The 60948-nt window shown below is 42.6% G+C and overlaps 3 protein-coding genes across 3 annotated transcripts in view; all 3 read right to left on the minus strand.

The window, feature by feature from the left end:
* Nucleotides 1-1070, minus strand: part of drd5a (dopamine receptor D5a) — a 5481-nt gene extending 4411 nt beyond the window's left edge. Inside the window, exon 1 of the mRNA XM_078541937.1 lies at nucleotides 1-1070. This exon is cut by the window's left edge and continues 4411 nt beyond it. Within this exon, the coding sequence (XP_078398063.1) occupies nucleotides 1-330 (330 nt within the window). The 5' untranslated portion in view covers nucleotides 331-1070.
* A 13801-nt stretch (nucleotides 1071-14871) lies between these two features.
* On the minus strand, nucleotides 14872-36947 carry otop1 (otopetrin 1). Its single transcript, XM_078543352.1, has 6 exons — nucleotides 36587-36947; nucleotides 35786-35922; nucleotides 35634-35692; nucleotides 26517-26647; nucleotides 20654-21618; nucleotides 14872-15649 (listed from the first exon to the last, which is right to left on the minus strand). Exons 1-6 carry the CDS (start codon nucleotides 36945-36947, stop codon nucleotides 15479-15481), a joined length of 1824 nt encoding a protein of 607 aa, XP_078399478.1. The 3' UTR covers nucleotides 14872-15478.
* Nucleotides 36948-41203: 4256 nt separating this feature from the next.
* Nucleotides 41204-49436, minus strand: tmem128 (transmembrane protein 128). The gene is made up of 5 exons (XM_078541951.1): nucleotides 49302-49436; nucleotides 47873-48017; nucleotides 46637-46798; nucleotides 44012-44121; nucleotides 41204-42536 (listed from the first exon to the last, which is right to left on the minus strand). The coding sequence occupies exons 1-4, from the start codon at nucleotides 49399-49401 to the stop codon at nucleotides 44022-44024; spliced, it is 507 nt and encodes a 168-aa protein (XP_078398077.1). The 5' UTR covers nucleotides 49402-49436; the 3' UTR covers nucleotides 41204-42536; nucleotides 44012-44021.
* Between the last annotated feature and the right edge of the window lie 11512 nt (nucleotides 49437-60948).

The raw sequence follows: 60948 nt of genomic DNA on the forward strand, positions 1-60948 counted from the left end.
CAGGATGGACGCCGTCGAGCACATGATGTCGAAAGCCACCCAGACTTTGCAGAAGGGCCCGAAGGGCCAGTAGGCGGCCACCTCTGCCACCGCCTTCCAGGGCATCACCAGGGTGGCCAGCAGGAGATCAGAGAGTGCCAGGGAGACGATGAAAATGTTGGTGACCTTACTCCGGAGGTGGCGAAACTTGAAGACCGCTGCACACACCAGGGCATTCCCCAGCAAGGTGAAGAGGATTAACAAGGAGAGTAAAGAGCCAGTGAAGGCGCGAAGCACCAGCTCCTTCTTGCCACTTGCTGCATCCTCCAAGAGGGTCCCGTTCGGCATCATTCCTCCCAGGCAGAGCGCTGATCTCCCCGGCTGTTAGATCCGAGTGTCCATGCCTGACTCACTGCCCGAGCACAGTCCAGAGGGCATCCTGGCAGGGGAAGCTGTCTAAAAGCTGGGAGCGTGCCCGCCTGCTGCCCACACCCTGACTCTCTGCTCCCGCTGGCACCTCACCGAGCGAGCCATCAGGCTGGACGCCACTCCTGCTTTCCCTCGCCCTGGAAAGTGCCCCACGTGAACTCCGCGATTGCAGCCTGTTTCCACACTGGAGGAAGGGGGCCTGCCAGGAAAGCCAAGAGAACCATGCCGTGCCCACAGCGGCTGGTTTCAGTGCAGGCTGCCCGCTGAGAGGGTACCGGGGTGCAAACACCGAGCTGCTCCTGCCTGAGGGCGCAACTCGCCGGCAGGAGCTGTGACATCCTCGGAGAGGCGAATACAACCGAATAAATCACTCATTTTCCTATATCTCCCAGTCGATGCTGCCTTTGATCCCTGTAGGTGGGGAAAGGTGGGGGGGGTGGGGGGTGTAGGGAAAACCCCGCCGTTGTAAGTTGATCACAGCGTCTCTGTCGATTTATTTACCAACAAAAACTCGAGTACTCGCAGAGTTCAATCCACTTCGGCGCCAGAGAGGGAGGAACAAACATCATCGCTGTTTAACTCATTCTTTCAATGAAAGCTACATTTCCCTCCGCCCTCGGTTAACTGAGGAAGTGCCAATGCATCTTCTTTTTCTGCCAGAAAGAAACAAGTTCGCATGTCAGACCTTAGACCCTCTGTGTGTGTGTGTGTGTGCGTCCGAACCTTTAGCAATGGTTTCAGGCGGCACCCACACGGGGCAGGGTCAGAGCACACATCAGAGGGTGCAGTCAAATCTGGGAGGGGGAAAGGAATCCACATCCAGTGGCCGTGACAGCCCTGGTCGAGGCCGCATGGAGCACAGGATCCTGTCATCCACTCCGGTTCTCTGCCATCCACTCCGGTTCTCTGCAGCGCTCTTCACTGATCCACTACAAGGGCTCTCTGGGCTGGTATGCACATAGTGAAGTGTGGACTCCACACTCCTCAATGCTGGTGTGTGTGTGTGTGTTTACAGTGCCGTCTATAGCACCCCCACTTCCATTCATATATGTTTTGGGGTTGATAAGGGGGAGAGGTGGGGGAGCAATTGCAATGGAAATTTGAGTGTGTACCGCATCAGATCGGGCTGACTACTGCAAAGCTGGGAGAATCGTCCTGTTTTGGCTGCTGTCCTCGGGGGTGTAGAGTTTTGTGCAGAATTTAATGAGAGCTGGAGCGCTCGAGAAAAGAAAGGGTCGCCCCGCTCTTAAATGGCCCCATAGGGTCTCGGGCACTGCACGCTGCATTTCCAGAAATACGAGTGAACGGCGTAAGGTCGCCCTTGGAGTTAGGGTTTTGGTTTCCTGCAGCCTTGCAAAGCCAATGGCCAGCTGGGTCGGCGTGCCGGTGGATGTACAGTAGCACACACTCCCATCGTACCCCCAATACAGAGAGGACGGCCTGCGGCACTTTTGTTCCTCCTCACGTTTACCTCCTGCTTGTGTACCCCCATCACAAGCACTTAACTGTTGGTGACTGATGCGCCAAATCTCTGCTAGGGACGTCTACACTTCCTCGAGACCCATCCTTTGTTCAAGTACTTATCCCACTAGGATTCGGATGGGCTGCGGTTGTTTCCTTCGGGGTTGAATTGAGACGTATAAAATTATGAAGGGCGTAGGCAGAGTGGATAGGAAGGACCTGTTCCTCAGCAGCAGAGAGACCTCTAACCAGAGAGCATGGATTCACAGTCATTGGCAGGAGGGTTGGAGGGGAGAATTTGTTCCACCCAGAGTGTAATGGTTTTCTGGAACTCACTGCCTGGGAGCTGGGTAGAGGCAGACAACCTTGTATGAAAAAAAATACTTGGATAGGTATTTGAAGTACAGTGACCTACAAGACTATGGACCAAGAGATGAAAAGTGGGGCTAGGCCAAACATTAGCCAGCATAAACGAGATTGGTTGAATGGCCTCCTGTGCAATGAATGTTCCATGTTTCTACCATGCCCTTTTGCCTTGCACCATTCATTATCTAATCTCTCCTGCCTTTCACCAGCTCACAGACCTTGTCCTTTGTCCTTTCTGCCCTTCTCCCTTTGCCCTGCCATGTACTTGCTTAAAACCTGTTACATCTCTAACTTTTTCCAATTGTGGCGAATGGGCATCGACCTGAAATGTTCACTTTGTTGCTCTCACTCCACAGATGCTGCTGGGCCCACTGAGTATTTCTACCATTTTCTCTTTTTATTCCACTCTTTAGCAGGTTTCAATGGCACACAATGAACTTGATTTATTGTCACTTGTAACTTGTCAGCATTTGATCTGAATGGTGACGAATAGGGAATGAAAATGGGAGTTTACTCTGGAAGGGGCTGGTTGGATCAGATGCCCAGCTTTGGGTTCAGAATAATGCCAACAGTGTGGGTTCGACTGCCATTCTTGCTGAGGTAGACTTGGGACCTGCCTCCTCGCTCTGCCCTGAGTGTGGAAGGCAATGGCAAACCACCACTGACAAAAAACTGCCGAGAAACCAGCTCAGAATGATGCATCAGCAGACAGGGAACCAAGGACCTGCCTATGGGCAGAGCACACATGACATTTCACTCTGGCTGTTTGTTTCCAATGAGAATCCGTAAAAACCACTGACATTGAGTAAGATGCTTTATGTAGTGGTTTCTCCTGCCAGTCTGTGGGGATTTAGGCATTCCCATTTTAGAAACCTAAAGAAATGAATACTTACGCATATGACAACTAAGCAGCCAAATGCATAGAAATTTGTATACAAATACATTTTAAAAATGGAGAGACCACAATGTTATGTGGAATATCTGAAATGCTTTTTGTTTACGCTGTGTCGGTCATCGCTGTTCATCACATTCCTTCATGAACTGTGGAACTCACAACACAATCAGTGACATTTGGTCATTTCCAAAAGTACAGATGGGGGTTGTTTTAAAATGATCAGATTTAGCTTTTATGTGGAAAATAATCAGTATCCTACACATATTACACAGGATTACATAGCACTTACAGCACTGAAACAGATCATTTGGCCCAACAGGTCCATGCAGTGTTTATGCTCCACATGAGATTCCTCCCACTCTTCTTCATCTATCCCGCTATTCCTTTATCCCTTGTGTGTTTAACCAGCTTCTCCCTAAAATGAATTTATGCTAATAATCTCAGCTATTCCTTGTGGCAGCAAGTTCCACACTCAAACCAATTCGCTGGGTAAAGAAGTCTCGCCTGAATTCCCTATTGGCTTTCTTGGTTGTAATGTTATGTTTATGGTTCCTCGTTCAGGTCTGCCAAGAAGTAGAAACATCGTCCCTATGTCTACCATAACAAGCCCTTTCGTAATCTTAAAGCTCTATGTCAGGTCACCCATCACTCTCTCTTTTCTAGAGAAAAGAGCCCCAACGTGATGTGCGCTGAAACTGAGAAATAAGGAAGTGATAGAGGTTTGTGGGACAAAGTAACCATGTCAGCTTCTAATGTAAAAGGATCTCTTAGCAAAAATATCTACTTTAGAAGTGATAGTGCATGGTAAGGTGGTTCTCAATGTGATGCTGTCTGGCACTGAGCTGGCCAGTGGAAGTTAAACAAATGCTTTAAGCATAACTTCCAAAATTCCCTAGCTCGCAGAAGAGTCCCTACGGATTGGAAGGTTGCACATATAATGTCACTATTTAAGAAGGGATGAACAGAAAAAACAGGGAACTAGTGGCCATTTAGCCTGACATCAATAGTAGGGAAGATGCTGAAATCCATTATTAGGGACGTGATAACAGGGCATTTAGAAAATCAGCATATTGATTGAGCAGAGTCTACATGGATTTATGAAAGAAAAGTAGTGTGTTGACAAATCTGTTAAAGTTTTTTGAGATTGTAACGAGCAAGGTGGATTAGGTGGAAACAGTGGATGTAGCATATCGGATTTTCAAAATGCATTTGATAAGGTACCACACAAAAGGTTATCAGGGCTCATGGGATTGGGGTAATATAGTAGCATGGATTAAGGATGGGTTACCAGTTGTAACTAGTGGGGTAACACAGGGATCAGTGCTTGAGCTCCAAATACTTACAATCCATATCAATGACTTAGATGGGGGTAGCATGTTTAATGTATCCAAGTTTGCTGATGAAACAAATTAGGTGAGAAAGTAAGTAAGCTGTGAGGAGGACATGAAGAACCTGCAGAAGGATATCAACAGGTTAAGTGAGTGGGCAATAACATGGTAGACAGAATATAATGTGGAGAAATGTGAAGTCATCTTCTGTGGTATGAACATTGACTGGGAAATGTTGGTATTCAGGGGGACCTCTAAGTTCTTGTAAATGAACCACAGAAAGTCAGCATGCAGGAACAGCAAGCAATTAGAAAAGCAAATGGTATCTTAGTCTTTATTACAAAGGCATTGGAGTGTAGGAGTAAAGAAGTCTTAGTGTAATTGTATAGAGCCTTGATGAGACCACAACTAGAGTACTGTGTATAGTTTTGGTCTCCTTACTGAAGGAAGCATATACTTGCCTAGCTTAGTCAGAGTGCAACAAAGATCCACCAAACTGATTCTCAGAATGAGGAGATTGTCCTTTGAGAAGGGATTGAGTAACTAAGTCTATATTCCCTTGAATTTAGAAGAACGAGGGTTGATTTTATTGAAGCATATAAAATTCTTAATGGGCTTGACAGGGTAGATGCTGGGAGGATGTTTCCCTGGCTTGGGAGTCTAGGACTAAGGAGTCAGGATCTCAGAATAAGGGGTCAGCCTTTTAGGGTTGAGATGAGCAGAAATTTCTTCCCTCAAAAGGTTATGAACCTTTGGAATTATATTTGATTAAATGGAATGGTATTGAGTTTCTTGAGAGTTATTGTGGCTGCACTGCCCAGGCAGGCAGGGAATATTCCATAACATTCTTACCTTGAGCCTTGTATATGGTGGAAAAGCATTGATGGGGTCAGCAAGTTAGCCACTCATCACAGAGTACCCAGCCTCTACCCTATTCTTGCAGCTACATTGGTGATATGGCCGATCTGGTTAAAATGTTAGTGAATGGTGACTCTCGGGAAATTGAAGATGGAATACTCAGCTTCTTCATTCTGTGAGGAGTTCTGAATGAAGTACTATAGAATGAGTTAAAAGACTTGTTGCTGGTCTGATGATGAAGGAAAGGTACATTGATAAAGCAATTGAAGATGATTGGGCTAAGAATGCTGTCTTCCATAGCTGCTGCAGTTTGTCCTAAGGCTGGAATGATTGCCATACAACAATCACAACTACGTATGGCGGATTTTCCCCTAGATTCTCATTGACCTCAATGTTACTGGGTCTCATTGGCTCCATACTCAGATACTGCATAAATGTCAAAAACAATTCCTCTTCCTTTCTCAGTGGCGTTCAGTTCTTGAAGCCACGCCTGGATCAAGGCTATGATGATATATGGAGGTAAGTGCTTCAGGTGGAGCCTGAACTGAGTATCAACAAACAGGTCATTAGTGATTTGATGCCATTATTGTGTTAATAGTTAGACGGATGCTGTTATGGCTACAATTGATCAGATTAAATTTGTGGATAGGATATACCTGGGTGTATGTGATATTGTTAGGCAGATACCAGCATCTGAGGTGCACCATTACAGCTTGGCAGGTGCAGCTGGTTTGCTCTGCAAATTTTCAGCAATACAGTCAGGATTTTGCCAGGGCCTATCGCCCTTGCTATGTCAAGTGCACGGAACAGTATATGGAAATATAGTTTTGGAAAATGTAATTTAGCCCATCCTGTTATCTTTGCAAACCATCTTGTTAATTTGATCCTATCATGGACTCTGAAAAGACAATTAACTCTCAGTCTGCACTATAAAATGTTTCTTTTTATCAGATTAAAAAATAATGTTCATCATGATGCTGGTGTCGAGCTGTCCGATGCAGTCCACCTCACGAGTGTGATCGAAATGGACGTTGAACATTTTTTTAGCAGCCGACTTGACAAAACTAAAGGGATCCGGCAGCAAACATTTATCCAACTACAACTCTGGCTTCTCTGGAAGCTGCCCTTCTCCCACTCTCTCACGGACTGACTGATAACAGCGTTGGAAGCGAGCGATCGCCACCTAGCGCACTGGGAGAACACTTCAATGCTTCTTTCAGCGATTACTGGGGCGCCCCCAGAAAAATGACAGCTTCGGTTAATAGGCTGAATGTCCATCTTTAAACAAGTATCAACGGAAATTCAAACTGTTTCGAGATCATTTGTTTTCGTTAAATCATTAGTACCTAATGCATATTCTTACATTTAGGTTCCGAAAGTAGTATTGCCATTTCGTTTTTCTGGATTCGGGTGGAAGAACTGCCTTCAGTGTTTTACCTCCACTCACCAATATTTTCTAAATGTCTTTGAAAAGGGTCGGCTGCAACGAAGCCAAGAGTAAAGATTTTTTTATATGTTGGTAAAGCAAACGCATTAAACGTGAATGCATTTACTTAGTAACTGGCAACTGTTATATCGTCTAATGAATTAGTGGGAAGATCGCAGAGTTAATATAGTTGAGATCTGTTGCAAAACCCGAAGTTGTTTTAGATTCAGACCGACCGACCCGGGGATACCGATATATACATTAAGGTGGCAGTTTAGGTTGAAAAGGCCATTTATAAAAGTAAATGGAATGGGTTTAATGTATAGGAGCATCGAACATTTAACCTACAAGTGATGTCGAATTTATAGTAAGATTTGATTAGGTCACCAGCGAAATGCTGCATCATTGGAAGAATAATAGACATGGAAACGGTACAGCAGGAACTGTACAGCATGAACTGACTGAAATGATAGCGGAGAGCAAGGGTTATAGTTATAAAGAAAAACCGATGCAGATAAGGTGAAGGAATAACTAACTAAGGATTTTCAGAATTCTGAAATTGTTTTGAGAGAGTCGTCCGATTGTTTCTGATGTGTAACAAAGGGGCACAAATTGAGGATTATCCTGTTCATGGGCTAAAGGATAATGGTTTCGGTGTCATAAAACTAAACTGACTGATAAGTGATTAAAGACCTTGGACAACATTCCCATCAGAAGCTGGCAACTGATGAAATAACCGATGATATGGATTAAACGTTTAGTGACAAATTGGGGGTTAGTTGGAGTGTTCAACTGAGTAAAACCATTACTAAAAAAAACCAACTGAATTATTCTTTCAAAAAAACTGCCATTCCACCTAGAATCCATGTCACTGCAATTAAGCGATGTTAGATGGGCCTGGCTATGGCCAATAGTTTCACTCAATTTCCCTTAATTTCTTTCACAAAGCTAACCTAGAGTAAAGCCACCACTAGATAAGTAGTGGTATAAGTAGCACAGCAGAGAATAGTTCCCTGAGCAAGCTGCAAGGTCATTTGGCAGAAAGCCTCATCACCAGACCTTTCAAACCAAGACGTACTTTGGCTGGTGGTGAGGGAAGCACTCTCTGTCAGATCCTCCATGGACACCCAGAGTCTCAGCACCATATGCTGCCCTTGAGGTGACTACAGTGGGGAAGACACCATTCCATACCTCATATTGAAATGTGCCTTTTGTTATGAGGGTTTTTTTTAAAGATACAATTTCTAATATTTCTTTTCTGGCTGGATTTAAAAAAAACACTGAAACCTTTTAAAAGGCAATGGAGACAGTCCAGAATAAATAGCTTGAATTCCACCAAGTGGGATGGAGAAAAAAGATATTCAACCCCCTGGGGTGCATGAAAGACCCCATCTCCTGTTGGCTTTCCACTGTCGGGAAACTTTGAAAACGTTTCTGAGATGAGACATCAAATGCAATTATCTGTTCTAAAACAATCACTGCAGCATACATGGACTAATAGAATTTCTCTGTAATATACAGCCAGCAGATACTTTAAGGGACTGTTACCAAGCAGGAAAGGAATTCAAGAGCTATACTAAATTAGGCTGCAAAAGCTGTTTTCTCTCTCTCTCTCCTCTCAGAGTTATTGTGCCCGGATTTGCAAAGTAACCATCCAGAGAAGAGGAATCTACTGCAAACCGAGGTCTTTGGGGAATAAAATGTGGAAATCTGCTCCTTACAGCTATACCCAGGAGGACAACTGAGCAAAACAGCTGCAACATAGAATCACCACATCGAGACCAGCCAAGGAACAACTAGCCATTTATGAATGGTGGTTTCAATTTACCTAGTTTTTTTTAAATTCAGGAAATAGTTTCAATAAACTTATCTTGTTCTTTATTTAACCTAAGAAAACCTGTCTGTCTAATTATTTAAAATCTGAAAGTGTAAATAGTGGGAGCCCTGCAGCATTGGCAAAGCACAACCTCTCTAAATTCACAAATTAACCTTGTTATGGTCAGGCCTAGAATAGGCGAGTCATTGCACCCCTCCTCATGTGGTCGTAAAACTTTGCAAAGCAGGTTTGGAAAGTGATGCAGTGGTTTTTGTTGAGGTTCACCCTGAACAGCTCTATAACGCAGGACTCGGTGCTCCACAGGCTGTTCCCAGGGACACACACCGAGATAAACATCAACTGCAGCTGGAGGACCTTCAACTCAGTAGAAGATGCTGTTTGTCTGCCCGGAACTTGTTGGTCTTCCAGTGCGAGTTCCAAAGAGTTGTCCACAACCGTGTGCTGCAGGCTGGCACATTCCAAGGCCCTACGTGTTGAGGCATGTACTAAAGCTTGGGGCAGCTGCTGCAAAGGCTCAATGAGGAAAGTCTAAGGCCCTCCTGCCATAGTACACCGAGGGATTAGAATCCATGTTAAACCCCTGGGGCTGTTATGCAGCAGAGAATGTTTGACACAAAATGTAAATGTACATTGTAAATATAACCTGTAATGACTGTAGTGAAGCACCTCATGTACTGTATTGAAAGAAACTCATCTTTATTGCTCTTTATGTAATCTCAAATGCACTTTTATGAATAATGTGAATGAAGTGTATTTTTTTTTTAATTATATAAAACTATGTTAGTAGCAGTATAACTAGCATAGCAGTATCCCTGAAGCAAATACTGCATTGTAGAGGCTGTAATGCCTTGAAAGTTCTGTCTTGTTTTTTTTCATTGCCTCTGCAACACCCTATAGTGCAGTTTTGGATTGGGGATATGAAGCTCCCATTGTCAAGTGGAAGGAGAAAAAAAGCTTTACCCTCGGAATGTAGATGTAAATTATTTTAAACCTGAGTACTTGAACACTTATCTACTACTCAACTATGCTTATTTAGCAATTCAAGCATTTTAATGCTATTTATGAGAGGTTATATGGCTATGGGGCTAGTTTGTTAAAAATAAATAGATTAAAATATTACGCTACCACTGAACATTTAATCTGAACTCTCCTCTCCTTCCACTCCACCCCATGGCCCCGTAAATACAGAGTTTGACATCATGGCACTCAGTGAAAATTTATAGTATTTAGTCTTGCCAAACTAATTACAGTAGTTTCACAGAGCCCTTGAGTAAATTCTATTAGATCTTTGGAGGGGAGAAGATTACGAACCAAACCCTTCTACAAAATTGAAATTAGTTGTGATGTACACAAAATGGGAAGACATTGCTTGAAAGAATGAAAGGATGAAAGGCCTGCTATTCATGTGCAACATGCTGGGATTCTACCTGGCAAACTCTTGCATCTGGTGCATGGGAAGTCAGTTGGTCATGTCACATTAGCAGTGAATGTTGGACAGCAAAGTATTTTTGTAGTAAATCACAGTTGAGTTGGCAATATTAGGTATTGGAATACTTTAAAATGGTATCCATGCTCAACAAAGAATGCTAATGCCATAATATTTTATTTTTGAAGTTTCTCCTGTCAATGATCATAAACAACAATTTGCAGACCAAAGTTATGTTTTCAGAAAATACTGCTCAGATTTAGCTTTATCCAGTTAGGCAGGTTTTTTATCTGCAAGGGAATCAAAGATTGGGGGTTGGGGGTGGAGGGCAGGGCAGGTAGGCAAGCAGAAAAGTAAAGGTTAGACCACAATTAGATCAGCCATGATCTTATTGAATGGAGGAGCAGGTTTGAGGGACCAAAAGGCCTACTCCTGCTCTTATGCTCTCACGACGGTCAAATTTCATAACTGCTTTGAATAAATATTTTCCTGTTTTGAAAGCAAAATATTGCAGATGCTGGAAATCTGAACTATATACAGATGATGCTGGAAAAACTCAGCAGGTCTGGCAACATCTGTGGAGAGAGACATAATACCAGGTGGGCAGCTTTTTCCCATTCATCTTGTTCAGTGGCCAATTGACCCAGTCAAAGCGTTGAACGTGCTGGAGGCAATCAATTTGACTGGAGTGATAAAAGAATGTACATGCAGCAGACTGCCACAATCAGGACAGCATTTGGCGAAACTATATCTGGTGTATTTGGACACAGGGTTTTTGTTTTATTTATCCACGAGATGTGGGCTTCACTGGTTGGGCCAGCATTTATTGCCCATCCCTAGTTGCCCTCGAGAAGGTGGTGGTGAGCTGCCTTCTTGAACCGCGGCAGTCCCTGTAGTGTAGATACACCCACAGTGCTGTCAAGAAGGGAGTTCCAGGATTTTGACCCAGCGACAGTGAAGGAACAACAATATATTTCCAAGTCAGGATGATGAGTGACTTGGAGCAGAACTTCCAGGTGGTGGTGTTCCCATCTATCTGCTGCCTTTGTCCTTCTGGATGGTAGTGGCCGTGGGTTTGGAATGTGCTGTCTCAGGAGCCTTGGTGAATCCCTGCAGTTCATTTGGCAATGGTACGCGCTGCTGCCACTGTGCGTCGGTGATAGAGGGAGTGAATGTGGATGTGGTGCCAATCAAGCGGGCTCCTTTGTCCTGGACAGTGTCAAGCTTCTTGAGTGTTGTGGGAGCTGTACTCATCCAGGCAAGTGGGGAGTATTCTATCACACTCCTGACTTGTGCCTTGTAGATGGTGGACAGGCTTTGGGGAGTCAGGAGGTGGGTTACTCATCCCACGATTCCTAACCTCTGACCTGCTCTTGTAGCCACAATATTATGTGGCTAATCCAGTTCAGTTTCTGGTCAATGGTAACCCCAAGGATGTTGATAATGGGGGATTCAGTGATGGTAATGCCATTGAACATCAAGGGGCGATGGTTGGATTCTCTCTTGTTGGAGATGATCATTGCCAGTGCCTTTCCGTCCATCATGAGGTCAGAAGTGGGGATGTTTGCTGATGATTGCACAATGCTCAACACTATTCGCGACTCCTCAGACACTGAAGCAGTCCATGTCCAAATGCAGCAAGACCTGGACAATATCCAGGCTTAGGCTGACAAGTAGCAAGTAACATTTGTGCCACACAAGCCTCAGGCAATGGCCAGCTCCAACAAGAGAGAATCCAATCATCGCCCCTTGATGTTCGATGGCATTACCATCACTGAAACCCCTCTATCAACATCCTGGGGGTTACCATTGACCAGAAACTGAACTGGACTAGCCATATAAATACTGTGGCTACAAGAGCAGGTCAGAGGCTAGGAATTGTGCAATGAGTAACTCACCTCCTGACTCCCCAAAGCCTGTCCACCACCTACAAGGCAGAAGTCAGGTGTGTGATGGAATACTCCCCACTTGCCTGGCTGAGTGCAGCTCCCACAACACTCAAGAAGCTCGACACCGTCCAGGACAAAGCAGCCCACTTGATTGGCACCAGATCCACAAATATTCACTCCCTCCCCCACCAATGCACAGTAGCAGCAGTGTGTACCATCTACAAGGTGCACTTCCAAAACCACGACCACTACTATCTATAAGGACAAGGGCAGCAGATAGATGGGAACACCACCACCTGGAAGTTCCCCACCAAGTCACTCACCATCCTGACTTGGAAATATATCGCTGTTCCTTCACTGTCGCTGGGTCAAAATCCTGGAACTCCCTTCCTAACAGCACTGTGGGTGTACCTACCTCACATGGACTGCAGCGGTTCAAGAAGGCAGCTTAGCACCACCTTCTCAAGGGCAATTAGGGATAGGCAATTAATCCTGGCTCTGCCAGTGAAGCCCGCATCCCGTGAATGAATTAAAAAAAAACACCCCCTAGCCAAACTGTTCCAGTCCAACACTTAGCCCAGAAGACTTTATGCAAGAGTGCAGATGGAGATTTACACTGTATCTAACCTGCGTTGTACCTGCACTGGGAATATTTGATGGGACAGTGTATGGTGAGTTTTATTCTGTATGTTATGCTCCTTGTAAACTATCTCATTAAATGCTCCCAGGGGATACAGCACAGTTTAGATACAGTGTAAGCCTCCTTCAAACATTCCCAGTGCAGGTGCAGCAGTTGTTAGATACAAGATAAAGTTCTCCCTGCACTGCCTTTAAACATTCCAAGGGCATGTACAGCAGAAAGATGGGAAAGAATCAGAATTAGTGGAATGCTCAGCTTTGGAAAGCTCGTGGAGCTGGAGCACAGTAGATGACAGGTTGAGATGGTGATTCCTGCACCAGCCAAAGGCAGCCCTGCTCAGGACACTGAGGGGGGAGGAGGAGAAGGTGGTGTGGGTCACTGTTTTCCTGACTTGTCAATGCTTCTGGTGCCACCTGGGGTTGGGTGGGTGTGGGTGAGTGATTAGAGACAATGAAAGACAAGTCCTCACACTCCCACACTGACTGAGTTTGAGTGGCACCAGTCTGCCTGACATCACGCTATGCTCCCCTGTGCCTTTTGCCACTCTGGGAGTGTGTATTTGCTCTGGGTCTGGGTTATCAAGGTGGGAGGGATTACACAGTCACCCAACCCCTAAACAGATTGGCCTGTGTGGCCTCACATACATCTGTCCCCCGACCCCGAGTACCCACCCTCCACACAACCATTTCACCTCTTTGTTCTTCCTTGCCACATCCATCCCAAGCAGTCAGCCAGATGTGCAGCAGTACACCTCACATCTCTCTGACTGATTCTGGAGGTGGTGTGGATTTCTGGCACCATGTCACTTGCAGAATGACCTCACTTTGCTTCTGGCCGTTACTGTGTCCGGGAAAATATGTCCCTATCATCTTTACACTGCAGGACACATGGCGGTTTGGAATCAGTTAAAGAGGCTGTCCATGGCATCAAGGAAAAATATCTAGAATGAGAGCAGAAATAAGGGAAAACTTGCAGTTATAAAGCATCTTTCATGGCCACTGGACACCCCAAAGTGCCCTGTGGCCGATGAAATTTTTTTTTGAAACGTAGTCACTATTGTAATGTAGGAACTATGGAAACTAATTTATGCACAGCAAGTTCCCACAAACAGCAAAGTGATCATGAACAGATAGTCTGCTTTTGTGATATTGATTGAGGGATAAATATTGGCCAGGACACTGGGGATAATTCTCCTGCTATGCTCCAAAATAATACCTTGGGATCGTTCATATCCACCTGAGAGAGCAGATGCGACTTCAGACTAATATCTCATTGGAATGATGGTACCTCTGACAGTGCAGCGCTCCCTCAGTAATTCAGTGGAGTGCCAACCTAGATTGGAGCAGGATTCAAACACAGAACCTTTGAACTCCAAAGCGAGAGTGCTATCAGCTAAGACATGGCTGGCTCGACAAATGCTGAAGGGTTTTTTTTAATCTACATGAGATTATTAAACCATTTATCACGTTCAAAATGGGATTTGCCCACAAAAGCACAGCTGCCAAACATACCTGAGCTGTAAATTTCCCCACAAGCTGCATATATATGAATGGAATAGCTTAGCCCATTTGGGGGTTGATCAGTTCTCAGACACATTGAATAACCTGTTAGACAGATTCCCACCCAATTAAAATGGCAGCAATTCATCCGTACGCATCAACAAGTCTGCAATGTGTATTCTCTGCGATATGCAGGATTAAGTGGCATTGACTAACTTTAGTGCTGTTTGTGCCTCCAGCATGGAGGGAGAAAAGACCATAGACATACAGTAAATGCTCCATTTTCATCGCAAACACTTTTTACTTGTCTTTAGCCACCCGGAACATTAGGCTTCACTTATAAACTACGCTCCATGCAAATTGCATTCAGTTAAAATTCAGTTTTTCCTGTGACTTGAAAAACATAAGCTAAAATTAAAGGTTGCAGTAAAGGTAGTAATATGGAGCAACAAGAACAGCAGTGTCGGTGGAAAGGCACTTTTACTGAGATTCATAAAGTTATAAAAACTTTCGAAACAAAAGCAACTATTAATATCTCCAACTCCCATCATGTCTTAATTTGAGACCATAATCGGTGTCGCTCTGCGTTGGGCCATTAATCTTTCTGGGAAAACCACGTTGTTGCTATCTTTATTGCAGGATGCATGGGTGGTATGGAATCAGCTGAAGCGGTTGTAATCGCTGAATATGACAGCATGAAAAATAACTAGAACTGCACATGGGCAAGGAATTTGCCCCTGCAGTTTCATTGTCAACAGACACAATACTTCATTTATTGAAAGCACATATATATATATATCTGTATATATATATATATATATATATATATATATAAAGTATTTTGTTACTAAGGGCAATGCTTTCCAAAGCTGTAAACATTAATAATAACTATGAAGCAATCTTTTAAGGGACCAATTGTTGGCAGTGGATGACACAGTATTAACCGATAGTTATCAACTTGTAAACATGCCAAGTGTGTCAGTTTTCATCCAATATGATATGGGGATTTCTATGAACTTCATAAAGACCTAGACATACAATACTAATGTGAACTGTAGTTAAAACTCAGTCACAAATCTAATTATACATATGAGAAGTTCTATTACCTGTACTGTGTGTTAGTGGCATTTAACTGAAACAAAGCATCATTGAATTACCACAGTATAGAGGGCTATACAAATTTTGCAAGCATGCATCATCTTATTTCTAATACAAAAAAGTGTCATAACAGTTGTGTTCAAATGCAATATAAAGTATTCATGTAATATTGAAAATCTGACATATATAACAGCAATTTAATATAGATTAATTCAAATACCAGTACATTCCTTTAAATATATGACAGTAGAAAGTTAAAATCCTTGACAGGTACAAGACAATCAAATCCATTAATGTGGTTTATCTCACAAATATGTGCATTTTATTAAAACTAGTTAAAACATTAACTAAGTTGCACAGAACACCTCAAAAAGTGATGCAGATGCATGCATGCGGTAGAAAATAGCAAAAGGCATTGCAAGGTTTACTATTAGAATCCATGTTTCAAAGCCATAAACATTTTCTTCCAAACCATTGTCAAACTGGGGCCAAGCTCCAAAAGCTGGAAGTATCCAAAACTTTAAAAAGGAAAGAAAGAATTTAGAGTCAGGTTGATTACTAAGCTTCATTAAAAGCTACAATTTATTAGCAAATAGAATCTTCAGAGTGATGGCAACAAGCAAAATGATTAACTTTGTTATTAGTACAAATCTTTTTTGCCTCCAATGGGCTTCATTTTGGCAGTACTGTATTTTACATCCATGCTATGCAGCTGAATTGCTGGTTACCATATATCAGCTTTATACCTGAGCATTTGACTCAAGTATAATTGATAATCTCCACTTAAAGAACTATTGGCCATAACATTAGCAAATATATGACTTATATTAATGACATACCTCAAAAATGCTGAAAAGAGAGACATGTTCCTGAAGCTTTTTGTCTTGCACTCATTGGGACAAATGCAAGAATGCCAAATTTCAAGTAATCATAACAATTTATACTACAGGAGAAAAGAGTGCTGATTGGTTGGGAAGTCAACTCTGAATGGCAGAGGTCTTGCAATAGAGAAAGTAACAAGGAGCTATAGGCTCCCAGGCTCCTGGGTAATTTTAAAACAGCACAATGCTTGAATGTACTTCAACAACAACAAGTTGTATTTATATAGCACCTTTAACATAATAAAACTTCCAAAGGCAGCTCACAGGGGATTTATAAAACAAAATATGTCACTGATCCACATAAGGAGATATTAGGGCAGATGGCCAAAAGAGGTAAGTTTTAAGGAGTGTCTTAAAGGTGGAAAGCAGGATAGAGAGGCAAAGAGGGTTAGGGAGTGAATGCTAGAGCTTCAGGCCCAGAGAGCTGAATACATAGCCACCAATGGTGAAACAACTAAAATCAGGATTGCTCAAGATACCAGGATTGAGAGACTGGAGGAGATTACAGAGATAGGGAGGGGCAAGGCCATGGACCAATTGGAAAACAAAAATCAGAATTTTAAAATCAAAGCTTTGCTTTTCTAGGAGCCAATGTAGATCAGTGAGCACAGGATGGTGATGAGTGAATGGGATTTGGTGCAAGTTATAACACAGACAGCAAAGTTTTAGATGAGCTCAAGTTTACAGAGGGTAGAATGTGAGAGGCTGGCCATGTGAGAGCAGTCAGGTCTAGAGGTAATGAAGGCATGAATGAATTTCATTAACAGACGAGCTGAGGCAGGGGTGGAGTTGGGCAATGTTACAGAGATGGAAATTGGCGGTCTTAGTTACGGCACCAAGGTTGTGAACAGCCTGGTTCAACCTTGGACAACTGCCAGAGAGAGGGATAGAGTCAGTGTCTGGGGAGTGGGATTTGTGGCAGGAACCAAAGACAATGGCTTCAGTTTTCCTAATATTTAATTGGAAGGAATTTTTGCTCATCCAGTACCAAATGTCAGACAAGCAGTCTAATAATTTAAGGACAATGGGGGGATCGAGAAACATGGTGGTGGGGCAGGGGTAGGTGTTGCCAGTGCACCTTGTGTTTTCGGATGATGTCACCAAGGGGAAGCATTTAGATGAAAAGATGGGTGGTAGCCAAGGATTGAACATTGTGGGACATGAGAGCTAATTGTACGGGAGTGGAAATAGAAGCCATTGCAGGTGATTTTCTGGTTATGATGAGGTAGGTAAGAATACAGTCCTACCCAGTGAGCTGACAGTGAAGAGGTGTTGGAGGAGCAATAAAACCAATTCTTTACCAATATAACTGAACAAACTGATTCATGCTTTTTTAAATTTATAAACATTATTGTTCAAGCTTAGTTCATATTTTTACTTGCCATTTGTCATGATTACTTTTGTAACTCAAATTGGTCTATTGATAAGGAACTAATAAATTACTCAAGATATTGTCAATAGTCGGTTGATGAATATAAAGTTTTTTAAACACACAAGATAGGAACAAATTTGAGAAAGAGACTTCAGGCCCTCACGTCACAAAGTCACCTGGGGGTCAGAGCCTGTTACTACATTGTTGGATAGGGGATGTTGACACAGTAATTTACAAGGCAAATATTGACACAGAAGCCTGATCAAAAACCATGGCAACAGGAAGTGTATGCCCTATATTTTTTATAATAATACATAAATGAGTCCAGCTTTACAATTACAGCTTCATGAATTTTTCAGCCCAGTTACTCTTTAAAATTCTGCCTTGTTTATGGCATATTTTAGGTGTTCATAATATTCAAAAGTTAAGAACATAAAAACTTAACAGCATAAGGAAATTCAGGGATAAAAAATGGCCATATAATCCATCAATGTTTATCCCTCTTGTCCTTTAGCTCTCCCATCATGGCATCTAGTTGTACTGTAACACCCCAATAGTTTGTCTCTATTCCTTTGCTAACTTGCTGGATTATTCAAAGTGTTTATTACACTGAGCAAAGTTACCTGGTAATTGTTTCAAATTTGTGTTCACAAATTTCTAATTACACCTTAACCCCATTTCTTGATTAACTTGCACATTGTCATTTGAATCTACCTTATCTGTGCCATTTAATATTTACATACTTCAGTAAGGCACCCCTCAAAGTCCTTTTCTCTCGGATACAAGTTTAAGCTTTCCTCATTCTTTCTTATAGCTCAATACCATTTGCACATGGGATCAGTTTTATTGATCTTCTCTATTTGTTCTAATATAAGGAAATAAATGATGGTGACCAAGTGAGCAAAACTGAAATCGAATTTCTAGGTGTGGTCTGCCTAGTGCAATGGAAAGCCTTAACATAACTACATCCATGAACTCTCATCAGAACTGAAATGTTAACTCTGTTTCTCTCTCCATAGATGCTGCCATACCTGCTGCGTTTTCTGATTTTTAAAAAAATTATTGTTCTGAAATGTACTTCACCCGGGGAAGGAAAACGACCTCAGGGAGGATTGGGAAAGTACATAGTAGAGGTGTCACCAATTTTCAATGAATGAGGAGGCCCCAGTTTTTCTTACATCAGCGACCCTGATACGACAAAGCCTACATATGACCCGGTTTTATCGGTCAAATAATTTTTAAAATAGGCACAGTTTTTGAAACAGTGCAGAGGTTACAAAATCTATGTTTGAAAAGACTCCAAATTTTCTAAGCAGAGATGTCTATCCAGGTTATTAGCAAGATTGAACAAGCATTGATTTCCCCTGAACAAAAATAAAAATACCTGGAAAAACTCAGCGGGTCTGGCAGCATCTGCGGAGAGGAGCACAGTTAACGTTTCGAGTCCATATGACTCTTCAACAGAACTAAGTAAAAATAGAAAAGAGGTGAAATCTCAGCTGGTTTAAGGTGGGGTGGGACAGGTAGAGCTGGATAGAGGGCCAGTGATAGGTGGAGATAGCCAAAAGATGTCATAGACAAAAGGACAAAGAGGTGTTGAAGGTGGTGATATTATCTAAGGAATGTGCTAATAGGTGACATTAAGGGTAGAAAGCAGGATGAGCAAGGTACAGATAGCCCTAGTGAGGGTGGGGTGGGGGGAAGGGATCGAAATAGGCTAAAAGGTAGAGATAAAACAATGGATGGAAATACATTTAAAAATAATGGAAATAGGTGGGAAAAGAAAAATCTATATAAATGATCGGAAAAAAGGGGGATCGGAAAGGGGGTGGGGATGGAGGAGAGAGTTCATGATCTAAAATTGTTGAACTCAATATTCAGTCCGGAAGGCTGTAAAGTGCCTAGTCGGAAGATGAGGTGCTGTTCTTCCAGTTTGCGTTGAGCTTCACTGGAACAATGCAGCAGGCCAAGGATGGACATCTGGGCATGAGAGCAGGGTGGAGTGTTGAATGTCCATCCTTGGCTTGCTGCATTGTTCTAGTGAAGCTCAACCCAAACTGGAGGAACAGCACCTCATCTTCCGACTAGGCATTTTACAGCCTTCCGGACTAAATATTGAGTTCAACAATTTTAGATCATGAACTCTCTCCTCCATCCCCACCCCCTTTCCGATCCCCCTTTTTTCCAATCATTTATATGGATTTTTCTTTTCCCACCTATTTCCATTATTTTTAAATGTATTTCCATCCATTGTTTTGTCTCTACCTTTTAGCCTATTTCGGTCTCTTCCCCCCAACCCCACTAGGGCTATCTATACCTTGCTCGTCCTGCTTTCTACCCTTAATGTCACTTATTAGCACATTCCTGAGCTAATATCACCACCGTCAACACCTCTTTGTCCTTTTGTCTATGGCATCTTTTGGCAATCTCCACCTATCATTGGCCCTCTAACCAGCTCTACCTGTCCCACCCCCCCCCCCCCCAACCTCACCCTAAACCAGCTTATATTTCACCTCTTTCCTATTTTTACTTAGCTCTGTTGAAGAGTCATACGGACTCGAAACGTTAACTGTGTTCCTCTCCACAGATGCTGCCAGACCCGCTGAGTTTTTCCAGGTATTTTTGTTTTTTTCTGGATTTCCAGCATCCGTAGTTTTTTGCTTTTATCTTTGATTTCCCCTGGTTTGTTTCTGTAATGTGGACTAAAGTTACGAAAACTTTAACATTGAAGCCCATGGACACAGTGCCGCCTACAGGCGTAACAGATAAACGTAGTCCCTTCTGGATTGGAATTATCAAGACGGTCAAAATTGGCATAAAAGTTTTCAGCTCTTTTTGTAATAGAATGTCGTGACCACCCACAATTTAATATTTTAACTATTACACTTCTTAACTTCACTATCTCTTTTACGTTTGACAGTTGTTTTAACTTCGTCTCTAATTGCTTCCTAATTTCCATTACTGAAATAAACTTTAGCTACACTCATCTCAATGATCCTTTTGCACTTCACCTATTTGATATTCCTACTCCCTCCCCCCCTCCCCCCTCTCTTAAAAAGGTCTTGTTTAAAAAATGTCACATTTGATCTAATCGTCCGCCTGGATGATTAACTTCCACTTATTTGTATGCCTGATTTGCTTTAAAAGTCTGCCACTCATCCCCAACTGGGATAGCTTTCGATAATATTTCCTAGTGAATTGCTGCTTTAAAAAGACTATGTTGTGAATGAAAGCTGATTTTTTATTTCGTGGTTCTGAATCTGTCTTACCGAAATATTGCACAGGAACAGAAATGCGGTGATGTTCTTCAGTATTATCCTCTTTCTGTCCAGTTTTCCCGCCTGTCTGAGGCTGGACGGAGGAGAGGAAGCAGCAGCTTGGGGTAGAGTCAGCTGCTCACTGCACACACCGCCGCCACTGCTGCTGCTGCTGCTGCTGCTGCTGCTGCCGCCTGGAGAGTGAGTGATGCACCCTGTAGCCGCGCAGCACACCTCCCGCTCCACGTTCTCCAGGGCTTTGTTCACAATGCCACAATATGAGGCAGCCACGGGAAGGTTGCCGGAAGCCGAAACGGCCGAGGTCGCCTTGATCCTTCCGATTTCCTCTTCACCGTTATCCCGCTTACGGTGGAGGGATTCGATGATAAACACGTTTTGGGCGGATTTCTCAATGATGACCAATGTGGAAACCGGTAAACTCAGCCATGTGTAGTATAGGGGGGCCTCTGCAGAAATCGCCGCCAGCACAGAGCACCAGGACAGCAGCCAGGAGGCACACGCGGTACTGACCAGAAGGCAGCCGTCCAGCTTTCGCGACGGGTTTTTGGAATAATCCATCGATCTTTTGTCTATTCTGTAAATAGCCAGGCCAGTTGTAGATGCTGCAGACATTAAGCTAAGTACTGTAATACTGTACAAGTAAAACATAGTCACAGCAGACTGTCGATGATCCTTTGAATGCCCCACCTGTATACTGTACACTACAAGAATTCCTATTGTGGCTGCGAATACAGCTGTTCCCAGCACTGGCCCTGGCAGTATGTTGTAGCGTGTTTTGAACATTAGTTTTCGAGGTTTGTGGTGTTCCATCTTGCGCCCGACATTCTTCCACATGATGTAGAGCATGGCAGATGCAAATACGTGATATTCAATGTTGAAAGGGTACATGTAATAGAAGCCTTTATAGAAAGCCGCGCATGCATTTATAGTACAATTGCAATTTGGTCCAACCTTTTCTGCAACGAAATAGAATAAAGCATTACACAGATTACCTTTAAAAGATTGCCAAATCTGAACTTCCTCCAAATAACCTAACACACCTGAAAATTCTTACAGTCTGGTATGCTACATCACTGTAAGGGAATATTCAACAGGTAACACCACCCATTATATGGTAAACAATATGAAAAAGAAACGCACATTAGAGTAATGTAAAATCTAATTGTAATCACTATGAGCATTAAAGCATCCCGCCTTTCGAGTCATCTATTTAGATGTTCGTGCTGCAATGACACCACGCGGTGAACGATGTTCATTGAATTTGCTACCCCGCCATTCACACCAGACTGCGATGCAAATCGCTGGAACGTCCCAACAGTAAGGGCTCAGAGCTGAAAAGGTCGCACTGAGACCCGGTGACTGCTCCACAATGGCCCGTCTCCTTAAACAATTAAAGAAAGGATAGAAACAGAGCGAACGACGGGGAAGGAAATGGGGTATATCAAACCGCATTAGAGACAGAAAGAGACATAAACGGAGGGAAGAGAGAAAAGACAGAGAGAGGGAGAAAAAAACGAAACAAAGGAAAAATAAGACACAAATTAAAAAGAACAAGCAAAAAGTGGAGGACAATATAATCTACTTGAGTTTGGGAATTGATCATGAATGAGTGGCAGTGTAGGTGTGCTTGACCCAGTAAGTACAGAATCATTGGCCCCATCCATCATGATCAGAACAGTGAACCACCCAATCGCCATGTCATTGCACTGTTTTTATAGGACTGACAGGACGAAAAAAAAACAGGGCCCATCTAGTTGGCCTTCTAATATCCTGGCATGATACAAGGCAGGGAGTTGTTGACTAATCTTAGCAATTAACCTCGATCAAACTAGTTTACAACAGAAATGAAGTGAGAACCATTAAGTCTAATGTCACTTTTTTCCTTCCGAATATGCTATACTGAGCGCATCACGTCTCAGATTACTCACATATTGTCTCCCAAAATGTTATTTTCTGAATGAAATCCATCTAAGACAGCTTTGCATCCTGAAAATTATTGCCTCTGACACTAATAAGAGTGTGGGTGGCAAGACTGGCATAAAAATATTGCCGAGACAACAAAAAGATTTTTTTTAAAAACTCCAGCCACAAATCACTTCCACGTGGAGTGAGAGTCTGCAACTTCAATAATAACAGAAAATGCTGGGAAAAAACTCAGCAGGTCTGACAGCATCTGTGGAGAGAGAAACAGAGTTAAAGTTTCGAGTCCGTATGACCCTTTTTCAGAGCTAAAGAGTAGAAATGTGATGAAATTTGTACTGTTTAAGGGGGTGGGGCAGGTGGAGCTGGATAGAAGGCCAGTGATAGGTGGGGCTGAGGAGAGATTGATGAAGATGTTGTGAACAAAAAGGCAAAGGAAGTGTTAATGGTAGTGGTAAGGGCTAAAAAAGGTGCTGATGGTAGCAAAGGTAAGAAAGCAGAATGTGATAATAGCAGGACAAGGGTGAGCACTCTGTGAAAGAACAACATGGAACAAGTAACGGATGGCCCTTTTGGGGGTGGGGTGGAGGAGGGTGCTGTGGTTGGCAAAAAAGGATAGAAAAAGGGATTTTAAAAGGAGATAAGACAAGAATAAATGAATACAAATAAATAAAAATAAGTAGATGAAAATAAATTTTAAAAAAGGATTAAAAAAAGGTGAAGCCGGAAGAGAGAGTTCATGGTCTGAAGTTGGGGGCCTGAGTAAGACTGGAACAAAGAATGTTCCACATACCCCATAAAGAGACAGGCGTAACTGGGACCCATGTGGGTACTCATAGCCACACCTTTTATTCGGAGGAAGTGAGACAAGTTAAAGGAGAAATTGTTCAGTGAGGGAACAAGTTCAGCCAGACGGAGGAGAGTGGTGGTGGATGGGGATTGCTCAGGCCTCTGTTCAAGGAAGAAGCGGAGAGCCCTCAGACCATCCCGGTGGGGGATGGAGGTGTAGAGGGATTGGATGTGCATGAAGAGGAGGCAGTTAAGACCAAGAAACTGGAAATTGTTGATATGATGTAGGGCATCAGAGGAATCGCAAATGTAGGTGGGAAGAGACTGGACAGGGGGAGACAGAATGGAGTCAAGACAGGAAGAAATGAGTTCCATGGGGCAGGAACAGGCTGACATGAAGGGTCTACCGGGATAGTCCTATTTGTAGATTTTGGGAAGGTGGTAGAAGCGGGCTGTCCGGGCTTGGGAGACTATGAGGTTGGAAGCTGTGGAGGGCAGATCTCCAGAGGAGATGAGATCATTGACAGTCTTGGAAACAATGACTTTTAGTTCAGTGGCGGGGTCGTGGTCCAGGGGGATGTAGGAGGAAGTGTCTGAGAGTTGGTGCTCAGCCTCTGCGAGGTGTAGGTCAGTGCGCCAGACAACAACAGCACCACCCTTGTCGGCAGGTTTGATAATAAAGTCAGTGTTGGACCTAAGAGAACGGGGTGCAGCAAGTTCAGAAGGAGACAGGTTAGAGTGGGTGAGAGGAGCAGAGAAATTGAGACAGCCAATGTCACGCCGACAGTTCTCAATGAGGCCCTTTACCGATTAGGCACTTTACAGCCTTCTGGAGTTCTTGATACATATATTATTATGGCAAATTGCTGCATTGTTTCTGAATTAACAATGGTGAGTGCCATTAATCTGCCATTCTTTTTCCACCCATTCCTGGCTCAATATTCATTGCCGTTTTGTGCACAGTTCATCTCCTGGGCCTGCAATGACTGGAAGGTTGGAATGAGCTGCCCCATATTTATTGCACCAGAACCCTTACAATCACCAAAAGAGTAAACTTTAATCTCATCACACTGGGTTAGACTCCTGTAGTGTGAGTCTATTATGTGTTCCTTCTATCCAAGCAGCACTAGATAATCCCTTCATACTACATTACTTAATGATCAACTCTAAAACACTAGCACTATGATTGATCATGGCACGAACATCTGAGTCACAGGATCTGACTGTTTTAGTTACAATAAAAGATGCCTGTAGCTCAATGCATGTTTCTTTCATGAATAATTTGGGGCACTTTAGTTAACAGTATAAATTGTTAAAAAATGCCTAGGAACTTGCCATTAAATTCAGTGTTTTGGAGTCAGGGGTTGTTGGTTTAATGTAGGCTGACATTGCAATGTATAGTGTAGGGACTGTTGTATTGTCAGAGGTGCCATCTTTCAGATGAAACTTTAGGCAGAGCCCTTTTCAAAAACCTTTCATAGAGAAGCAAGTTTAAAAATGGATATTAAGCCAAAGAATCTGGTATTAGAAGAGGTGTCTGATTTTTTTTTTAAACTGAGGGTTTTAAAGGCCTCGAAGGAGAGGAGGGGAATACAGAAGTCAAACAGTTCAGGAAGGAAATTCCAGTTTGCGATCAAAGCAGCTGAAGAGGGTGCACCCAGTGCTGGACAAAGGGAGGCAGGAAAGCACAAGGAGCTGGAGTCAGAGAAATGGAGAGTTTGGGTGGGCTATAGCACTAGAGGAAGTTACATTGATAAGAAGGGGGCAAAAACATGCAACAATCTGAAAACCAGGATGAGAATTTTGAGTTTGAACTGTTGGGGACCAGAAGCCAACATAGGTTTATGGTGGCAGGGGTGATGCGAGAATGAAACATGGTTTTGGATAGGGTGTGGCAGCAGAGTCTTGGATGAGTTCAAATTTATGGAGAGTGGAGGATGAGAGACCAGCCAGGTCTCAAAGTGTCAAAAGCATGGATGAGGGTTCCAGTGTAGATGGGTTGAGGTTGGACAAAGACAGGCAATGTTACGGAGGTAAAACTAAGTGGTCTTTGTCAGGGAGGGACTATGGGGGTCAGGTCCCACCAAGAACAGATTAAGTGTTCACTTATTCCATTGCTACTTAGAGGACTTTGTGTGCCAATTGGCTGCTATATTTGACTTAACATCAAAAGAAGTAACTCATTGGCAGCGAAAGCTTTGGGACATTACTTAGCACATATATTAAGCACTATTTAACTGCCAAAATCTGCTTTCATTGCATGTTAACTACTATTTTGTCAGGACAGACAAAATCAAACAAGCTGCAATACAGAAATACGGGAAATCTTTGATAAAGCAGTCTAGAGTTACTATTTAACCTGTTGTAACTACTGTTAAGGTTCATTTCTTTGCATAGTGACAGATGCTACTTCAGGTATTCACTGTGTAATCTTTGGGTTAGCTTTTTGCCTTGACATTTGGGGGGGTAATCTGGCAGAGTGGATGTCCGATCTGTCAGAGAATCTATCTGATGTCAATTATATTGAAAATCTAGCCCAGAGTGTTCTCAGACCTTTAACTCTATCAGTGTTTTGTTTAGTAAGTGCATTGTCTCTCATGTTGATTTCTAAGTATTTGAGCATACTAACTGGCCAGCACCCTGCCTCAGCGTGTTATTTCTCCTATCACTCTTGCAATCTGACTTTTGCTTCCAACAACAAATGAACAAATTAATTACCTGACTAATGGGATTGGTTTCTATTTCACTGATTTGCTAAAATTCTGAATCCCATAATCTGTCAGATGCAAAGAGAGTTAGAATTCCACTGTCTGGGTGGTAATCTGGCTGTATGAATTGCTAACTGATGTTGTGTTCAAGTCTAACTGATGTAATTGATTCATTTAGAATGTTACATGATGTCTTGTTGGTTACTGAATGAAGATAATGCCACCAACATTTTAGGACATGTAGGATTTAGGCATCTGAGAGAATTGTTCATTTATCAGATTTATACAGTGCATACATATTGAAATAATCAGTTTAGATCATATACTTCATTCCAGTTTGCACATCAATTAAATTGAAAAATGCTCTATAACTGATCAATATCCTCTAATTTTGTATTTGACCTGTTCATGATTTTGCACTTATTAAAATTCCTTACCCATGGTTAAGTTGGCAAAGCCAAGCACAGCCAGTCGCTTTTTGTGGTCACTTAGCTGGTGTTTTGATTCTGCAATTACACCATTCACCCACAACAACAGGTTTGTAAAGACAGAATGAATCATTCCAAATCTAAAAAGAAAGTAATCTTGTAATGCACAAAAAGTGGAGTAAATACATTCAGACATCAAAACACATTTTGAACTTTACCATAGAAAACAATTTTCTGGAGGCCACAAGAGTTAAAAAATCAGAATTAAAATAAAGCAACTTAATTATGTTAAAAAGACATTAGGTCTTCAAATTAGTGTGAGGAGACAATTATCTCTCTTTTCAAAGATAGATTTAACTTTATAACGGTCTTTATCTTTAAAATGATGCCTAATATGGTTTATTGTTAAAATGTATAAGCATTGTTAAAATAAAGCAGACATAACAATTAACAAGAGAGAACATGCAAGTTATTATTTATGACTCCATCACCACTGTACCAAAGTCTCTGTTTACTATTTTTATGGAAAACTGCAAAATCCAATGGCAATTTCTCACAAGATACTGAAGTGATGGTCTAATATATCAAGAGATGAATTTCACCAGATGAAACAAATTACATAACAATATTCTGATTGTAATCATCTATTCCATTCTCCCTTGTATGCTTGTCTAACTTTCCCTTAAATCTATACTATTCACTTCAACCACTCCCTTTGGTAGCGAGTTCCACATTCTCACCACCCTTTGATGATAAAAATTTATTCTGAATTCCATATTGAATTTCTTGGTGACTCTTATCTTGATAGCCTCTAGTTATGCTCTTGCCACAAGAGGAAACATTGTCTCTGTATCTACTCTGTCAAAGCCATTCATCATTTTAGAGGCCTCTATTAGGCCACCCCTCAGCTTCTTTTTTTCAAGAGTAAAGAGGCCCAGTCTGTTAACCCTTTCCTGATATGTACATCCACTCATTCCTGGTATCATCCATGTAAATCTTCTCTGCCCCCTTTCCAGTGCCTCCACAACCTGTTTATAATAGTGAACAGAACGGCATGCAGTACTGTGGTCTAATCAAGGTTCCATGCAAGTTAAGCATAACTTCCTTACTGTTCAATTCAAGTGTTTGGTTTGCTTTTTTATGGCTTTGCTAACCGTGGTGCAACTTTGTGATTGATATATTTTTACTCCTGGATCTCTTTGTTCGTCAACCCCACCTAGACTTGCATCTTCCAAGTAATAAGTGACCTCCCCATTCTTCCTACCAAACTTTGCTACCTTACATTTAATTGTGTTGAATTTCATTTGCCAATTATTGTCCCATTCTGAAAATCTATTAATGTCCTCCTGTAATTTGTTCAGTCCTCCTCAGTATTGACAATCCCCCACAATTTGGTGTGATCATCAAATGTAGAAATTGTGTTTTTGATTCCAAAGTCCTATTAGTTAATGAAAATTGTGAACAGCAATGGTTGCAGCACTGATCCTGGTGAAACACTCCTTCCCACCTTCTGCTACTCTGAATAACTACACTTTATTCCCACTCTCTCCTTTCTGTCTGAAGCTAGCTAGCAATCCATTCAGCCCTTGTCCCTGACTCCACATTCTCTGACTTTACTCATTGCTTTTTCTGAGGCATCTTGTCGAAGACCTTTTGAAAGTCCAGATAAATCACAACAACAGTTTTAACATTGTCTACTCCCTATATGTTACCTCCTCAAAAAATTCAATAAGGTTGGTCAAGTGAGATTTTTCCCTCTTGAAATCCATACTGACTATTTCCCATTTCTAGATGTTCTTCTATTTTCTTCTCTAGTAAGGATTCCATTACTTTTCCTTCCATCAATGTTAAGTTGACTGGTCTATAATTCCCAGGACACTTTCTGTCCTTAAGTATAGGAATTATATTAGGTATCCACCAGTCCTCTGGCACTACACCTTTCTTCCAGTGAATTACTAAATATGTGTAGTAATGCCTCTGCTATCTTTTCCCTAGATTCTTTTAAAATACATGGATCCAATCCATCTGGACAAGGGGTTTTATCCTCTTTGCGTTTGTTTAGTTTATTCAGTACGTCTGCTTTTTTTTATTTTAAAGCCGCTTATCTCATTGCTCATCTCATAAATTCAATATCATGTCTACCTGTTCTTCCTCCCTGGTAAATACCAAAGCAAAATAATTATTTAATGTTTCTTCCATCTCTCTGGTATTACCCTTAATTCCCTTCACAGCCATTCTTTTGTCGGTGATGTGTCAGTAAAATATTTTACTATTTTGTTTTATGTTCCTTGCTAGTTTAATCTCATAGATCCTCTTTGCGTAGAATGTCTCTTTGACTTCTCTCCAGATGGGACTATGATATAGTGGCAATAACAGAGACCTGGCTCAAAGCAGTGGAGGCAAGGAAACTTCATGCTCTTGGCTACAAGGTGTTCAAGAAAAACAGGAAAGCAAAAAGGAGCATGGTGTCAGTATTGACCAAAGAAACTATTGTAACACTGGAAAGGGATGATGTAGATCATGCTAAAGACAAGGAAGAATTTTCCGCACCCACCAATGGTGGGAATTGTGGCAGGCAGAGTACTTAATTTGGCCTGATTGGAAGAGTCAGTTTCCTGCCAGCGGGAAAATTCGGTTGGAATTTTGTTCTGCCAACTTTGATGGTGGGTTAAAGGCAGGTTGAATTTCCCAATAAACAATCTCGGGAACCCCATTTGCATTCATTAGCATCTCGTGCATCCTAATTAAAAGGCCACCTCACCAGAATTAAATTCATCCTCCAAATTAAGTTTCCCACCAGCGAGTGTTTAAAAAGTTCAGTTTTATGACTATTTATAAGCAGTGTTGACCTGGCGAGCTTCAGCTCTTCCATTACTTTGAGGTCAGTAAATGTTGCTTTTTCCTTCTTGGGGACCTCAAATAGCTTCACTGAAGTGCTGATAGCAAACGCTGTTCCAAGGCTGGACACAGGAGACATGCGAAGGCTGGGACGGGTGGTGGTGTAGGGTGGAAGGGAGGAGCAAAAGCTGGATGGGGGGGATGGTGTGGGGTGAAAGGGAGGAGCCAAGGCTGGAAGGGGGGATGGTGTAGAGTGGAAGGAGGCTTACTGGGAAAATGGGGAAATGTCCACGGAAGTGGGGACGTTGTGTCTTAGATGATGGGGTCAGTGGTGTCGACGCTGGAGTCCTGGGGGGGATGAACTCAAGGTATGGGTGATAGTAGGGAACAGTCACAGGCAGTGGGGGATGCAGTCGGGTGGTAGGTTCAGGGTGAGAGTCTGGTAGGTGAAGGTCTCATCAAGGGGGTCACAAAAGGGGACTAGCCAGGTGGCTCAGATCACGGGAGGGGGCAGGGTCAGGGTGGGCGTGGGGACAGTAATGGGTGTCGGCTCTGAAGGGAGGGAAGGCATGAGGAGGTGAATCATGATAGGGTCCGGGGTAACAGGGGGAGGTTACAGGGTGAAAGAGGAAGAGAAATGGTGATATTGGGTGGGTCTACTGTGATGGGGGGAAGTTGGTTGGTGACAGGGGAGGGTAGAAGGTAGTGGATTGAGTTTGAAAGGTGATGCACACCATTTTTCCAAGCTGGCCTTGACCATGCAGTTATCCACTCAGTGAGATCCCTCAAAAAGTGGGTGGAAAGTATTTTCGGATGGGTGGAGTTCAAGGTTAGCACAAGTGGCTGACTAAAGGGGCACCCTAATAATTATGAGGCAACTGGATGTCAAAGGTGCTCAGTTGTGTTCTCCTGTCTATGGTGAAGCCCAAATTGCAGCAGGTTTGTTCCCAACTTTTGAGTATCTTAACATCGAGATCCCAGCAAGATATGGAAATGCCGTTCATTCTCTGCCATTTGTCATCGGCTGCAGTCAGAGGCAGGGATGAAGGGAGAGAGGGAGGTGGAATACCTCCAGGGGGCACAACTGGTGGAGAGCAGGCAACTCCCCGCTACAAACCTCCATCCTCCTGGATGAATGGTCATGGCTGACAAGGGCTGCCAAAGCGATGGTCTCTCTATAGAGTCCCGGAGGTAGTGGAGACAAGCGGGATAGTGTCAGAGGGAGACACGTTGCACACGGCTCTCATCACCCTGGTCACAGAGCAATGTCTCCATAAGCAGACATGCATGAACAGGAGGAACACCAATCTCTGGTGCTCTAGGATATCCTTTACCTAAAAGGGGTGGGTGGGGATGCCATGTCTAGACGGAAGCCAGACGAAGGGCTTCGTACTTGCCTGCTGGCTTTAAGATGGAGGGAAATCCGTAAAGTACATACTTACTAAATGTATCACTTTAATTCATTCACACATCCACTGAGGCGTCAATGATGCAGGCTGTCAGCAACTCTGCCTTGGTAATGGCTCCCATCCAGATGAGAAGAAGGAGGGCCCATCACCGGTTGACACAGGGCCAGGAGGAGCAAGGGCCTGAGCAACAAGAGGCAGCACAGCCTCTAGAAGGTCAAGGGGCAGGCGAACATGGACCACTGCAATGGCAAACATTGGCCCAACATGACCATGGGTATATTGCTGGCAGTGCTCTTATCTAGAGATAGGCAATGCTGGAGGCGCTGTCATATATCCCGGGATGTGGTTGCTCACATCTGCCAGCTTCTCCAGTACGAGGAGTAATGCAGAGCTCCTCACCTGCATTGAGTGAATGTCTGTCTGGGTGCCCTTTAAATATGGCACCAGGACCTTTGGACCCAAGGGGTGATGGCATGGCACTCAACTTCCTGCCCGCCTCGCCATAAGATTCGCTGAGCTCCTTGAGGGTGCATAATTAATGAACCGACCAGCGGAAGATTGCACATGTTCAGCCGTCCTGTCACCCAGTGAGAATCACGTCAACTTTCCTGCCCGTCACCGGACTTAGTCTCCAGAATGGAAAATTCCACCCAGAGTCTATTTACTGGATGTACAGTATAGGCTTTCCAAATAGTGGGAGGGAAATAGAGGAGCAAATATGTAGAAAATTACAGAAAGATGCAAGAACTACAGAGTTGCAACTGGGCTACTGCTTTGCAGAACACCTCCGCTCAGTCCACGAGCATAACCCCTACCCTCCTGTTGCTTCCCATTTCAATTCACCATCTTGCTCTCACGCCCACATTTCTGTCTTTGGCCTGCTATAATGTTCCAGTGAAGCCCAAAGCAAGCTGGAGGAACAGCACCTCATCTTCCAGTTAGGCACTTTACAGCCTTCTGGACTTGTTGAGTTCAACAACTTCAGACCATGAACTCTGTCATCCATTTTGATTTTTCTTCTTCCCAAAGTGCCAGTCTGTATCTTGTTCTCATGTTTTTGCTTTCAGGAAGCACTGACCCCTTTTTTCTGCTATTTTAACATACTATTTTGCTTTCAGATAGTGCTGACCTTTATTCTGCTGTTAACACCCACTTTGGATCAAAACTTCTCTAATATTATCATTACCATACCCTTTGTCTTGTGTTCCATGACATCTTTGTTGTTTAATCTCTACTGCCCTCTAACCAATCACTGAGCTTCTATTTTGCTCCACCTGCCCCTCCCCCCTTTTCCAACAGCATAAAACCCATCATATTTCTATCTCTCTCGCTCCAGTTCCGAAGAAGAGTCACATTGGACTCAAAACATTAACTTTGTTTCTCCCTCCACAGATGCTTCCAGACCTGCTGAGTTTACCCAGCATCTTCTGTTTTTATTTCAGATTTCCAGCATCCACAGTATTTTGCTTTTATTACAGAGTAGTGGCAATGGAAACTTCACTTAGCTTAACAGAGACTAGGATAGTAACAGTGTAAAGGTAAAGAGGGGAAGGAATTTCTGAAATGTGTACAAGAGAACTTTCTCGATCAGCCCAATGAGTAAGGAAGCAGTGCTGGTTCTAGTTCTGGGGAATGAAATGGGGTAAGTAGAGGCTTGTTTCAGTGGGAGCCCATTTGGGGAACACTGAACAGAACATCATCAGGATTAGGATAGTTATGGAAAAGGGAAAGGTATAGTCAAGCATCAAAGCACATAACTGAAGGAGGACTAACTTCAGCGAGCTAAAATTGAATCTGATCCAAGTGCACTAGAATCAAAAATTGGTAGACAAAGCAGTAAGTGAACAATGGGAGACCTTTAAAGGGGAGGTGGTTTGGGTACAACATAGACATATTCCCATAAGGGGGAAAACGAGGAGCATACAAAGCTAGAACTTCCTGGATGACTAAAGATATATAAATAAAAACAGAACAGAAAAGACTTAGAGCAACTGCTCTTTGTACAGTAGAGAATCAAGTTGAATATAGAAAGTACAGAGGATGTCCATAAAACAGAAATAGAGAGGCAAAGAGGGAGTATGAGAATATATGAGTGGCAAACATAAAAGGAACAAAAAGTCTTTTATGAATATAAATAGTAAAGGGTAGTCAAAGAATGGGTGGGGCTGATTAGGAAGCCAAGAAGAAGTGACCTGGCGGGGGCAGAGGGCATGACTGAGGTACTAAGCAAATACCTTGCATCTGTCTTCACGAGAGAAGAGGATGCTGCCAATGTAACAATAAAGGAGGAGATGAGTGAAATTGGATATGATGAAAATAAAGAGAATGTACTTAAAAAGTTGATGGTCCTTAAAGTACAAAAGTCACCCAGTCTGGATGAGATGCATCATAGATATCGGAGGGAAGTAAAAATGGAATTTGCTGAAGCCCCATCCACAATCTTCCAATCCTCTTTGGACATGGGGGTGGTTCCAGAGGGCTGATAGGTTGTAAATGTAACACCCCTGTTTAAAAAAGGAAGAGGGATAAACCCTGCACCTACAAGCCAGTCAGCCTAATCTTGGTGGTTGAGAAACTTTCAGAGACAATAATCCAGTACAAAATTAATTGGCATTTGGAAAAGTATATATATATGTAAATATATGTAAATCAACACAGGATTTGTTAAAGGCAAATTATAATTGACTAATTTGATTGAGTTCTTTCATGAAGTAACAGGGAGTGTTGATGATGGTAGTGTGGTTGATGTTGTGTATATGGACTTTCAGAAGTTGCTGACAAAGTAACCTGTTAGCATAATTAAAGTCCATGGGACTCAAGAGACATCAGCAGCATGGATAGAAAATTGTTGAAAGGTCAGAAAGCAGGGAGCAGTGGTGAATGGTTGTTTTTCAGACTGAACAGAATTATACATTTGTGTTCCCCAGGGGTCAGTATTGGGACCTCAGCTATTTTTGTTTATATTAATGACCTGGACTTGGGTATATGGGGGATAATTTCAAATTTTACAGTTGACACAAAACCCAGAAATATAGTAAATACATTGAGCAGAATAATAACAGACTTCAGGAAGAGATAAGCTGATAAAATGGGCAGACACATGGTGATGAGATTTAATACAGAGAAATGTGAACAGATACATTTTAAGAGGAATAAGGAGAGGTTACATGATCTAAATAGTACAATTTTAAAGGAGGCGCAGTAAAAGAGACCTGGTGGCATATGTACGTAGATCAATGAAGGTGTGAGACAAGTTGAGAAGTGTGTTAAAAAAGCATATGGAATCCTTAGTTTTATTAACAGAGGAATAAAACACCAAAGCAAGGAATTTATGCTAAGCTTTTATAAAACACTTTTTAGGTCTCAACTAGAATACTGTCTTAGCACCAGGCTTTAGGAAATATTGGTTGTCTTATGATGAAAGGTTAGACAGACTGGGCTTGTTTCCACTGGAGTTTAGAAGAGTGAGGGGTAACTTGATTGAAGAATATAAGATACTGTATGGTATTGACAAGGTGGACGTGGAATGGATGTTTCCTCTTGTGGGTGAGTCCAGAACTAGGGGGCACTGTTTTAAAATATGGGGTCGCCCTTTTAGGACAGAGATGAGGAGAATTGTTTTCTCTGAGAGGGTTGTGCGACTTTGGAACTTTCTGCCTCAGAAGGGGGTGGAAGTGGGGTCACTAGATATTTTTAAGGCAGAAGTAGATAGATTTTTGTTAGGCATGGGGATCAAAAGTTATCAGGTGTAGATGGGAATGTGGAATTCAAAACACAAATAGATCTTCCATGATCTTACTGAATGGCGGAGCAGGCTCGAGGGGACAAATGGCCTACTTCTGCTCCTGTGTGTTTGTATGTCAAGGCTTTAGAGACAATGCAGAAGAGTTTTACTGGAATGGTGTCAAGGATGAAGGACTTCAGTTATGTGGAGAGATTGGAGAAGCCAAGATTGTTCTCCTTGAACAGTGAAGATTAAGAGTAGATTTGATAGAGATTTTCAAAATCATGGTTTTAATAGAGTAAATAAGGAGAAACTGTTTCCAGTGGCAGAGGGATCATTAATCAGAGGACACTGATTTAAGGCTCTATAGCTATGATTTATGGGTACAGTAGCATAGAGGTTATGTTACTGGACCAGTAGAAGCCTGGATTAATGGTCCACAGACATGATTTTAAATCCCATTGGCGAACTCAAATTCATTTAATTCAATAAATCTGGAATAATAAGTTGATAATCGTGACCCTGAAACTATCGGACTGTTGTAAAAAAAACAAATCTGGTTCATTTAAGTCCTTAGGGGAGGGAAATCTGTCATCCTTACCTCACCCTGCCCATAAATGACTCCAGATCCACAGCAACATGGCTAACTCTCAGCTGCCTTATAACATGGCCTAACAAGCCACTCTGTTGTACCAAACCACTAATCTGTGGTTCAAGAAGGTGGTTCACAACCAATTTCTCAAAGGCAAATACAGATGAGCATCAATGCTGGCATTGCCAATGATGCCCACATCCCATGATGAATAAAAAATGGTGATTGGCAAAATAATCAGAGGGGACATAAGCATTCATAATTTTACACAGCAAGTTGTTGTGATTTGGAATGCACTGCCTAATTGAATAGCAACATTCAAAATGGAGTTGATTAAAAGTTTGAAAAATATACGTGATTCAAAGGAGAGAACAGGAGTGGGTGATTAATTGGATAGCTCTATCATAGAGCCAATACAAGCATGATGGTCCGAAGAGCCTTTTTCTGTGCTGAATGATTCTATGATTCTAAATCTCAAGTTTTCTGAAATCTATGCACAATAATTTAATCCACAGTATAACTGAAGAAATATAAAGCAAATTTAGATTTGGTATAGGTTTTACCTTTCTATGATTTGAAAAGTTCGAATGACATCCTTTGCATGAAACCAAAGGAAATACACCTGAAATTAAATTATTTTTTTATAAAAACACATAGAATGCACAGGCACCACTCAATAATAATAACACTCAATAAATCAGGTAAATATACATGCCTGGGAGAGTGTGTGCACTGCATGGACGGCAGGAAAGACACCTTTGGCGGCTGTGAGGCAACTTGAATATCCAATGTAGTATCCAATTTTAAACATATCCAGAACTAAACTCAAGATGGCAAACAAGGTTAACCCACCTAGTGATGAAATGTACCAAACTTTAATCTCGATGGAAACACAATTTGGACCAAAGTAGGAATCACATTCTTCCCATGTGGCTTTAATTGGTATTTAATGTGTGTCTTTATCGTCATACTATTTGTTCCTCGTTCTTTAACTTCATCGCTGACATGTTGTAAATTATTTATAGTTCACCACTTTCACAAACATACCCAAAAAGAAAAAAAAGTTAAACTTGGAAGTGAAGGGTAAAACTTATCCGAACTGGTCTTGTATACCTTAAAATGAAACTCCAATATTACTGGTATCAGTAATACTGATTTTTACAAGTTTTTTTTTTCCTAATTGTTCCGCGCCCTGTCCCTGATCCATAAGTGATAGGCTTATTGGTGCAGAAACTGCTGAAATCAAATTCTTAGTCGTGAGAACACATCAGTGGCGACATGAAAACCATATACACTAGAATCGGATGTGTCACAGTGCACTCTGGCACGCTGTTCGATATAGTAGAAGTAACCATTTGATTCCAATTGCATCAATACAGCCACAGACAACTGCACTGCTATTAATTGCCGAGGTTGTAATTATTAATGAGAATCATAAACTCTAACGCCTAAACATTTCCACAGACCACGTCAGAAATCACAATCGAAATATGCTTTAGCAACGTGCACACTGTACCTCTCAGCCACCTTGGTCCGGCGTGGTCATCTTTTTCGGTGACCAACCCTCTCTTTCCGTGCCTTCTTAAGAAGTACCAGAGCATCCATGCCAGCTGCATCGCCATGAGGGTGCTGAGGTAGGCTAAGATGTGTTCCTGTGCCACTCCGGCTTTCTGAAATGTCCCTGCCACCGTCAGCACCAAGCCCAGCACAAACACATTGATGCCGTACTGAGCGCTCAGCGTGGCGGTATATTTCAGCCGGGGGCTCTCTGCTGATGACCGAGTGTACCTGCCGGAGTTCTGATCTCCCACTGCCGGGCACTGGCTGCCGCGCCGCTTCCTGTGACAAAGAACCTCTAATTTGCATCTCTCATCCATCAGCAGCTATCGATTGGATGTGTGGACGCAGCCTGATCTGAAAAGAGCAAGCTTTCAACAACATTCTGGATTATAAACCCCCACACTCCCGACAGACACAAATAACGTTTATTTTCACTATTAATGACCCCTACAATGAACATAGACATGTGCCCAGACAAGTCGACTAACATGGATGGGACAGATATAGGGAGATACAGATAGGCCATCTTATTTTGACACTGGAAATTCTTGGAATTAAGTAACTTCTGTATCGTTAGATTTGATTCTATTTAACACTGTCCTTCATTAAATATTGCACACAAACAAACACACTACTTTCCGGCTGCTCGTTTTCAACTTGCAGTGGATATTCATGAATGAAACTTGGATTCTCACTACACCAGGCAATATTGAAAAGTTGAGCTTATATTGCCAACGCATTGTTATATTTAACCAGAAACTTTACCTAAAATCTCACTCCGTGTAGAATCCGAAAAGCTTCGAAGAGCAAGGTTCCACTAGTTTCTGTTTGCCTGTGATTTATCGATCCCATCCGTACCTTTTTATACAATGAAGGCGTCATTATGAGTCTGCAAAATGTAGAGGGGTCGGACTGACATCTAATCCCTTTCTATCTCACACCCCGGGTCCTGCTGCGTGGAAACTGACCCAATTAACCCAGTCCATCTTTTCATTTTGCTTTGTTCCTTTGCAAATTGTCAAACATTCAAAAAGTTGCCTGCTCAGTCTCGCGGTGGCTTATCTATACCAAGTTTTAATCAAGTTGTTATGAAAGTTACCCTGGTATTTATTATAACGGATCATGTTTACAATAAATTCATTTTAATATGATGTTGCTTTAATACAATCGTCGTATTCACTTTGTGGAAAGGGCAATTTGTGTGTGGGCATCAGGATGTGTTAAAATTGCTATTAGTTCCTATTCACCCACATATTTTAAACAGGCGAACTTGGCAAGATAAATCAGAGCCTAAAGCAATCTCTGCCTCGCCGCAGTCTTGCTTTTTATACAAGGTACCAGAAGATGGTGGTAGACAAATGGAGTTCTGCCTTCTCGTCTTGCCCCTTAAGCTATATAGCTAATCGTCTCCCTCTAATTGACCCTTGTGGACTCTGGCTAATTACCTAAAATTACCAGAAGATGGTGGAATTCATTTGCAGTAATACCAAAAGACAAGACACGTTGGGTAACACTTTTCCATCTTGCCAAATTGTTATTTACCTATTGATCAGACCTCCAGGGACCAAGCGACGTGAAGGACTGAGGCACAAAACTCAGAAATGTAGTATACATTGGGCAGAATAGTAACAGCCTTCAGGAGGTGGTACGCTGGAAAAGTGGGCAGACACCCAACCCTGTATAAAAGCTCAATCCTTTCTCTTGGTTTTGGGTGATAAAGATATAGAATCAGTTTGGATGGAGATAGAACGGTTCGACAGCTATGTTAGGGGCTTGGGGAAGAGAATGTCCGAGACAGAAAGGTTACTTATGGGGTTAATAGTTAGGAGATTGTTGCATGAGAAGGAGATTGCTGGAGAGAATGGCAGCAGTGATATTCTTGGAGAGAAAGACATACGAAAATGCAAACAAGGAGCAGGAGTAGGCCATTCAGCCCCTGAAGCCTGCTCCACCATTTAATAAGGTCATGGTTGATCTGATGGTAACCTCAAATCTGCATCCTAACCTACCCCCGATAACCTATCACCTCCGTGCTTACCAAGAATCAATCCACCTCTGCCTTAAAAATATTCAAAGACTCTGCTTCCACCACCTTTTCAGGAAGAGAGTTCCAAAGACTGACTACCCTCCGAGTGAAAAAAATTCACCTCATCTCTGTTTTAAATGGGCGACCCCTTATTGACGAAGGATTAAAATTCAAAGTGGTAACAGCAAACCACAACAACTGTTAGAGCGTTGAGAAGAGATAAAGAGATTATAAGAGACTGGGGGGAGAGAGTCACAAAGGTAGAAAAAACAGAAATAAAGGAAAAAACAAAGCAGGGCACAAGGAGAATGAGCAAAGAGGACAAGGAATAGAGGCACAGAAGGGGTTACTGGACAATACATTCCGTCTCTTGCTATTTTTTTATATGTATGTCTTCTTTTGCTCACAGTTTTTTCACATAATTTTAAGTTCTGAGGAAAGAACTAGAAAGAGTAACTGAAGCGATTATGATCTTTTGATCAGAGATGGGTTCTCTGTAAAATGGGTGACTCTTTAGCTAAAAACCCTCTCTACAGCCCTAATTATAAAATTTACCAGTGCACTGGTCCTAGTATGGTTCAGGTGAGAGCCATCCCAATGGTCCAGCTCCCTCTTTCCCCAGTACTGGTGTCAGTGCTCCACAAATCAAAACCTATTTCTCCTACACTAATCTTTGTACCACACATTCAACACTCTGATTTTATTTACCTATACCGATTTGCTAATGACTCAAGTAGTAATCCAGAGATTATTACCTTTGTGGTTCTGCTTTTTTAATTTAGTCCCTAACTGCTCATACTTAGCAAAGCCTCTTTCTTCCTCCTATGTCATTAGCACCCATGCCGACCGTGACACAGCATCTCTCCAACCACTCCAAGATCCTCTCCAGTCCCGAGGAGATGTCCTTAACCTTGGCACCAGGTAGGCAACACAGCCTTCTAGGAATACACGCTCAGCTGCAGAGAACAGTGTCTATATCCCTACCTAGACCATCCTCTACTACTGCTACATTCTTCTTTGCTCTCCCCACTTAAATGGCCTCATGAACCATGTTGTGGTCAGTTTGCTCATTCTCCCTGCAGTCCCTGCTCTCCTCCACACAATTTGCAAGAAATTCAAACCAATTGGACAAATGAAAGAGCTCCTCCAATGCTACCTTCTGGATCCCCATACCTGCCTCACTTGCCATCACACCCTCCTCTCCCTCTGTCCAATGGACCAAATCTGAAGTCACTAGTTGAAGGAGTATGACTGCCTTATGGAACAAAGTGTCTAGGTAACTTTCCCCTCCCTGATGCATCATGATGTCCGAAGCTTGAACTCCAGCTCATCAACTTGGAGCTGAAGTTCCTCCAGCTGCACACACAGTGCAGATGTGGTTGCAGTGGATCAAACAGGTATCAGCCAACTCCCACTTGCTACAGCTGCAACATATCACCTGCCCTGCCATCTTTATTTTGAGATTAGTTGGTAATTATCCTAAATTCCCCCAGTGAGAGTTATTTTTGTGCAGATTCCATTGGAGAAGGTTGCAAAAGTACAGCTTGTGGAACAGACTAACAGCAACTTTTGGAATTCTGTGTTTAACTGTGCAGCTGCCAGCAGTTTGTCAGTTTTACCCTGTATTAATATAATCACCACAGCCTTGTTTATTACAACAAAATCATTCACAATTTAGGCCTGCTGCTTATGCCATACAAGTGACAAAAGACTGTGTATACTAAATGCTTAAGTGTATACAAAATTCTCAGGTGTTTATGCAACTTTAAAAATCAATGTTTATGTGGATTGCTTTCCATCAATATATACGTTTTAACATTTGTTTTTAATTATTTTCTTCAATTTCCCTACCATTAATTTTTCATAAGATTTTCCCTACCATAAATACTTGAAAGCCCTCAGCATTACTTCTTACACACAGGATGTCCGAGTAAAACTAAGTCATGAAAAGGTTAGTCTCATGCCTAGAACGATGAAAGTTAACCTGAAAACTGAAGCAGATGTCTGAGTAACAGAAAATGACATTGCAATCATTCTTCTGAAAATAAACTATTTTAGAACTTGATAACCTGAACACCATGTATGATTTCATTCATCAATTAGAAAAATAAATTATGGTACGCAGTTGTCTGAGCAGTAAAGAAAGCTGATAATTTTCTGGTGCTTCAGTGTGACCAGCCACACAAAAAGTCAGAATATATGTTCTTAGCTCGGAGATTAAATCATCCTGCATAGATATTAACAAACTGTCCATTGTACACTTTATGTTACAGAATATCCTGGTGACAAGCTACTGCCAGCACAAGAAGTCTATTTATCAATGGTGTTGCAACATAAAATGCCTGATAAATAGCACTGATTTCATAATCAGGGTTTGAAACATAAAGATGCTTATACAGAGAATACTGATAGCACAAGAGTTCTGGATACTATTGTGGGTAAGAACTCTCATTGAACCAAAAACATCTATGGATAAATTGGCCCAGCCTTCTCGTGGAGTAACAATTCATACTGGGTTCATGATTTAGCAAAGCACACATACAACAATTTGATCATCAATACATTTAATTATTCATATTTTGTGAAACAACCATACAAAAAAATCAGATGCACATTAAATTGCTGTAGGTGTAATTACTGCAAGTGTACTGTATTACTAGGTGAGGCAGGCATTGTGGTTTTCTAGTATTTCAGTTTTTATTCAAACATGAGGAATAAACTGGTAACATATACATTTTAAACAAGAGCCAAAGCACATAATTCATCTAGTTTGTACACAAATGTTCCAGTGGTTTTAATATATTATAGAAATGCTATATAAATTTAAACAGCATATTACAACTTGATAACAAAAGTACTATCAAACATATGCATGCTGTATGCTTAAGAATCTGCATACTATTTCACAGAGTTAGGCCAGAAGAAACAGCAATCTATTTAACCATTTAAAACACACTCAAATTCTTAGCACATTGTTTTGTTCAGTTATATACCACCAACACTCCCCATCCCATACACATACAATAAAATTCAAGCATTTAATAGCTTGAAAATTTTGTTTTGTACATCTCTCTGCATCACTTCTGGCAGAGAAAACAAGCAAACTACTTGCTTGCAAGATTCTGCCACTCTATAACAGTCAATGGGTGATGTGCAAGAGCTGTCACATTCTGAGTTGGTACTGTATTTCTAAAGGGACAATTTTTTAAACTGCTCTTTAATTTAAAATTAATATAAAGGGAACAGCCATTAGAGCACCTTACCCACCAAAACACAGTACTGATCAGGTGTTGCTCCACGGGAAAGGAGGGGTAAAATAGTATAACTGCTGATTCAGAAGGGTACTTGCAAAGGGCTGGAATGAGGTTACCTTTCTGCAGGTTTTAGATTGCTACCACAGGAGTGGAAAAACTGGAGAACAAATTAGAAGGTACATTTGGGTTCTGTTTCATATCAGTCGAGGGATATGGGGCAATTTTCCTTGGTAGCGTATGCCATCAGGGAGCCTCATTCACTGGCAACAAAGTCACCTAAAATGATTTACAATTGCTCTAATTTCAGACATTTTTAAAGTTGTCTTTTAAGGTCTTTTTTTAATGTTTGTTCGTGATATGTCAAATAGATTTTATTGAATTCTTTCACAATATTCACAAAATATCACACAATTGTAATTTTCTTTATCTTGAATAAAAGCAATCTTGTTTTGCAAGCTTAATTATAGATCATGGATAAATTATGCTTAAGTGCTTACTTTAAAAAAATTACATCAGTGAAATTTATTGAACTAAAGCATTCCATTTTAATTGCTTGAATATTTTATGTAAAAATGCAGGCCATTGAAAGATAAGTTCTTTATTTACAGGAAACATCAAGCTGAGCTCTGAAATGAGAGAAAAATAAAAAGAATTCCTTAAGAAAATAATTATAACTTACAATACACTTCTATACCTTTAAAATACTGACTTACAAGTTCATTGAAACAACTAGACAATGCCAGCAACTATATTATGATTAACTTCATTTTGTCAACTTCTATCTAAAATGAGGCAGCATTAAAGAGTTGATTGAATGATTACCCTGCAGGCTATTTGCGGGAAAAGCTATTAAAGGTGGTGAATATATAACAACTCCAATCAGAACCATAGCTGGTGAATCTTTAAGTGATGTGCTGTGGACTGCTAAAATATTTGATTTTCATGATCAATTTTTCACGCTTCCAGTTCCAATGCTTGATTAGAAAGACAGTGAATGAAGGCCATAGAAGAAAACCAGAAATTTATAAAGAGCACTGAGAAAGAGGCAGGTGGCCGGCTCTTGTGCATCTCTCAGCAGCTAATTCTATAAAAACAATGAGGGCAGCCGGTCTGTCTGCCTGCTCTTCACGCAAGGTTACAATAATTGACAAAGAAGATTGACATAATTAAGGGAGAGGTGGAGAGGAAAATTTAGGCAATACACCTTTTTATCTTAAATAATTGAAAATTAAGTTTTAAACATCTATATGACTGTGAAATTCAGAACCCCTCTATTTCATTTGACTGCCAAATGAATGGCAGCAGCTATATACTTGAAACCAAAAGGTTTAGTTTCAGGTTTTTTAATACAAATTAAATATTTGTGTGCTTTGTATTCCTTTAAGTTACCTACATTAACAAATTTCTAAGACTAAAAGAGTAACAAAGTCACCAACATTAGAAGAACATATGGACACTCAATTTACTTTCGATCAGGATCAGAATTTTGACAAACATTTGTATGAGATTTAAGCAAAATACTAATTTTACTGCTACACATACATTAAAAAAAAAATCAATGGATCAGTAATTAAATTGAGCTTAAGAAAACTTAAGTTTCCACTGCTGTAAGCTTAGAAATCCTTTGTTTTGCATTTCAAAATCCTATTTTTTAATTGATCCAAAATGACAAGTCTTTTTTTAAAAAACTCATTTGTTTTCTGCTCCTCTCCTGTCCAGGCACACATCCTTGATAGGGGATACCGGAGTCCTAAGGGTGCTCAGAAGTAGCTGTTCACCTTTTGACTCTGGTCAGTAAGCGTAGTTCAAGCTGTTCAATTATGGAGGGTCTCACAACAGAGTCCAATCCTCCCTTCACCCAACATCCACATACACTTTCTGGCTGTAATTACTGGATAGCAATTGGGAGAAAGCCTGGGTGACTTCACTCTACTCCCACCAAGACCAGGGGTGCTGAGAACTGGAGCACCCCAACTGAGATTAATTACCTACTTGTCCATATTGTTTATCATCACCAACTGCAGTGGTTCTCATAACACAAGAAAAAAATATATAAAATATATTTAGTTAAAAACAGTTAGACCTAGTATTAGAAGCTTACCTGCAGAACATCATCCCAGCAATGATACAAACATTACGACACCCATAAATTGTGTGAAAAGGATAAAAGGAGTAAAGAAAGACCACACAGGCCACAGTGCAATGTTAAAGCTGTAAAAAGAAAGTTTAAAATCAGTAGATTGTTTACAGACACATTGGGTGCTTCAACATTTCAAATGTGATAACCAGTCTACTTTCAGTCCTTGAAATATCTGAACAGTAAAACAGTACAGTTTGGTACATACTGACAAGGACCATTAATTACAATGTTGCAAAAAAAAAACCCAGTCAAATTAAATGACAGATGCTATATCTATATTACAATCCATGTATTTCTGGTCTGGAGATAAGAGTCAACTTTCATATATGTACAATAAACAGTTATCACAAACTTACAACGAGTGAACTACAAAACCTTTTACACAATGAGAAGCTCGAATGATGTTTGGTCACCTTGTGGCATCTTTAGAATTTTCTGTGACAATATAACCCAATGGTTGATTTATGTAATTACTGTATGTATATAAACAGAAAATAGAATGGAACTTTAATTATTGAGCGACAATACCATTCAAGCCTTCCCATTTAGGTTCAAATAGCATGACGAAAAAGCCACTGCAGCAAGTAATCCCTGAATCACAAGTACATGAATGGGGTTGCAAAGAAATTTGCTGTGATCCATTATAAGGCCCATCACCAAATAATACATAAGTAAAATAAGTTCAAAAATCATTTTGTACAAATGTTTGAACTGTTTCCACTTCACACTTGACTAAGAGCATATTGTCAATGATTGAAACCTCTAACAAAGTATGGTTTTTTTAAGGATGTCGGAACCCATATGCTTGAGCTCCAAAGTAGGAGGACTGGTAAACATTTTGACCATTGCCAATTAACAAAATCAATTAATTAGAATTAAAACAGCAGAAAAATACCCATTCGTCTTGTTTTATTTAAATAATAATTTGCATAATTTGAATTAGATCCAAATTATTTTGGGCAAACAAATGATTGAATAGAATTGCTGCATTCCAGCACTGTCATTTTAGACACTGGAAGAGCAGTTCTCATAGAAGAGCCAAAAAACAAGATAAAAGATACACTTATCTTGCAATTTTTTTCTGACATTGCATAGGTTGTGGGGGCATGGGTATTTACTGCTAAAAGTACTTTCCCCACCCCACCCCACCTTTATTACTGAAGTAAACAGAATAAAATCATTAAAGACAAAAAGATGCATAATATAATGCTGAACATTATCAGCAAATTATTCAGGAAATACATGTTAAAAAGATTCTTAATTATGCAAACTGTTACTTCTAGTTTAAAAGCTGGGTTCTCACACTACAAAAAAGTCATACAGTTAACATTCTACTTTAGAAACTGTGGGATTATATTTCCTTTCTCATTTTACACAGACTACCTCTAAGAATAATAAAAAGGTAGCAATGAACCCTGAGGCAAAGGTAAATATGGACTTCCAAGCAAAAATTGCATTAAATTCTTATTCAGAAAATAGTTATGACAGCTTCAAAGCTCAATTGCCAATTTAACATGCTAGTTTGAAGATTCCACATGTTCACTGTATATCATTGAATTAGGGCTTTTTGCATTGTGATCAGTTTAAAGCTGTTGTGCAGAATTTATTATACTACAAGGGCAAAAAATGAACATGCAGTTATTTTGCACCATAGTGCATCTTCATGACATTCCACAGCCAATAAATTCCTTTCCAAATGCATTCATGATTGTGTAGGCAGGCAAAGGTGCACAGCATGATCCCATCCTACAAAGAGTAAATGGGATCAATAGCAAATTAATCTTATATTAGCGGCACTACTGGTGTGGGGGTTGTTGTAATATGCCTTTAAGGTTAGCAGCTTGCCATCACTAGAAGGGAAGTGCATCATGTGATCCAGTCTCAGTTTCAATTTGGCCCGTGAGCAGAACACAGCACACACAGCTCTGCTGCTGATGTCTTCAAGCTTTCTATCCATGTATAAATGTTCTCATGTGCCTAGTTTAAATAAATGAAACCACAACATGTTTACCCAATCCCTTTTGGGTGATTGGTGCCTTAATATCATTATAGAAGCATGACAGGGAATGGGGAATATTAGGTAGGACAAATGAGAAAACTCACTGTTCTTCATCAAATGCTGACACGTGATCTTTTACTTCTATCTGTATAACCCTCAGTATAATATTGCATCTGAATGACATCAACAATGCAGCACTCCCTCAGTAACACAATGAAGTTTTTGCCTAGATCGCATGTTTCAGTTCTGCAGCGGGGCTTCAATGCAACTTGAAGGTAAGTGCCACTCCTGAGCTAAGCTGACGCTTAAGGACAGAGAATATTGATCAAATAGTGTGCTTAAAGTTATAATATTTGGCTTTAATCAGCAGTAATTCATCCAATTATCCCATTAATTAAGATTAAAACACCAAAACTCCATTGCACTATTTTCCAAAATAGACTAGAACAGCATGTTTAAGATTAGCATTAAGTGCCAGCACATCACAACAACTGAGTTTAGTTACACACAAGTTTATTTTATGCAAACAGAAACCAAAGTTTAAAAATCCGCAGACTAATTTTAGGACATTGATTGTAAAAACCTACCATACTGCTGCAGCAATGAAAGAAGCTGTAGCTGAAGGAACCAGGGTAGGATTATATTGTTCATATTCTCCGATCCCTCTGTACCATTCCAGGTAGAAGATGCAGTAGAAGGCAATCAGCAGGCTAATTATCAGTAGTGAGGTGCCTAAAAGGAACCATCGACTGATTTAGAGAGAGAAAAAAGGATTACTGACAAGAAACAGACATGAGTAGAATATTCGTAGTTTCAGTATTGTTGGAGACATAGATTCTGGAAGAGACATGGCTAGTAACACCAAATGATAAATATTTATGTCACAAGTGGGTTATGAAATTCAGAATTTCTATGCAAGAAAACCTCCTGGTCTCTTCTCACCCCACTTGCCTCATGGCCAGAATGAGTTTTCCACAAATTACTGCCAGTTGGGAGTATACAAGATATGCTTAGTCTTATCAGCAAGTAGCTGCTATGCCTAATACTCTTTATGAAAACTCTTAAGCACATGCAGTACATGTCACTCCTATAAGGTGATGTTTTCATTTTTAAAATGTCACACAACTGGCACTATTTCACAGCTAAAATATTATTATTGATGGTCCAAGAATCACAAATGCTTTATCGAAAGATTTAATTAGTTGCTTTTCTTCAATAACTGAAATGCCCAAAATTTAAACCAAAATAAATTACATCGCACAGTAACAATAACATTTTCCATTATATTCACTTTTCTTTCTTTAATTCCTTCTAAGTTTTACATGAAGTCCTCTGCCAGTCTTAAAAGCCTGGGCTTCAACTGAATATTGTTACCTACAACAGAGTTTTCAATGTTCATTCTGAGCATGTGCAGTTTGTAGAATTTTCCAAACTACAAATTTTGCATTTAACAGAGTTGAAAGATTTGAGAGCTTACACTTTTCCAAAGGACTCTGAAAACCATTTGAATTTTTATTTCATAAGTCATAACCTTTTGCAATTGTGAAGCATGAATACATAGATGTTGGAAGCCCGATGGTATGGAAGGGTCCGACAGCCGTTCAGGTCTCCATTTTCACATGGGTATGAGAGCCTGCTCAACTGGATATCATCAGATTGTAGTAACATTAATGCTCTTCACCCTGCCTCTAGCATTTGACCTCAAGAACACCCTCCATAATGCTGATGGGCAAAAGACAAAAATATCCTAATATCCTACATTTTGAAACTTCAAAACACAACAGTAAGAGATAGCAAAAGTAAAGCATATTCAGGTTATTTACCCTTCTATTCGGTAATCTGTTTTAATTGTGGAAAAAAATTCAACGTAATATGTCACTGCGATTGAAGATAAAATCCAGAATAGAGAGTGCATATTAAATCGAGGAAGTGGGGGCTTTTCCTTCTTTTTTTCCTCATCTTCGAAATCTGTTTATAAATAAAGGATACTGTTAAAACTGATAGGTTAGCAATTACTTTCATATTGTACAGAAGACATGTGAGCAACTTAAAGACAGCAAAGCCTGATGAAGTCTTATGCAACTTCCACGTTCTGGAGACAGACCTTCCGACTGCCGAATGGAACTAATACAAATTGTATGAAGAATGAAATCATGAAATACAAATCAGGGGGAGAGGGGAGGGACGGGGGGAGGGGGAGAGGGGAGGGACGGGGGGAGGGGGAGAGGGGAGGGACGGGGGGAGGGGGAGAGGGGAGGGACGGGGGGGAGGGGGAGAGGGGAGGGACGGGGGGGAGGGGGAGAGGGGAGGGACGGGGGGGAGGGGGAGAGGGGAGGGACGGGGGGGGAGAGGGGAGGGACGGGGGGGAGAGGGGAGGGACGGGGGGGGAGAGGGGAGGGACGGGGGGGGAGAGGGGAGGGACGGGGGGGGGAGAGGGGAGGGACGGGGGGGGGGGGAGGGGAGGGACGGGGGGGGGAGAGGGGAGGGACGGGGGGGGGAGAGGGGAGGGACGGGGGGGGAGAGGGGAGGGACGGGGGGGAGAGGGGAGGGACGGGGGGGGGGGAGAGGGGAGGGACGGGGGGGGGGGAGAGGGGAGGGACGGGGGGGGGGGAGAGGGGAGGGACGGGGGGGGGAGAGGGGAGGGACGGGGGGGGAGAGGGGAGGGACGGGGGGGGAGAGGGGAGGGACGGGGGGGGGAGAGGGGAGGGACGGGGGGGGGAGAGGGGAGGGACGGGGGGGGGGAGAGGGGAGGGACGGGGGGGGGAGAGGGGAGGGACGGGGGGGGAGAGGGGAGGGACGGGGAGGGGAGGGACGGGGAGGGGGGGGAGGTACGGGGGAGGGACGGGGAGGGGGGGGAGGGACGGGGAGGGGGGGGGGAGGGACGGGGAGGGGGGGGGAGGGACGGGGAGGGACGGGGAGGGACGGGAGGGACGGGGAGGGGGGGGGAGGGACGGGGAGGGGGGGGGAGGGACGGGGAGGGGGGGGGGAGGGACGGGGAGGGGGGGGGAGGGACGGGGAGGGGGGGGGAGGGACGGGGAGGGGGGGGGGAGGGACGGGGAGGGGGGGGGGAGGGACGGGGAGGGGGGGAGGGGATGCAGGGGCAGGCGAGGGAGGTGGAGGGGAGGGACGGGCGGACGGATCATGGGGATGGGGCGGGTAAGGAAGGAGGGATGGGGGAAGGGTTTTGAGCTCTGGAGTTTCCCGCCCCCCACTCACTCGGCTCCAGTAAAAAATGCAGCAATTTCCTCTCACCTCCTGCCTCAGGCCGCGCAAATTCCCTGGGAACTGCAGCAGGTGCCTCCGCTCGGAACTGATTCCGGAAGCGGAGCAGTGACTCCGGGTCCGCCGCCATCTTGTTTCAGGCACTGTGACGTCATGACGTAAACAACTCGACATCACAAGAGGCGGGGCCAGCGATAGCGTAATAGCCCCGTCCACCCCGGGGAGTACTCCCCGCCCACTGCACCCCGGGTCGATCCCGCCGGGGTATAAATCACTGCAGCCCAGTTTATCCAAGCTATAATGCACTGAAGCGCAGCCCAACCACGGTATAAATCAGTGCAGCCCTGTCTACCTGGGGCCCGTTACTGCGTTTCAGTCTACACAGGGTGTAAATCACTGTAGCCCTGTCCACCCCAGATATAATTCACTACAGCCTTTCTGGGGTATTATTTACAGGTATGCCCATCCCCATCCCCCCCTCCCTAAAGATGTAAATCAGTGCAGTCCAGTCTGCTTGGGGTACAAGTCACTGCAGTCCTGTCTACCCACGGTACAATTTACTGCAGCACAGTCTAGTTTGGTATAACTCATTGCAGCCCAGTCTACCCCAGGGTATAACTCGCCAAGTAGACTAGGCTGCAGGGTATAAATCACCACAGCCCAGTCGAGTTTGGGTATTTCTCACCACAGCCCAGCACACCTTGGATCATAACTCGCTGTAGCCCAGCCTACCCTGGGTATAATTCACAGCAGCGCAATCCACCTGGCGTATAACTCATTGTTGCCCCGTCTACCCAGAATATAACTGCAGCACAGTCAAATATCAAAGTAAAATACTGCAAATGCTGGAAATCTGAAACAAAAACAGAAAATTTTGGAAAAACTCAGCAGATCTAACAGCATCTGTGGAGGAAAAAAAGTTAATGTTTCGAGTCCTTATGGCTCTTCCTCAAATATAAAGAGAAGTAAAAATGTAATGAAATTTATACTGTTTAAGGTTGCGGTGGGGGGGGGGGGGGGGCGCGGGGGAGGTGCAGATGAAGTTGGATAGAAGGCCAGTGATAAGACAAAGGAGAGATTGCCAAGGATGTCATGGACAAAAGGACAAAGGGCTGTTGATGATAGTGATACTGGCTAAAGGAGGTGCTGATGGTAGCATTAAGGTCAGAGAGCAGAATGTGATAATAGCCAGACAAGGGTAAGTACTCTGGAAAGAACAACTTGAACAAGTGACAGATGGCCCTTGTGGGGATGGGATGGGGTGGGGACAGTGGTGGGGAAAAAGATTGAAAATAGGATAAAAAGGTAGGGATAAAACAATAAATAAAATGAAAATAAATAAAGATAAAAATAAGTGGATAAAAAAATGAAATAATAAAAATTAAATGAAAATTAATATTGAAAAAGGGGGTGAGGACAGAGGAGAGAGTTCGTGATCTGAAGTTGTTGAACTCAATGTTAAGTCCAGAAGGCTGTAAATTGCCTAATCGGAAGATGAGGTGCTGTTCCTGGAGGAACATGGACATGCCACCCCCACCATCTCACTTCATTTTACGCCCCTCTCTGCCACCCAGCATGCTCTCCAGAACCTCAAAATCCAGGCCCACAACTGCAATCTGGACGCTGGACAACGTATGACCAACATTGTGGGGAATTGGCAGGATTTCTAATAACCTCTCTTTAGTTGAAATTAGCAAAAAAAAGGCTACTACTAATACAAATAAATATTATGATATCATGTCACTATATTTATGGTTATTCTTCTTTGAGCATTATTTTCCTTTTGAGTTATCAAATTGTTCTATCAATATGTTGCGAACCTCAAGCAATCTGAGACGCAAAGAGCCACTATTTAGAAAATAACCCCCCATTTCCTACCCATGCAATTCCATATCACATCGGTGTGTGTAATTCGTTATAGTCAAATGCCTAGGTTCATTTTCTTAGAGAAAAAAAGAGTCAGTTTAAGTGAAATGCGAGATAGATAATCTCCACCAAAATTGGGATTGCTGCAACATGCACCTGGATTATAGTTACGGCTAATTTATAAAGCCCTGCACTTGATATGGTCAGCTAACATCAACTCTTTGTGGTAAATCGTTAACCATGACTAATACAAAAGCCTTACTGAAAACTTCAATTATGTTTCTGAGTGGTTGATATATGTGTTTACGTACACTAAAACAAAAAGGAACCGAACTGGAGATGTAATAAGTAAACTAACTTTATATCAGTGTTTTCAACAAAATAAAGGTGATGGAAGTCTGAAAAGTAATTGCAAAAGAAAACACGGTATAAATTGAGCAATAACACCAGAATTTCCCATTTCAAATCAGTTACAACAAATCTTAATTGGCTTTCTCAATATTTTATTTATTTTCTTTTTATTTCAATCTCTTCAATCAGGGTTTGGGTGCCCAACCTATTTTTTTTAGCTGCCTTCACATTTTCACTCCTGTTCAGCATCCATCATTTCCCACTTCCCTGTAAACTGCTTTGAGATATATTTCTGTGCATCAATGTGCTGAATACAAGTAGTCTATTTAGAATATTCTTGCCTCAATAATAAATGTTAAATTCATTTTTGTTAAATGAATTGCAAAAGTGATTAAGCTGAAGAATTTCAGTGAGTTGAATTAATTTACACTTCTGCACTTACAAAACTACCAAAGCACCATAAACTATATTTGGGTAGGACTGCTTTTGGTTCAGTAATCTTTCCAAGCCAGGTCTGCTGGTAATGTTATCAGCACTCACTGTTGAAACAAAAGTAAACAGCAAACACAAATGATCACTAAAATTAATCAGAGTGCTATCCAACTATCTGATTTTTAAATGGGTTATTGGTCATCCATTCCTAAAATATATCAAAAGTCTTATGATTCCTGCACTTCCTGTCCGTGCCATTTGGCTTCCTGTTAAGCCTCAATGTGTCATTTTTTCATTATAAATTCCAATGTTCACATAAGTAATGTAAAATGTTTCCGTCAGCCCTTTTGTTCACAGCACGAAACTTATAGCGCCCAAATGATGGTATTGCTAAAATAAAAACATATTTCATAATAACATTTATCCATTGAATTGTCTTTTCTTTGAATGCTGAAATCAGTGACACTGAGCTGAATCTGGATTGTGCAGCCTTACATGCAGTGTTTTAAATTTTGTATGATGTATCAGTATTTTTGATCATTCTTCAGCTTCTAGCAGTTTATGGTGAAAACCTCTTGTCAAAAGTTCATAGAGCATTTTTTTCATAAGAGAGGCTTGAGATCAATTTTAACTCTGGTTATCCAGCAGGAATGAAGTGGTAGCTATCTGAAGATGACTGGGATACAAATGCCATCATCATTTTCCTGAGGGTCTACATATAAGTGGCCCAGGCATTTGCCTATTTCAGGCAGGAGCTTTACTCTTATATGTAATTCAGGATTCTATAATCTACATATTTTTCCCCCAAAGCTGTGATGCTCTGCAGAGTCTAATCATATGCAGTGTATCTAATTTTCCAGATACATAATCACTGTAAACTGTACTGAAGGATATTTTATTTATCCTCCAGTAGTTTCAGCTAAGATAAAGAGAGGGCAATGACCTTGTTATGATGATAGACTTTTGTTTTCTGAGCGGTGAGGCGCTCAGCGCACCCCAGCTCCGGGAAGCCAGGAGCAGCAACGCCCCAGAGGGGGAGAGGATTGGAGAAGCTTCTCCAACAAAGGTCATTTCAAACCCCGTTCTCTGCTCGGTCCCCCAGATGCCACCCGAACAGAACACTGCCAATGGGGAGTTTCAGGAAAATTTCCTCAGCCCCTCCAAAGTGAAGCAATTTGAGCTCACTACGGATATGAAGGAGCAGACTGAAGGTCTGGGACTCTCAGAGACAACAGGTTTGGTAAGAGAATAAACGCTTTAAAATGGATTTAAAGATTGTATCCATAAATGTGCGTAGCATTAAATCAACTACGCAATGTGTTGCGACCTTGGACTACCTTTCCAAGGTCAAAGCCGACCTGTTGTTTCTGCAGGAGTGTGCAATACCGCACCTCAGCTCCTACAGGCAATGGTCACGATGGTGGTCCCATGGTCCATCGATCTGGTCGGGCAGAAACGACTCTCGTTCCTCCGGCCTGGGTATTCTGCTGCGGGGAGGCAACTTCACCGTCTCCGAGGTTAAGGAGGTGGTGGGCGGGCGCCTCCTCGTAGCAGACATAATGTACAAGAATGCTCCACTCCGGTTAATTAACGTGTATGCCCCGTCACAAGGGGCCGAGCGGCTGCAGGTTTTTCAGCAGCTCCCACTGCTGCTGGCGACCTCCAGGCTGGTCATTCTGGGCGGTGACTTCAACTGCATCATCGATGCGGCTGGACGATCCAGCAGGGCCGACAGCAGATTGGACGCTATGTCCAGATCCCTGATGGAAACAGTTAAGGATGCCAAGCTGCACGACGTCTTCAGCAACCCTGCAGACGGAGCGCAGCGGAGATACACCTGGTCGCGGCCAGACAGGTCCATCCGTTCCAGGATAGACTTCCTGTTTGTGTTCCGTGCGTTCGCAGTCAGATCCACGGACGTCAAGCCGGTGTTTTTCTCTGACCACTGCCTCCTACTGGCTGACTGTCACTTAGAGAAGGATCAGAGGGTGGGCAGGGGGGCATGGAAGCTAAACGTGCAACTGCTGACCCCAGAGAACATTGAGGAGCTCAAGAGGGATTACAAAGGTTGGAGAACCGTGAAACCCCTCTTTGAGTCCCTGACACACTGGTGGGAAGCGATCAAGGGAAACATCAAGAGGTTTTTCATCCTCAAAGGCACCCAGAAAGCTAGAAAGGAACAGAGGGAAATGTCTCGACTCTAGAAAAACTTGCAGAATCTGCTCTGGCTGCAGTCGATGGGGGTCGATGTCAAGGAGGAACTCCAAGAGGTGAAGAGCCAGCAAGCCTCGTTCTTTGCCTTGGAGGCCTCCAAGATCATCTTCCGTTCCAGAGTCCGCTCCGTGGAGCAGGATGAGACGTGCTCACGTTTCTTCTTCCAAAAGGTACACAGAGAGAGCTCTGTGATCAGCAGCCTGAAGGAAGAAGACGGCTCAGTAAAGTCATCACGGTCCGACATTTTGAGGATCAGCAAATCCTTTTATGCCGGATTGTATGACTTGAAGCCCACAGACAGCACAGCCTCCCAGTCCTTCCTGTCCTCTATCACGGAGGTCTTAGACGACAGTACACGGGAGAGCCTGGACAAACCGCTAACTCCTGATGAACTAAGGCCCTTGAGTCCTTCGAGAAGAGTAAAACTCCCGGAAGCGACGTCTTGCCGGCGGAGTTGTATTCGGCTCTGCGGGACTTGATCGGCTTAGACCTGCTAGAAGTGTACGAGAGTATGCTCCTGGCCGGCAGCATGTCAGAATCCATGAGGAAAGGCATCATCACCCTCATCTACAAGTGGAAGGGGTAAAGGGAGGAAATTAGAAATTGGCGACCCATTTCACTGTTGAATGTGGACTATAAGATTCTGTCCAAGGTCATTGCCAATCGGTGATCCACCCTGACCAGACCTGCGCTGTGCCGAGCAGGAAGATCTCGGACAGCCTCACGCTGCTCAGGGATATGATTGCCTATGTGCAGGACAGGGGTATGGATACCTGCCTCATCAGCCTGGATCAGGAGAAGGCCTTTGACAGAATATCGCACACCTACATGGTGGATGTGCTCTCCAAAATGGGGTTTGGGGAGGGAATTCGCAATTGGATCCAACCGCTCTACACTAACATCAGTAGCGCAGTTTCAGTCAATGGGTGGGAATCAGATAGCTTTCTGATTAAATCTGGAGTCAGGCAGGGCTGTCCTCTTTCGCATGTTCTTTTCGTGTGTCGCATAGAACCCTTTGCTGAGTCCATCAGGGAGGATCCGGGCATAAGAGAAGTGACGATCCCGGGCAGTGGAGGCACTCAGGTCAAAGCCTCCCTGTACATGGACGATGTCGCCGTCTTCTGCTCGGATCCACTGTCGGTGCGCAGACTGATCCACATCTGCGACCAGTTCGCACTGGCTTCGGGAGCCAAGGTAAATCATGGGAAGAGCGAGGCCATGTTCGTTGGGAACTGGGCTGACCGATCCTTTGTCCCTTTCACTGTCAGGGCTGACGGCCTGAAGGTGTTGGGGATATGGTTTGGAGGGACCGGGGCATGCGTTAGAAACTGGAAGGAGCGAGGGTCTATGGTGAAAAGGAAACTGGGCATGTGGGAGCAACGCTCCCTCTCCATTGCGGGTAAGAACCTGGTCATCAGGTGTGAGGCACTCTTGCTGTTGCTGTACGTGGCGCAGGTCTGGCCCATTCCACACTCCTGCATGGTGGCGATCTCCCGAGCCATCTTCCGCTTTATCTGGAGGTCGAAAATGGATCGTGTCCGCAGGGATGCGATGTACAAGCCTCTAGATAAAGTGGGAAAAAACGTGCCCAACATCACCCTCATACTGATGGCCACTTTTGTGTGTGGCTGCCTCAAGCGCTGTGTAGACCCTCAGTATGCAAACACCAAGTGTCACTACGTGCTGAGGTTCTACCTGTCCCCGGTGTTGCGAAGGATGGGTCTGGCCACGCTGCCGGAGAACGCTCCAATTAGTTGGACCGTGCCGTACCACCTGTCCCTCGTGGAAAAATTTATGCAGAGAAACACCTTTGACCACAAGTCTATCAGGCAGTGGTCGGCACGTAATATCTTAGAGGCCCCGAGGGAAAAGGAGAGGGTGGATCTGGTGGGATGGTTCCCTGAGCAGACTGTCAAAGTCATTTGGCAGAATGCCTCATCGCCAGAACTTTCCAACAAGCACCAAGACATAGCTTGGCTGGTGGTGAGAAAGGCCCTCCCCGTCAGATCCTTCCTACACGCCAGGAGTCTCACCCCCTCGGCACGTTGCCCTCGAGGTGGCTGTGGTGGGGAAGAGACCGTTGTTCACCTCCTGGTGGATTGTACCTTTGCAAAGAAGGTCTGGAGAGAGATACAGTGGTTTCTGTCGAGGTTCACCCCGAGCAGTTCTGTGACACAGGACTCTGTGCTCTACGGGCTGTTCCCAGGGACACACACCGAGACAAATATCAACTGCAGCTGGAGGATCATCAACTCGGTGAAAGACGCTCTTTGGTCTGCCCGAAACTTGTTGGTCTTCCAGCGCAAAGAGTTGTCCCCGACCGAGTGTTGCAGACTGGCACATTCCAAAGTCCAGGACTACGTGCTGAGGGACGCACTAATGCTTGGGGCAGCCGCCGCAAAGGCGCAATGGGGAAGGGTCGCTGCCTAAGACCTTTCTGCCACAGTGCACCGAGAGGCTGGGAACTGTGTAGAGCCCCTCAGGCTGTACAGCTCAAAATGAATGTCTGCAACTGATTGTAATATTCTTTTATTATATTGATGCATTTCGTGATACACGTTGTAAAAGTTGAACCTGATTGTATTTTTGTGATGGTGATTTTGAAATGGTTTGAAATGTTGTTGAAGATATTTTGTGAATAAAGTATATTTTTGCAAAAAAAAAGGTAGTAGTTAGGGTGTAGGGATAATAGAAAGGTGTATGTGCAAGGACCATGATTGAAGGCAAGGTGCAAGGGAAATACAAATAATTAGCAGAAAGATTGGAAATGGAGTTGCTGAGGGCCACAATATCCCCACAATCCTGAACATAAAATATGCTGAATGATATTAAACATTTTAATTGGATACACACCAGTATTTCATAATGAAGATCTACATTTGGACTAATAATTACCGCATAATTGTTAAGTTTACATAGACATCGGTTTGAAAAGTTGACGTAATTGCACGTTCTAGTTAATTCTTACTCTACAGGTAGATATTTTATCCCTAATAAATTACACTTTCACTTTGCAAAGTTTTTTAAGGTACTACATGTAGTGATACATTCCCGATCTGCTGAGTAGCCAGCTAATTTACAATACTCATTAATTATATAATTCTTTACTGAAAAAAGCATGTTATATAGCATTGAATCCAATAATGTTACGCCTATCATTATAGTCCCACAAAACAAAACAAATTAAACTTTCAATACTGTTTGTGAAAAAACAAATAAATTTGGCTTAGATAGTCCATCTTATTTTTGTTTTGAATATAAGATTTGCTGGATCTTCAGAAATAAATGCAGTAAAGAAAACAACTCATTCAAATTTTAGTTCAGTAGGTATGGCCGTAGACGTCATTCTAATTTTAACATTATGCCCTCTTGTTTTTGATTTTTCCAGCAGAGAAAATAGTTTCTTTGTATCTACCTTTGTGAATCCCTGTATTATTTTAAACACCTCAATCAGATTAACCTTCAATCATCTAAATTCAAGGGAATACAAACCAGGGTTATGCAGCCTGCCCTAAGAATTTAACCCTTTAAGCCTTGGGATCATTGATAAACCTGTGCTTGGGTCCCTCCATGGCCAACATATCTTTCCTGAACAAACTATTAAAGATGCTGGAAATCTAAAATAGAAACTAAAAGGGTCTTTCAGCTGAGATATTAACTCCACTTCTCTCTCCACAGATGTGGCTAGACCTGCTGAATATTTTTTTTCTATTCATTCACAGGATGTGAGCTTCGCTGGCTGGGCCTGCATTAATTGCCCATCCCTAGTTGCCCTTGAGAAGGTGGTGGTGAGCTGCCTTCTTGAACTGCTGCAATCCATATGATGTAGGTACACCTACAGTGCTGTTAGGGAGGGAGTTCCACAATTTTGACCCAGCGACAGTGAAGGAACGGCAATATATTTCCTAGTCAGGATGGTGAGTGACTTGGAGGGGAACCTCCAGGGGGTGGTGTTCCCATCTATCTGCTTCCCATATCTTTCTAGGTGGTAGAGGTCGCAGGTTTGGAAGGTGCTGTCTGAGGAGCCTTGGTGAATTTCTGCAGTGCATCTTGTAGATGGTACACACTGCTGCTACTGTGCGTCGGTGGTGGAGGGAGTGAATGTTTGTGGATGTGGTGCCAGTCAAGCGGGCTGCTTTGTCCTGGATGGTATCAAGCTTCTTCAGTGTTGTGGGAGCTGCACTCATCCAGGCAAGTGGGGAGTATTCCATCACACACCTGACTTGAGTCTTGTAGATGGTGGACAGGCTTTGGAGAGTCAGGAGGTGAGTTATTTGTCACATGATTCCTAGCTCTTGTAGCCACAATATTTATATGGCTAGTCCAGTTCAGTTTCTCGTCAATGGTAACCGCCAGGATGTTGATAGTGGGGGCCTCAGTGATGGTAACGCCATTGAACATGAAGGGGCAATGGTTGGATTCTCTCTTGTTGGAGATGGTCATTGTCTGATACTTGCCTGGTGTAAATGTTACATGCCACTTGTCAGCCCAAGCCTTGATATTGTCCAGGTCTTGCTGCATTTGGACACGGACTGCTTCAGTATCTGAGGAGGCGTGAATGGTGCTGAACATTGTGCAATCATCAGCGAACATTCCCAGTTCTGACCTTATGATGGAAGGAAGGTCATTGATGAAGCAGCTGAAGGTGGTTGGGCCTAGGATGCTACCCTGAGGAACTCCTGCAACGATGTCCTGGAGCTGAGATGACTGACCTCCAACAACTACAACCATCTTCATTTGTGCTAGGTATGACTCCAGCCAGCGGAGAGTTTTCCCCGATTCCCATTGACTCCAGTTTTATTCGGGCTCCTTGATGTCACACTCTGTCAAATGCTGCCTTGATGTCAAGGGCAGTCACTCTCACCTCACCTCGGGAGTTCAGCTCGTGTCCACGTTTCAACCAAGGCTGTAATGAGGTCAGGAGCTGAGTGGTCCTGGTGGAACCCAAGCTGGGCATCAGTGAGCAGGTTATTGCTGAGCAAGTGCCGCTTGATAGCACTGTTGATGTCCCATTCCATTACTGATGATCGAGAGTAGACTGATGGGGCAGTAATTGGCCGGGTTGGATTTGTCCTGCTTTTTGTGTACAGGACACACCTGGACAATTTTCCACATAGCCAGTTAGATGCTGGTGTTGTAGCTGTACTGGAACAGGTTGGCTAGGGACACAGTAAGTTCTGGAGCACAAGTCTTCATTACTATTGCTGGAATGTTGTCAGGTCCCGTAGCCTTTGTGGTATCCAGCTGTTCCTTGTTATCACATGGAATGAACCGAATTGGCTGAAGACTAGCATCTGTGATGCTGGGGATCTCCAGAGGAGGCCGAGATGGATCATCCACTTGGCCCTTCTGGCTGAAGATTGTTACGAATGCTTCAGCCTTATCTTTTGCACTGCTGTGCTGGGCTCCTCCATCATTGAAGATGGGGGCATTTGTGGAGCCTCCTCCTCCAGTGAGTTGTTTAATCATCTGCCACCATTCACGACTGAACGTGGCAGGACTGCAGAGCTTAGATCGGATCCATTGGTTGTGCGATTGCTTAGCTCTGTCTATCACTTGCTGCTAATGCTGTTTTGCTCACAAGTACTCCTCTGTTATAACTTCACCAGGTTGACACCTCATTTTTAGGTATGCCCTCCTGCACTCTTCATTGAACTTGGGTTGATCCCCAGGCTTGATTATAATGGTAGAGTGGGGATTATGCCGGGCATGAGGTTACAGATTGTGTTCAAGCTGTGTTCGTCATTCTGCTGCTGCTGATGTCCCACAGCGCCTCAAGGATGCCCAATCTTGAGTTGCTAGATTGAGTTGCTTTAAGGTAATCCATTCCATGGTGAGCTTAACCTTAGGATCAACAACAATTATCTTAAGAATTTAATTCAATTCACAATTATTATTTTTATTAAATTTTTGGGTTAGTTATAATTTTTAATGCCTATGTCTGATGAAATGCATGCAACACTCCAAGAATGACAACAAAGCATCTGTGAGAATCTGAGTTGCAGTGGATTAGAATATTAGTGATAATTTTCGAAGTGCGCAACGCTAGTGTGGTCACTTACCTGCTTGAAGTGCATAATGGAAATTTGGGCATGTGCTGTTCATGACTTTCTAAATAGAATTACAGACTACACAAGACAAAAACAGACCATTTGCACCAGCCTTCCTTTTCATAATCGACTCAGCCTTCTTTCTATCCTTCATTGAACTTTATCAGCGCAACCCTCTATTCTCTTCTCCCTCACATGCTTATTTAGCCTTTATTTACCTGAACTATTCCTTGTGGTAGTGAACGCCACATTCTCACCACTCTCTGGATAAATAGGTTCCTTATGAACTCCCTATTTGATTTCTTGGTGACTGTGCTATATTGATGACCCCAAGTTTTGCTCTTCCCCACAAATAGAAACACTCTGTAATTTTGAAGGCTTCTATTAGTCACGACTCAGCCTCTTCTTTTCAAGTGAAAAGAGGCCCAACCTGTTCATCCTTTCTTGATAGGTATAACTTCACATTTCTATATCATCCTTATAAAATTGCTTTTGCATGCTCTCCCAGCTCTTCTATTTTCTTTTTATAATATGAAAAACAAAACTGTGCACAGTACTCCAAATAGGATACAACCAAGGTTCGATACAAGTTTAGGATAACTTCTCTACTTTTTGATGCCATCCTTGTAGAAACAAACCATACATTTGATTTGCTTTTCTTTTAAGGCCCTATTAACCTGCAACACTATTAATGAACTGTACATTTGTGCTCTTAGATTCCATTTATATTATTTCCAAGTACTATATGACCTCCTTACTTTCAT

The sequence above is a fragment of the Cetorhinus maximus genome, chromosome 1 (genome assembly GCF_964194155.1).
Source record: "Cetorhinus maximus chromosome 1, sCetMax3.hap1.1, whole genome shotgun sequence".
NCBI lineage: Eukaryota > Metazoa > Chordata > Chondrichthyes > Lamniformes > Cetorhinidae > Cetorhinus > Cetorhinus maximus.

Coding starts and splice junctions, on each gene's coding strand:
- otop1 (XM_078543352.1), bottom strand. CDS start 36,947: ATGGATGAGAGATGCAAATTAGAGGTTCTTTGTCACAGGAAGCGGCGC. Junction 26,648..35,633: donor ACTTTTCAAATCATAGAAAG/GTAAAACCTATA, acceptor CTTTCTTTTTAG/ATTTGGAATGATTCATTCTG. Junction 15,650..20,653: donor TGTTCCTGTGCAATATTTCG/GTAAGACAGATT, acceptor TCCTTTTTAAAG/TTTTGGATACTTCCAGCTTT.
- tmem128 (XM_078541951.1), bottom strand. CDS start 49,401: ATGGCGGCGGACCCGGAGTCACTGCTCCGCTTCCGGAATCAGTTCCGA. Junction 46,799..47,872: donor ACAGATTACCGAATAGAAGG/GTAAATAACCTG, acceptor TCTCTAAATCAG/TCGATGGTTCCTTTTAGGCA. Junction 44,122..46,636: donor TTCATTGCTGCAGCAGTATG/GTAGGTTTTTAC, acceptor TTCTTTTTACAG/CTTTAACATTGCACTGTGGC.